Genomic DNA, 71527 nt, shown 5'->3' on the forward strand with positions numbered 1-71527 from the left:
TGTGAACGGTGTATTTCTGTTACCGCCACCACCACCACCTCTTCCTCTTCCTCCTCCTCTTCCAGACTCTGCCTTTGCAAAACACACATGCACCTTTCCCCTTTAAGAGCTCACTGGCACCAGAGTGTCTGCCGTGCGCTGCGCCCGAGCTCGGGTGTTGCGCTCTGCACCGCCGGCTTAGCGCCTAAAGATAGTAGTGGAACGCCTCTTTTAGCGCTCCACCAACCTCTTAGGGCGAAGCCACTGAATTTCCGGCAACGGTGGGCGTGATATACCTATCAATTCGTCCAATGAAAAGCGACGAGTTAGGAAAGTAACTATAGGTTTTTATTGACTAAATAACAGAGCCCACCCTCATGGGTAATCGGATCCAACAAGGAGGAATACCAGCCAGTCGACTACCTTTATACCTGGGCAGGTAGGTGGAGCCATGGGCGGAGTCAGTGATGGTCAGCCCAGGTATAACAGCGTGACAAGAGGCGACCTCGTATAGTGATACAACAGTGAGAATAGTGATAACAATATAACAGTGATAACTATAGTGTAACGATAGTGAACGATAGAAGTGGTTTACCACATTCACCCCTTCTTTAGATTTGAGTCCGGCGGGGTGAAGTGTACTACCAGTTCTGGTATGTCAGTCTGTCCGGAGGCCTCGTAAGCCTCTCCGACCGTCGCAGCGGCGGTGTTGCATTATCCGGTGTTAATGCTGGTGTCTGCGTGGTCGGCGAAGGCTCGTGGGGTTCCGGCGAAGGCTCGTGAGGTTCCGGCATGCCGTCTACCTGGGCTGGGATTGGGGGGGTGGTGGGGGGGGGTAAAGGTGGTGTCTCCGGAGTGCCCGAGGGTGCGAGGTCTCGTAAGGAGACAGTATCCTCCCGCCCGTCTGGGTAGGCCACGTAGGCGTACTGGGGGTTGGCGTGCAGGAGGTCCACCCTCTCGACCAGGGGGTCCGTTTTATGGGCCCTCACGTGCTTTCGCAGCAAGACGGGCCCCGGAGAGGTCAGCCAGGTTGGTAGAGTGGTTCCCGTAGTCGACTTCCTGGGGAAAACAAACATTCGTTCATGGGGGGTGGCGTTAACGGCAGTGCAAAGTAGTGACCGGATGGAATGCAGCGCTGTCGGGAGGACTTCCTGCCAGCGGGAGGTTGGGAGGCCCTTAGACTTTAGGGCTAAGAGGATGGCCTTCCATACCGTCGCGTTCTCTCTTTCCACCTGGCCGTTCCCCCGGGGGTTGTAGCTGGTGGTCCTGCTAGTGGCGATGCCTCTCGCTAGTAGGAACTGACGGAGTTCCTCGCTCATGAAGGAGGAGCCCCGGTCACTATGTATATAGTTTGGGAACCCGAACAAGGCAAAGAGGTCGTTCAGGCATTTAACGACCGTGGTGCTGGTCATGTCTGGGCAGGGGAAGGCAAAGGGGAAATGGGTGTACTCATCAACGATGTTGAGGAAGTACACATTACGGTCAGAGGACGGGAGGGGCCCCTTAAAGTCGATGCTCAGGCGCTCGAAGGGGCGGGTGGCCTTGATCAGGCTTGCTCTGTCCGGCCTAAAGAAGTGCGGTTTGCACTCGGCACAGGTCTGGCAGTTCCTGGTCATGGTCCTGACCTCCTCGATGGAGTAGGGCAGGTTGCGGGCCTTAATGAAGTGGTAAAGTCTGGTGACCCCGGGGTGGCAGAGGTCGTTGTGGAGGGTCTGAAGTCTATCACTTTGCGCGCTGGCGCATGTAATTCGTGACAGAGCATCAGGGGGATCGTTCAGCTTACCTGGCCGGTACAAGATATCATAATCATAGGTGGATAGTTCGATTCTCCACCTCAATATCTTGTCATTCTTGATTTTGCCCCTCAGCTTGTTATTAAACATAAAAGCGACCGAACGCTGGTCGGTGAGGAGGGTAAATCGTTTGCCTGCCAGGTAATGCCTCCAGCGTCGTACCGCCTCCACAATCGCTTGGGCCTCCTTCTCGACCGACGAGTGTCGGATATCAGGGCCCTGTAGGGTCCTTGAGAAGAAGGCCACTGGTCTCCCCTCCTGGTTAAGGGTAGCGGCTAGGGCGAAGTCGGATGTATCGCTCTCCACTTGGAAGGGGATGGACTCGTCCACTGCGTGCATTGTGGCCTTGGCGATGTCTCCCTTAATGAGGGAGAAGGCTGCGCACGCTTCCTCCGTAAGGGGGAAGGATGTGGACTTCATGAGGGGTCTGGCTTTGTCTGCATAATTGGGCATAGTAGGCGAAGAGCCCCAGGGTTCTCTTCAGAGCCTTTGGGCAGTGGGGGAGGGGTAGCTCCATGAGGGGACGCATTCTTTCGGGGTCGGGGCCGATGACTCCGTTCTCTACTACACAGCTGAGGATGGCAAGGCGTGAGGTGTTAAACACACATTTCTCCTTATTGTAGGTGAGGTTCAGCCGTTGGGCCGTACGGAGGAATCTCTCCAGATTAACGTCATGGTCCTGCCGGTCGCGGCCGCAGATGGTGACGTTATCTAGGTAGGGGAACGTGGCATGCAGCCCGTTCTGGTCAACCATCCGGTCCATCTCCCTTTGGAAGACCGAAACCCCGTTGGTGACGCCGAAGGGAACCCTAAGGAAGTGGTAGAGGCGGCCGTTCGCCTCGAAGGCTGTATACTGGCGGTCCTCAGGGCGGATAGGGAGTTGGTGGTAGGCCGACTTAAGGTCGATGGTCGAGAATACTCGGTATTGTGCAATCTGATTGACCATGTCAGATATGCGGGGAAGGGGGTATGCGTCCAGCTGGGTGTATCTGTTTATGGTCTGGCTGTAGTCGATGACCAGGTGATTTTTATCGCCGGTCTTAACGACCACGACCTGGGCACGCCAGGGGCTGCTGCTCCCCTTGATAATGCCCTCTTTCAGGAGGCGCTGCACCTCATAGCTAATGAAGGCTCTGTCCCCGGCGCTGTACTGCCTGCTCTTGGTAGCGACGGGTTTGCAGTCGGGGGTTAGGTTAGCGAACAGGGAAGGTGGCGGGACCTTGAGGGTGGATAGGCTGCAGGTGTTACGCGGTGGGCGGTTTAAAATCTGTTGGTTGTCGACTGTGAGTGGCGGGAGGGGTCCACCGTATGCTAGGGTGACACTTTGGAGGTGGGATTGGAAGTCCAGCCCTAGTAGGACGGCAGCGCAGAGCTGGGGGAGGACGAGGAGTTTAAAGTTTTTATACTCCGTACCCTTAACCGACAGGGTCACAGCACAGTAGCCGCTGATGTCCGTGGCGTGGGACCTCGATGCCATCGAGATTCGGTTGCGCGTTGGCAGGACAGGGAGGGAGTAGTGGCTCACCGTGTCTGGGTGGATGAAGCTCTCCGTGCTTCCGCTGTCGAACAGGCAGGTCGTGGCGTGGCCGTTTACTTTGATGTCCATCATCGACTTGGACAGGTGATGCGGGCGGGCTTGATCCAGAGTGACGGAGGCTAGTGTGTAGTTGAGCGAGTCGTTGTCGTCTGCGGGTGAGGCGGTCGTCGGGTCCGGAGGCACGGTGGCAGTCGAGCGTGGTGGGTAAAATGGCGTCTCCCACGAGGTTGGACGAAATGGCTGCCCCCATAACTCACATGAGGCACTATTGGTGTCGGTTGCCTTGATCAAAGATGGCCGCCCCCATGACTCACGTGTGGGGATGCTGGCCTCTGTTGCCTTGAAGGAAGATGGCCGCCCCCACAGTTCGCATGAGGCACTGCTGGCCTCTGAAGATCCACTCCTGCAGGCCTTAGCAAAATGGCCTTTCTTCCTGCAGGTTGAGCAGGTGGAGTTCCTAGCTGGACAGCGCGGCCTCGGGTGTTTCTCCTGGCCGCAGAAAAAGCAGCTGCGGGGGTCCGATGTCGGAGCCGGTACCGGGGGTGGCGGTCCCGATCGGGTCCGGGACGCCGACGCTGAGGTAGGTCCCGGGGGCGGCGCGGTGAAGGGTATTGTGGTAGGGGTCGGGCCCGAGTCCCAGGGTCGCGAACAGTACCTGGAAAACGCCTCCTGGTCCCGATGGGCCACCTCCAGGGAGAGAGCGAGGGCTGCAGCTTTGTCCAGGTCGAGGTCCCTTGCTTCCAGTAATCGCTGCCGTGAGTAGTCGGACCGTAGGCCTTTCACGAAGGCATCGCGGACGTTGTCTTCCGTATTTTCTGCCGCCGTTACTGCTTTAAAGTTACAGTCTCTGCCGAGTGCTTGTAGCACCCGTAAAAATTCCTCCACCGGCTCCCCTGGCAGTTGCGGGCGGGACCTTAGGAGGTGCCTGGTATACATGGGGTTTACCGGGGTTTGGTACTGTCTTTTCAGCCGGTTGATGGCGTCCTCGTATGTTTTAAGGTCCCGGATGAGCGCGAATACTTTAGGGCTCAGTTGGGCGTTCAGGACTCTTAGCTTGGATCTCTTGAGGCACGCTGGACTCTTCCAGGTAGGCTTCAAAGCAGCCCAGCCAGTGATCGAAGTCGAGGGCTGAGTTCGCTGCCCGTGGATTTAGATCCAGGTACGGTGGTCTGAGGGCTCGCAGCCAAGCCGGCTGCTGTGACTGTTGTGGCTCGGCGTCTGAAGGCTGTTGTGGCTGGGCGTCTGGCTGGTCAAACATCTTAAAATTTAGTCAATAAAATTGATATACCTATCAATTCGTCCAATGAAAAGCGACAAGTTAGGAAAGTAACTATAGGTTTTTATTGACTAAATAACAGAGCCCACCCTCATGGGTGATCGGATCCAACAAGGAGGAATACCAGCCAGTCGTCTACCTTTATACCTGGGCAGGTAGATGGAGCCATGGGCGGAGTCAGTGATGGTCAGCCCAGGTATAACAGCGTGACAAGAGGCGACCTCGTATAGTGATACAACAGTGAGAACAGTGATAACAATATAACAGTGATAACTATAGTGTAACGATAGTGAACGATAAAAGTGGTTTACCACACTCTGTATCTAACCCGTGCTATAACTGCCCTGGGAGTGTTATATAGGACAGTGTAGAGGGAGCTTTACTCTGTATCTAACCTGTGCTGTACCTGCCCTGGGAGTGTTCACTGGGACATTGTAGAGGGAGCTTTACTCTGTATATAACCCGTGCTGTACCTGCCCTGGGAGTGTTTGATGGGACAGTGTAGAGGGAGATTTACTGTATATCTAACCCGTGCTGTACCTGCTCTGGGAGTGCTTGATGGGACAGTGTAGAGGGAGATTTACTCTGTATCTAACCCGTGCTGTACCTGCCCTGGGAGTGTTTAATGGGACAATGTAGAGGGAGCTTTACTCTGTATCTAACCCGTGCTGTACCTGCCCTGGGAGTGTTTGATGGGACAGTGTAGAGGGAGCTTTACTCTGTATCTAACCCATGCTGTACCTGCCCTGGGAGTGATTGGTGGGACAGTGTAGAGGGAGATTTACTCTGTATCTAACCCGTGCTGTAACTGCCCGGGGAGTGTTTGATGGGACAGTGTAGAGGGAGCTTTACTCTGCATCTAACCCGTGCTGTACCTGCCCTGGGAGTGTTTGATGGGACAGTGTAGAGGGAGCTTTACTCTGCATCTAACCCGTGCTGTACCTGCCCTGGGAGTGGTTGATGGGACAGTGTAGAGGGAGCTTTACTCTGCATCTAACCCGTGCTGTACCTGCCCTGGGAGTGTTTGATGGGACAGTGTAGAGGGAGCTTTACTCTGTATATAACCCGTGCTGTACCTGCCCTGGGAGTGTTTGATGGGACATTGTAGAGGGAGCATTACTGTGTATATAAGCCGTGCTGTACCTGCCCTGGGAGTGTTTGATGGGACAGTGTAGAGGGAGCTTTACTCTGTATATAACCTGTGCTGTACCTGCCCTGTGAGTGTTGGATGGGACAGTGTAGAGGGAGCTTTACTCTGTATCGAACCCGTGCTGTACCTGCCCTGGGAGTGTTTGATGGGACAGTGCAGAGGGAGCTTTACTCTGTATCGAACCCGTGCTGCACCTGCCCAGGGAATGTTTGATGGGACAGTGTACAGGGAGCTTTACTCTGTATCTAACCCGTGCTGTACCTGCCCTGGGAGTGTTTGATGGGACAGTGTAGAGGGAGCTTTACTCTGTATCTAACCCGTGCTGTACCTGCCCTGGGTGTGTTTGATGGGACACTGTAGAGGGAGCTTTACTCTGTATCTAACCCGTGCTGTATCTGCCCTGGGAGTGTTTGATGGGACAGTGTAGAGGGAGCTTTACTCTGTATCGAACCCGTGCTGTACCTGCCCTGGGAGTGTTTGATGGGACAGTGTAGAGGGAGCTTTACTCCGTATATAACCCGTGCTGTACCTGCCCTGTGAGTGCTTGATGGGACAGTGTAGAGGGAGTTTTACTCTGTATCTAACCCATGCTGTACCTGCCCTGGGAGTGTTTGATAGGATAGTGTAGAGGGAGCTTTACTCTGTATCTAACCCGTACTGTACCTGCCCGGGGAGTTTTTGATGGGACAGTGCAGAGGGAGCTTTACTCTGTATCTAACCCGTGCTGTACTTGCCCTGGGAGTGATTGATGGGACAGTGTATAGGGAGCTTTACTCTGTATATAACCCGTGCTGTACCTGCCCTTGCAGTGTTTGATGGGGCAGTGTAGAGGGAGCTTTACTCTGTATCTAATGTGTGCTGTACCTGTCCTGGTAGTGTTTGATGGGACAGTGTCGAGGGAGCTTTACTCTGTATCTAACCCATGCTGTACCTGCCCTGGGTGTGTTTGATGGGACACTGTAGAGGGAGCTTTACTCTGTATCTAACCCGTGCTGTATCTGCCCTGGGAGTGTTTGATGGGACAGTGTAGAGGGAGCTTTACTCTGTATCGAACCCGTGCTGTACCTGCCCTAGGAGTGTTTGATGGGACAGTTTAGCCAGAGCTTTATTCTGTATCTAACCCGTGCTGTACCTGCCCTGGGAGTGTTTGATGGGACAGTGCAGAGGGAGTTTTGCTCTGTATCTAACCCGTGCTGTACCTGCCCTGGGAGTGTTTGATGGGATAGTGTAGAGGGAGCTTTACTCTGTATCTAACCTGTACTGTACCTGCCCGGGGAGTTTTTGATGGGACAGTGTAGAGGGAGCTTTACTCTGTATCTAACCCATGCTGTACCTGCCCTGGGAGTGATTGATGGGACAGTGTAGAGGGAGCTTTACTCTGTATATAACCCGTGCTGTACCTGCCCTTGCAGTGTTTGATGGGGCAGTGTAGAGGGAGCTTTACTCTGTATCTAATGCGTGCTGTACCTGTCCTGGTAGTGTTTGATGGGACAGTGTAGAGGGAGCTTTACTCTGTATCGAACCCGTGCTGCACCTGCCCAGGGAATGTTTGATGGGACAGTGTACAGGGAGCTTTACTCTGTATCTAACCCGTGCTGTACCTGCCCTGGGAGTGTTTGATGGGACAGTGTAGAGGGAGCTTTACTCTGTATCTAACCCGTGCTGTACCTGCCCTGGGTGTGTTTGATGGGACACTGTAGAGGGAGCTTTACTCTGTATCTAACCCGTGCTGTATCTGCCCTGGGAGTGTTTGATGGGACAGTGTAGAGGGAGCTTTACTCTGTATCGAACCCGTGCTGTACCTGCCCTGGGAGTGTTTGATGGGACAGTGTAGAGGGAGCTTTACTCCGTATATAACCCGTGCTGTACCTGCCCTGTGAGTGCTTGATGGGACAGTGTAGAGGGAGTTTTACTCTGTATCTAACCCATGCTGTACCTGCCCTGGGAGTGTTTGATAGGATAGTGTAGAGGGAGCTTTACTCTGTATCTAACCCGTACTGTACCTGCCCGGGGAGTTTTTGATGGGACAGTGCAGAGGGAGCTTTACTCTGTATCTAACCCGTGCTGTACTTGCCCTGGGAGTGATTGATGGGACAGTGTATAGGGAGCTTTACTCTGTATATAACCCGTGCTGTACCTGCCCTTGCAGTGTTTGATGGGGCAGTGTAGAGGGAGCTTTACTCTGTATCTAATGTGTGCTGTACCTGTCCTGGTAGTGTTTGATGGGACAGTGTCGAGGGAGCTTTACTCTGTATCTAACCCATGCTGTACCTGCCCTGGGTGTGTTTGATGGGACACTGTAGAGGGAGCTTTACTCTGTATCTAACCCGTGCTGTATCTGCCCTGGGAGTGTTTGATGGGACAGTGTAGAGGGAGCTTTACTCTGTATCGAACCCGTGCTGTACCTGCCCTAGGAGTGTTTGATGGGACAGTTTAGCCAGAGCTTTATTCTGTATCTAACCCGTGCTGTACCTGCCCTGGGAGTGTTTGATGGGACAGTGCAGAGGGAGTTTTGCTCTGTATCTAACCCGTGCTGTACCTGCCCTGGGAGTGTTTGATGGGATAGTGTAGAGGGAGCTTTACTCTGTATCTAACCTGTACTGTACCTGCCCGGGGAGTTTTTGATGGGACAGTGTAGAGGGAGCTTTACTCTGTATCTAACCCATGCTGTACCTGCCCTGGGAGTGATTGATGGGACAGTGTAGAGGGAGCTTTACTCTGTATATAACCCGTGCTGTACCTGCCCTTGCAGTGTTTGATGGGGCAGTGTAGAGGGAGCTTTACTCTGTATCTAATGCGTGCTGTACCTGTCCTGGTAGTGTTTGATGGGACAGTGTAGAGGGAGCTTTACTCTGTATCTAACCCGTGCTGTACCTGCCCTGGGAGTGTTTGATGGGACAGTGTAGAGGAAGCTTTACTCTGTATCTAACCCGTGCTGGACCTGCCCTGGGAGTGTTTGATGGGACAGTGTAGAGGGAGCTTTACTCTGTATATAACCTGTGCTGTACCTGCCCTGTGAGTGTTGGATGGGACAGGGTAGAGTGAGCTTTACTCTGTATATAACCTGTGCTGTACCTGCCCTGTGAGTGTTGGATGGGACAGTGTCGAGGGAGCTTTACTCTGTATCTAACATGTGCTGTACCTGCCCTGGGAGTGTTTGATGGGACAGTGTAGAGGGAGCTTTACTCTGTATCTGATGCGTGCTGTACCTGCCGTGGTAGTGTTTGATGGGACAGTGTAGAGGCTGCTTTACTCTGTATCTAACCCATGCTGTACCTGCCCTGGGGGTGTTTGATGGGACAGTGTAGAGGGAGCCTTACTCTGTATCTAACCCGTGCTTTACCTGCCCTGGGAGTGTTTGATGGGACAGTGTAGAGGGAGCTTTACTCTGTATCTAACCTGTGCTGTACCTGCCCTGGGAGTGTTTGATGGGACAGTGTAGAGGGAGCATTACTCTGTATCTAACCTGTGCTGTACCTGCCCTGGGAGTGTTTGATGGGACAGTGTAGAGGGAGCTTTACTCTGTATCTAACCCATGCTGTACCTGCCCAGGGAGTGTTTGATGGGACAGTGTACAGGGAGCTTTACTATATCTAACCCGTGCTGTACCTGCCCTGGGAGTGTTTGATGGGACAGTGTAGAGGGAGCTTTACTCTGTATCTAACCTATGCTGTACCTGCCCTGGGAGTGTTTGATGGGAAAGTGTAGAGAGAGCTTTACTCTGTATCTAACCCGTGCTGTACCTACACTGGAAGTACTTGATGGGACGCTTTAGAGGGAACTTTACTCTGTATCTAACCCGTGCTGTACCTGCCCTGGGAGTGTGTGCTGGTGACAGTGTAGAGGCTGCTTTACTCTGTATCTGACCCATGCTGTACCTGCCCTGGGATTGTTTGATGGGACAGTGTAGAGGGAGCTTTACTCTGTATCTAACCCGTGCTGTGCCTACACTGGAAGTACTTGATGGGACGGTACAGAGGGAACTTTACTCTGTATCTAACCTGTGCTGTACCTGTCCTGGGAGTGTTCACTGGGACATTGTAGAGGGAGCTTTACTCTGTATATAACCCGTGCTGTACCTGCCCTGGGAGTGTTTGATGAGACAGTGTAGAGGGAGATTTACTGTATATCTATGCCGTGCTGTACCTGCTCTGGGAGTGCTTGATGGGACAGTGCAGAGGGAGCTTTACTCTGTATCTAACCCGTGCTGTACCTGCCCTGGGAGTGTTTGATGGGTCAGTGTCGAGGGAGCTTTACTCTGTATCTAACCTATGCTGTACCTGCCCTGGGAGTGTTTGATGGGACAGTGTCGAGGGAGCTTTACTCTGTATCTAACCCGTGCTGTACCTGCCCTGGGTGTGTTTGATGGGACACTGTAGAGGGAGCTTTACTCTGTATCTAACCCGTGCTGTATCTGCCCTGGGAGTGTTTGATGGGACAGTGTAGAGGGAGCTTTACTCTGTATCGAACCCGTGCTGTACCTGCCCTAGGAGTGTTTGATGGGACAGTTTAGCCAGAGCTTTATTCTGTACCTGCCCTGGGAGTGTTTGATGGGACAGTGCAGAGGGAGTTTTGCTCTGTATCTAACCCGTGCTGTACCTGCCCTGGGAGTGTTTGATGGGATAGTGTAGAGGGAGCTTTACTCTGTATCTAACCTGTACTGTACCTGCCCGGGGAGTTTTTGATGGGACAGTGTAGAGGGAGCTTTACTCTGTATCTAACCCATGCTGTACCTGCCCTGGGAGTGATTGATGGGACAGTGTAGAGGGAGCTTTACTCTGTATATAACCCGTGCTGTACCTGCCCTTGCAGTGTTTGATGGGGCAGTGTAGAGGGAGCTTTACTCTGTATCTAATGCGTGCTGTACCTGTCCTGGTAGTGTTTGATGGGACAGTGTAGAGGGAGCTTTACTCTGTATCTAACCCGTGCTGTACCTGCCCTGGGAGTGGTTGATGGGACAGTGTAGAGGAAGCTTTACTCTGTATCTAACCCGTGCTGGACCTGCCCTGGGAGTGTTTGATGGGACAGTGTAGAGGGAGCTTTACTCTGTATATAACCTGTGCTGTACCTGCCCTGTGAGTGTTGGATGGGACAGGGTAGAGTGAGCTTTACTCTGTATATAACCTGTGCTGTACCTGCCCTGTGAGTGTTGGATGGGACAGTGTCGAGGGAGCTTTACTCTGTATCTAACATGTGCTGTACCTGCCCTGGGAGTGTTTGATGGGACAGTGTAGAGGGAGCTTTACTCTGTATCTGATGCGTGCTGTACCTGCCGTGGTAGTGTTTGATGGGACAGTGTAGAGGCTGCTTTACTCTGTATCTAACCCATGCTGTACCTGCCCTGGGGGTGTTTGATGGGACAGTGTAGAGGGAGCCTTACTCTGTATCTAACCCGTGCTTTACCTGCCCTGGGAGTGTTTGATGGGACAGTGTAGAGGGAGCTTTACTCTGTATCTAACCTGTGCTGTACCTGCCCTGGGAGTGTTTGATGGGACAGTGTAGAGGGAGCATTACTCTGTATCTAACCTGTGCTGTACCTGCCCTGGGAGTGTTTGATGGGACAGTGTAGAGGGAGCTTTACTCTGTATCTAACCCATGCTGTACCTGCCCAGGGAGTGTTTGATGGGACAGTGTACAGGGAGCTTTACTATATCTAACCCGTGCTGTACCTGCCCTGGGAGTGTTTGATGGGACAGTGTAGAGGGAGCTTTACTCTGTATCTAACCTATGCTGTACCTGCCCTGGGAGTGTTTGATGGGAAAGTGTAGAGAGAGCTTTACTCTGTATCTAACCCGTGCTGTACCTACACTGGAAGTACTTGATGGGACGCTTTAGAGGGAACTTTACTCTGTATCTAACCCGTGCTGTACCTGCCCTGGGAGTGTGTGCTGGTGACAGTGTAGAGGCTGCTTTACTCTGTATCTGACCCATGCTGTACCTGCCCTGGGATTGTTTGATGGGACAGTGTAGAGGGAGCTTTACTCTGTATCTAACCCGTGCTGTGCCTACACTGGAAGTACTTGATGGGACGGTATAGAGGGAACTTTACTCTGTATCTAACCTGTGCTGTACCTGTCCTGGGAGTGTTCACTGGGACATTGTAGAGGGAGCTTTACTCTGTATATAACCCGTGCTGTACCTGCCCTGGGAGTGTTTGATGGGTCAGTGTCGAGGGAGCTTTACTCTGTATCTAACCTATGCTGTACCTGCCCTGGGAGTGTTTGATGGGACAGTGTTGAGGGAGATTTACTCTGTATCTAACCCGTGCTGTAACTGCCCGGGGAGTGTTTGATGGGACAGTGTAGAGGGAGCTTTACTCTGCATCTAACCCGTGCTGTACCTGCCCTGGGTGTGTTTGATGGGACACTGTAGAGGGAGCTTTACTCTGTATCTAACCCGTGCTGTACCTGCCCTGGGAGTGTTTGATGGGACAGTGTAGAGGGAGCTTTACTCTGTATCTAACCCGTGCTGTAACTGCCCTGGGAGTGTTTCATGGGACAGTGTAGAGGGAGCTTTACTCTGCATCTAACCCGTGCTGTACCTGCACTGGGAGTGTTTGATGGAACAGTGTAGAGGGAGCTTTACTCTGTATCTAACCCGTGCTGTATCTGCCCTGGGAGTGTTTGATGGGACAGTGTAGAGGGAGCTTTACTCTATCGAACCCGTGCTGTACCTGCCCTGGGAGTGTTTGATGGGACAGTGTAGAGGGAGCTTTACTCTGCATCTAACCCGTGCTGTACCTGCCCTGGGAGTGTTTGATGGGACAGTGTAGAGGGAGCTTTACTCTGCATCTAACCCGTGCTGTACCTGCCCTGGGAGTGTTGATGGGACAGTGTAGAGGGAGCTTTACTCTGTATCTAACCCGTGCTGTACCTGCCCTGGGAGTGTTGATGGGACAGTGTAGAGGGAGCTTTACTCTGTATCTAACCCGTGCTGTACCTGCCCTGGGAGTGTTTCATGGGACAGTGTAGAGGGAGCTTTACTCTGTATCGAACCCGTGCTGTCCCTGCCCAGGGAGGGTTTGATGGGACAGTGTAGAGGGAGCTTTACTCTGTATCTAACCCGTGCTGTACCTGCCCTGGGAGTGTTTGATGGGACAGTGTAGACGGAGCTTTACTCTGTATCTAACCCGTGCTGTACCTGCCCCGGGAGTGTTTGATGGGACAGTGTTGAGGGAGCTTTACTCTGTATCGAACCCGTGCTGTGCCTGCCCAGGGAGGGTTTGATGGGACAGTGTAGAGGGAGCTTTACTCTGTATCTAACCCGTGCTGTACCTGCCCTGGGAGTGTTTGATGGGACAGTGTAGACGGAGCTTTACTCTGTATCTAACCCGTGCTGTACCTGCCCCGGGAGTGTTTGATGGGACAGTGTTGAGGGAGCTTTACTCTGTATCGAACCCGTGCTGTGCCTGCCCAGGGAGGGTTTGATGGGACAGTGTACAGGAAGCTTTACACTGTATCTAACCCGTGCTGTACCTGCCCTGGGAGTGTTTGGTGGGACAGTGTTGAGGGAGCTTTCCTCACCCTGCTTGTTATATCCTGATGAACTCTTCGTAAAATTGCAATTTAGCTCCATTTGTCCATGTTTGGATCAAGGTTTATAATGAGGTCGGCGGTGGGACTCGAACCCAGGACCCGCTGCCCGCCCCTCCCCCGTTTGTTGCTCATTCATTGGCCAAGAGGCTGCTGAGCGACATGCGGGTTATCCAATGGCGAGAGGCGGCGCTGAGGGTGGGCGGGACTCGAACCCGGGACCCTCTGACTCTGAGGAAAGGGCGCTGCCCGCTGAGCCATTGGCAGACAATTGGAGCCGGGCTCCCGCCCCGCCCCTCCACCGTTTGTTGCTAATTTATTGGCCAAGAGGCTGCTGAGTGACATGTGGGTTATCCAATGACGAGCGGCGGCGCTGAGGGTGGGCGGGGCCTAGGAGGACGGGGAGGAAAGCGCCGCCGCCATTTTCTGCCTCGCCGCTCCGGGAGGCGCCCCTCGGTGCGGCCGTTTGACGGGGCGGGGGGTCGGCCGGCCGCTGGGGTAATGTTCTCCGCTGCTTCGCGGCGACCCCGATCAGGGCGCTGGATGCTTTCCGTCCGGTGGTTGGAGATAATTAAAGGGCCGTTCCCCGTCTACCGCCGCCATTTTCCTCGCAGCCAAGCAGCCCTGCCCGGCCCTCCCGGGCGCTGATTGGACAGCTTCACCTGGCTGCCTCCTGATTGGCCCCTGGGGACACGTGTGTGGCGCTGGGGAGACTACAAGTCCCAGAGGCCTCGGCGCGGAGGTCGGGCTCCCATTGGCTGAGCCCTGACCCCGCCCATTGAGGGCGGCAGGAAAGCACTTGACCGAATAAAGGGGTCAGAGTCCCCGCTGTTGCCACCATGCACCCTGCACTGTTGACTGGCAAAGTGGCCCTGGTGACTGCCTCCACCCGGGGCATTGGGCTGGCCATCGCCCGGCGCCTGGCCCGGGATGGGGCCCGGGTGGTCATCAGCAGCCGCAAGCAGGCCAACGTGGACAGTGCCCTGGGCCAGCTGCGGGCTGAGGGGCTGGAGGTCTCGGGCACCGTCTGCCACGCGGGCAAGCGGGCGGACCTGGAGGAGCTTGTCGGTGGGACGCTGAGGCGCCACGGAGCCATCGACATCCTGGTCTGCAACGCCGCTGTCAACCCCTTCGCCGGGAGGACCCTGGACTGCCCGGAGGAGGCCTGGGACAAGATCTTCGAGGTCAACGTCAAGGCCCCCTTCCTCTTGACCAAGCTGGTGGTGCCACACATGGAGCGGCAAGGTGGGGGCTCCATCGTGCTGGTGAGCTCCGCCGCCGGCTACCAGCCCTTCCCCGCCATCGGGCCCTACAGCGTCAGCAAGACAGCGCTGCTGGGCCTGACCAAGGTGCTGGCCGACGAGCTGGGGCCCGCCAACATCCGGGTCAACTGCCTGGCCCCCGGCATCATCAAGACCGACTTCAGCTCCGCCCTGTGGTCAGATGAGGGCTCACGCCGGCGGTTCGAGAAGAGCATCGCCATGCGCCGGATTGGTGAGCCGGAGGAGTGCGCCGGTACAGTCTCCTTCCTCTGCTCGCAGGACGCCACCTACATCACTGGGGAGACCATCGTGGTGGGCGGAGGCTTTCACTGCCGGCTCTGAGCTGACGGGTCGACATTCGAGCTGGGACGCTCTCGATGCTTCTCAATCCAGCTGCCTTCCGGGATCATTCATCGTTCTCCTCAACTCTGTAATCCTCTGCAGCCCTACAACTGTCTGAGTTCTCTGCGTTCTTCCTACATTGGCCCTCTTGCGCATCCCCCACTTCCTTCACCCCTCCCCATCTCTGTAACCTTCTCCGGCGGCCCCACAACCCTGCGCTCCTCTAATTCTGGCCTCTTGTGCATCCCACACTTCCTTCGCCCCTCCATCGACGGCCGTGCCTTCAGCTCTCCCGGCCCTAAGATCTGGAATCCCCTCCCTAAACCTCTCTACTTCTCTCTCCTCCGTTAAGATGCTCATTTAAACCTACCTCCATGACCAACCTGTCCAAATATTTCCTTGTGTGGCTCGGTGTCAAATTTGTGTCTGGTTGACGCTCCTGTGAAGCGCCTTGGGACATTGTGCTACGTTAAAGGCACTATATAAATTCGTCATGTTGTATATGTGACTCCAGTCTCGCAACAACATTGTTGACTCTTAATTACCATCTGAAGTGGCCTAGTCAGCAACTCAGTTGTATCAAACCTTTACAACGATGAAGGTCCACCACCACCTTCTTGGGCCAACTGGGGAATGGGGAAATAAATGCCGGCCTTGCCAGTGACACTCATTTCTCACGAATGAACTAATAGAAAAAACTTGTGGCATTGCTTGGCCGAACTTGGCAATTCTTTCTTCGTGTGTCAACTGCAACTGGAGAGTGGTATCAAGATGCCCCAGCAAATAATCACAATCAAAGTGTGGATTCTGCAGGAGGTGTCCTGTCAATAAAATCTAGAAACCATTGAACACGATTCCTGTCGTTTTCATTCTCGCAATTCTATCTGGAGATGCAGAAAGAAAAGAACGACTTGCATTTCTATAGCACCTTTTGTTAAGCAACCTCCTTTCCCCTCTGGCTCACAACAACACGTTTCCAGCAAGCACGAGACTTCGTAGTGGAGTATATGGAACAGACGTTACTGTGCATCAATAAAGGTGATCGGTCATCACAGAGAGTGACTTTACCCGTTTCTGGATCTTTCGAGTACACTCTGGCAAACTGTTGAAAACCATGCTCCTTTTATACACCATAATATATTTTAACTACATCAAAGGAAAATGACAAAATAACCTGGCCCAGAAATTCGGGTCTCCACGGGTGAGTACGCGCTGGGTACTCACCCGTAGGCCCAACGGAAGTGCCGGTTTCGTGCATGCGTCGGCGGGAAACCTGAGCGGCAGAGCGGGGCTATAAAAGGCCCCAGAGACCAGGTAAGGCCTCACAGCGTCGGCGGGAAACTCGAGCGGCAGAGCGGGGCTATAAAAGTCCCAGAGACCAGGTAAGGCCTCACAGCATCGGCGGGAATCTCGAGCGGCAGAGCGGGGCTATAAAAGTCCCAGAGACCAGGTAAGGCCTCACAGCGTCGGCGGGAATCCTGAGCGGCAGAGCGGGGCTATAAAAGTCCCAGAGACCAGGTAAGGCTTCACAGCGTCGGCGGGAATCTCGAGCGGCAGAGCGGGGCTATAAAAGTCCCAGAGACCAGGTAAGGTTTACCAGTCTCCAGTCTCCAGTCTGGAAGGAGAGAGGTAAAAAGTAATCCAAGTGTGACGTCACCAGAAAGCGGGTAAGTGATTGGTTGGTAAGTATTTCTCCCTTTTAAGCTTAAATCTCTTTGGTTTATAGTTTCTAAGGTGTGATATTCACCATCTAGAATCGGGGCAGAGGATATTTAAAAATAATATTAATAAATTTAATTAATTACATAGAATGGGAGATCAGGTGATGTGTTGCTGCTGCAATATGTGGGAGCTGGTGAACACCATTGATGCTCACGGTGATCACATTTACAGTAAGTGTTGGCTGCTCGAGGAACTCCGGCTCCGTGTTGAAGAGCTGGAGTCCGAGCTTCAAACACTGAGACACATCAGGGAGGGGGAGAGTTACCTGGACTCTGTGTATCACGAGGTAGTCACACCAATTAGATTAATTAATTCAGATGTAGTCCGTGGCCAGGGTCAGGATGGTGTGACTAGAAGTGAGGCAGGTATGGGGATCCAGGAGGTAGTGTTGGAGGAGCCGCAGCCCTTGCACTTGTCCAACAGGTTCGAGGCTCTTACTCCCTGTGGGGACGGGAGCAGGGACTGCAGGGAGGATGAGCAACCTGGCCACAGCACCGTGGAGCAGGGGGCCATTCAAGTGGGGGGAGTTAAAAGAAATGTTGTACTGGTAGGGGATAGTATCGTTAGGGGGATTGATAGAGTTCTTTGCAGCCGAGAGCGAGAGTCCCGAAGGCTGTGTTGCCTGCCCGGTGCCAGGGTTAAGGACATCTCCTCTGGACTGGAGAGAAACTTGGAGTGGGAGGGGGAGGATCCAGTTGTCGTGGTCCATGTTGGTACCAACGACATAGATAGGACAAGGAAGGAGGTTCTGCTGAGGGAGTTTGAGCAGCTAGGGGCCAAATTAAAAAGCAGAACCACAAGGGTAATAATCTCTGGATTATTACCTGAGCCACGAGCGAATTTGGCTAGGACAAATAAAATTAGAGAGTTAAATGCGTGGCTCAAAGACTGGTGTGGGAGAAATGGGTTTTGCTTCCTGGGACACTGGCACCAGTACTGGGGCAGGAGGGAGCTGTTCCGTTGGGACGGGCTTCACTTGGCCAGTGCTGGGACTAGAGTCCTGGCGGATCATATAACTAGGGCTGTAGCGAGGGCTTTAAACTAACTAGTTGGGGGGAGGTTCCTAGAGAGCAAATAATAAAAATGACAACAGAGAAGGTCATAGACTTAGGTAGCAGTGGGGAAATTAAAAACCAGAGCGTGTCAGGAAGGGGCAGAAGGTATGGAGTAAAAGGTAAAGTAATGAAAAGGGCAAAAGCAGGAACTAAGTGTCACAAAACATCTTTGAAAGTTCTCTATCTGAATGCACGTAGCATTCGTAACAAAATAGACGAGTTAATGGCACAAATAACTACATATGGGTATGATCTTGTGGCCATTACAGAAACATGGCTGCAGGGTGACAATGCCTGGGAATTAAACATACCAGGTTATTTTAACGATCAGGAAGGACAGGCAGGAAGGAAGGGGAGGTGGGGTGGCTATGTTAATAAAGGAAGGAATCACTGTAATACAGAGAAATGATATTGGGTCAAAAGATCAGGATAATGAAACAGTTTGGGTGGAGGTAAGGAATAATAACGGGAAAAAAACACTAGTGGGCGTAGTCTATAGGCCTCCGAACAGTGGCATCTCTGTTGGACGGAGTACTAATCAGGAAATAGTTGAGGCTTGTAATAAGGGAACATCTATAATTATGGGGGATTTTAACTATAATATTAATTGGACAAATCAAATTGGGCAGGGCAGCCTTGAGGATGAGTTCATTGGGTGTATTAGGGATGGGTTTCTTGAGCAGTATGTAACTGAACCGACCAGGGGGCAAGCAACCTTAGATCTGGTCCTGTGTAACGAGACGGGATTAATTAAAAATGTCCTAGTAAAGGATCCCCTTGGAATGAGTGACCATAACATGGTTGAATTCCATATTCAATTAGAGGGTGAGAAGGTTGGATCTCAAACAAGCGTGCTAAGCTTGAATAAAGGAGACTATGAAGGTATGAGAGCGGAATTGAGTAGAGGGGATTGGGAAAATAGATTAAAGGGTAAGACGATACATGATCAGTCGTGTACATTTAAGGAGTTATTTTACAACTTCCAAAAAATATATATTCCACTGAGAAGAAAAGGGTGTAAAAGAAAAGACAGCCATCCGTGGCTAAGTAAAGAAATTAAGGATAGTATTCGACTAAAAACATGGGCATATAAGGTAGCCAAATCTAGTGGGAGGATAGAGGATTGTGAAAACTTTAAAAGACAGCAAAAAATAACAAAAACATTGATTAAGAAAGGGAAGATAGATTATGAAAGTAAATTAGCAAAAAATATAAAAACAGATAGTAAGAGTTTTTATAGTTATATAAAAAGAAAAAGGGTGGCTAAAGTAAATGTTGGTCCCTTAGAGGATGAGACCGGGAAATTAATGGTGGGAAATATGGAGATGGCAAAAACACTGAATGAATATTTTACATCAGTCTTTACAGTAGAAGACACTAAGAATATCCCAACACTGGACAAACAGGGGGCTAAAGGGGGGGAGGAGCTAAACATGATCAAAATCACTAAGGAAGTGGTACTCGGTAAAATAATGGGACTCAAGGCGGATAAATCACCTGGACCTGATGGCTTACATCCTAGGGTCTTGAGGGAAGTGGCGGTAGCGATTGTGGATGCATTGGTAATAATTTTCCAAAACTCCCTGGACTCGGCAAAGGTCCCGGCAGACTGGAAAACTGCTAATGTAACACCCTTATTTAAAAAGGGCAGTAGACAGAAGGCTGGAAACTATAGACCGGTTAGCCTAACATCTGTGGTAGGTAAAATTTTGGAGTCCATTATTAAGGAGACAGTAACAGGACATTTGGATAATCATAATTTAATAGGACAAAGTCAGCATGTTGTTATGAAGGGTAAGTCATGTTTGACAAATTTGCTGGAGTTCTTTGAGGAAGTAACGTATAGGGTGGATAAAGGGGAACCAGTGGATGTAGTGTATTTAGACTTCCAAAAGGCATTTGACAAGGTGCCACACAAAAGATTATTGCTTAAGATAAAAAATTACGGGATTGGGGGTAATATTCTGGCATGGATAGAGGATTGGCTATCTAACAGAAGGCAGAGAGTTGGGTTAAATGGTTCATTATCAGACTGGCAATCAGTAACTAGTGGTGTTCCGCAGGGGTCAGTGCTGGGTCCCCAACTCTTTACAATCTATATTAACGATTTGGAGGAGGGGACCGAGTGTAACATATCAAAGTTTGCAGATGATACTAAGATGGGAGGGAAAGTAGTGAGTGAGGAGGACATAAAAAATCTGAAAGGGGACATCGACAGGCTAAGTAAGTGGGCAGAGATTTGGCAGATGGAATACAATACTGGAAAGTGTAAGGTTATGCACTTTGGCAGGAAAAATCGTAGAGCAAGTTATTATCTTAATGGCAAGAAACTGGAAAGTACTGAAGTACAAAGGGATCTGGGGGTCCTGGTGCACGAAACTCAAAAAGTTAGTATGCAGGTGCAGCAAGTGATTAAGAAGGCCAATGGAATGTTGGCTTTTGTAGTGTCCGTGTGTAGATAAAGACACTGAAGACAGGAGTTGGTTCATAGGTATTTACTAAGCAAGTCTGGGGGGTGGAGGTTCTAAAGGATATACACAATACACAGGCTTATATAGCCCAAGTGGCAATTACCGGCATTACGCACACCTGGGGTTCTTAAAGGCACATACACCACAATTCCTCCCCTTCTAGCTAACTAGTACATCATATTTTAAGTAATTATTAATTACATGTTATATGCAAAATAATATACATTGCTGTATTAATTAATTATAAGTTAGTCTCTCAGGAGGCTTCCTGACTCGGTCCGGATAACGCCTCGGGGGTGTAGTAGTTTCTGGTGGTGTAGTAGGTTCTTCTGGCAAGGCTGATTCGGCTTGAAGGCCAGTGTCGGGTTCATCGGGTTCCAGTATCACCGGATCGGAGGTAGATATGGGTATCTCTACTTCATCGTTAGATGTATAGCGTGGTGGTGTAGGTTGTCCCTTTTCGGATGACTTGATGATTTGGTCAGCATGGCGCCTTATTATGCTTTCTCCGATGTCCACGGTATACATCAGTGGTCCTAGTCGTGTGCAGATAGTTCCAGGCTGCCATTTCTCGGTACGGTAGTCCCGGGCCAAAACCAGTTGGCCTATCTGGAAGGCCCTAGTTGGCCTTTCATTCATGCCCTGAAACTGCCGGTTCTCCACGTCCCTTCGGATGTTGGGCTTGACCAAATCCAGCCGGCATCTTAGGTTTCTATTGTAGAACATCATGGCGGGAGTTTGGTTTGTAACCATATGTGTTGCATTCCTATATGCAAATAAGAAGTTATCCACCTTGTGCTGAAGTTTTGTGTCTTCATTACCCATGGCCTTTATGGCCGACTTAAAGGTCTGGACAAACCTTTCAGCCAATCCATTGGTGGCGGGATGGTATGGGGCGGACGTGTAGTGCTTTACCCCACTTTAAGAACTTTCTGAATTCTTCGGACACAAATTGCGGTCCATTATCAGAACATATCTGTTCCGGCAGCCCATTCCTGGCAAATATGGTCCTTAATACTGTGATGGTTTTTTCCGTGGTGGTGGAGGACATCTTTATTACCTCCGGCCACTTGGAGTGTGCATCAACTGCGACTAAGAACATTGAGTCCATAAATGGACCAGCAAAGTCGATGTGCACCCTTTGCCAGGGAGATGAGGGCCACTCCCATGGATGTAGAGGGGCCTGTGGCGGAGCATTTTGGACCTTCTGGCATCCTAGGCAACTCTTGGTCATGTCTTCGATGTCTCCATCGATACCTGGCCACCATACAAACGCCCTAGCTAGGTTCTTCATTTTCACTCCACCCAGATGCCCCTCATGAAGCTCCTTTAGCACTTTATCCTGGAGTTTGGGTGGAATCACCACTCTGGATCCACACATCAAGGTTCCTCGGCACACTGACAGCTGTTCTCTTCTTTGCGAGAATGCTGGCAACAGTGGTTCGCCATGTGCTGGCCATCCCTTCATTGTTAAATCGTAGACCCGTGAGAGAGTCGGGTCATTTCTGGTCTCCCTTTCAATGGCAGAATTTGTCACCGGTAGACATTCCACTATGGTAGAGTGGAATATCTCTACTGGGTCTACTGTAGGTGCCTCTTCTATCGTTGGCAACGGCAGGCGCGATAAACCGTCAGCATTCCCATGCTGTTTTGACCCTTTGTATTCAATGTTGTATTGGTGTGCCCCTAGAAAAAGGGACCACCTCTGTAGTCTTTGTGCCGTCATAATGGGGACACCTTTCTTAGGGTTGAATATGGAGATGAGGGGTTGATGGTCAGTCAGCAAGGTAAATTTTTGTCCGTGTAGGTAATGGTTGAATTTCTTCACTCCCCATACCAGGCTGAGTGCTTCCCTGTCTATCTGGGAATAGTTACGCTCAGCTGAGTTCAATGAGCGTGACGCAAAAGCTATCGGCCGTTCCGAGCCATCAGGGAATCTATGGGACAATACCGCTCCTATGCCGTAAGGGGATGCATCGCATGCCAGTCTGATTGGTAGTGATGGGTTGTAATGAGCCAAAACTTTCTCGGATGTGATTAAGTCTTTACATTTATGGAAGGCACGTTTACAGTCTTCGTTCCATTTCCAAATCACTCCTGTGTGTAGAAGATCATTAAGAGGGTGTAGAATAGTTGATAAGTTCGGTAAAAATTTATGATAGTAATTTATTAATCCCAGGAATGACCTCAATTGTGAAACATTTTCAGGTGCTGGGGCTTTTATAACTGCTTCAATTTTTTCAGGTGACTTATGCAACCCTTCCTTATTAATTATGTGGCCACAATATGATATCTGATTTTGGAAAAATTCACACTTGGGGCGATTTGCTCGTAGGCCCCGTTCTTTCAGCCTAGTGAGCACCTGCTCCAAATTGGCAAGGTGCTCATTGTCGTTTTCTCCTGTTATAAGGATGTCGCCTAGGTAACACTGAGTCCCCGGAATCCCTTGCAGGACTTGCTCCATAGCTCTTTGCCAGATAGCTGGAGCTGATGCTACTCCAAAAACCAGTCGATTGTACTGGTACAGGCCTTTGTGTGTGTTTATTGTGAGATACTTTTTAGAGGTCTCCTCAACCTCCATCTGTAGATATGCCTGTGCCAAGTCAATTTTTGTGAAACGTTTTCCTCCGGATAGTGAGGTGAAAATATCTTCTATCCTCGGAAGAGGATACTGTACCGTGTGAAGGACCGGGTTTACAGTCACCTTAAAGTCCCCACAGATGCGAATTTTTCTCTGTTCCTCAGAGTTATTTTTCAATGCTTTTTTCATGACTGGAACGATGGGTGTTGCCCATTCACTCCAATCTATTTTGGATAATACGCCTGCCTTTTCCAAATTCTCCAGCTCTGCCTCGACTGCCGGACGTATTGCGTATGGCACCGGTCTTGCCTTAAAAAATTTTGGAATTGCTGCATCTTCCACTTTTATTGAGGCGGTGATGCCTTTCAAGGTTCCTAGTTTCTCTTGAAACACTTCTTTGGCGTTGGCCAAGATGTCTTTTAATCGTTCAGGTATGATGTCATCCTTGTTTTTTTCCTTACTGGTCACCGTCAGTGCCTGAATGGAGTGCCAGTCTAAACGTATCTTCCTTATCCATTCACGTCCCAACAACGGTGGACCACCATCTTGTAGAATGTATAAATACAACTTTTGTATTTCTTTGCCGTTGTATACCACAGGCACCTTTATTTTTCCTTTGGGGTATACTTTCTGCCTCGTATATGTTTTTAAGATAATGGATGTGTCTTTTAGAGGTATATGCGAAAATAGCCTCTCGTAATCTCGTCGATTTATTACGGTTAGAGCTGATCCTGTATCTAGCTCCATTTTAACTGGGGACCCTGCTATTATGAGGGTAACCCAAATGGTCTGGTAATCTTCATTGACAATTACATTATGTAATTTGAGAGAGCTTAGTCTCTTGTTCCCGGAGCCGCTATCGCTCTTCTGGTCTTTGGAGCTACTGTCCGTCATCATTTGTACCTTTCTGTGCTTTTCCTTATTGATTCTTTTCCCGTTAGTGGATTTTTTATTTTCAGATCAGCATACACGTGGAATGTGTCCCATCTTTCCGCATCGCCTGCATGCTTTTTCTTTGAACCAGCAATCCCTCTGGTCATGGTTGGATCTGCCGCAGCGATAACATCTCTTGAAACCCCGTGTTATTTCATGGGTGCCGAAGTCCTGTGGCCTTTGCTGTATCTTTGCCGCTCCTATTGCACTGAAAGCCTTGTCCAGTGTTAAATCTTTTCCAGAAGATACCTTTTTTTGTGTTTCTACACTTAGGGGATCGCAGATGAATTTGTCTTGCAGAGAATCTGCCAGTCCTGCCTCAAATTGGCAGTGTAGGGTATCAACAATCTCCTCAAAATTCTTGTCCATCGGTTCGGCTGGAGTGATTAAGTTGCATAACAGCTTGTATGTTTCTGCGCCCATTAGATCCAGAAGCACTGAAGCTTTTTTTTCATCTTCTATTCCATTTGCGGTGCAAAACACCTCCACTCTTTCTACATATGTGGTCCAATTCTCTATCTTGTTATCAAAAACATCAATATTGCCAAAGTTAGGCTCTGTTTCGTTATCAAAAGCATCAATATTGCCAGACTTAGGCATTTCAAAAAAAAGATATGGCGCTTCCCGCGCTTTTTTTTCTTCTGTAGCAACGATATGGCGCTTCCTGCGCTTTCCCACCGCTGCTACCGATAACAACGCTGTTTTACTGTGGCTTCCGTTTATTTACTGTTGGAGACTCGTTCCCGACGGAGGTCTAAACGCTGACCTGCTTGCTGCGCCGGCCGTCTCCCGAGTGCACCCTCCCAGTCCGTTATTGCTTGCCTCCGATTTCGCTGCCTGTCTCAGCTGTAGAGCCCGACGCTGGAGCCCCAGCCTGACGCCCAGGAAGGATTAGCGCAGTACCTGCCACCAGCTTGGACAGCTGGTGAAACCACAGTTTCTATAACTTCCTTGAGTCTTCTGGATGCTGGAGGAATCGATGTCCTTGAGGTGCTGCCGAATTGCAGGTAAGTCCGTTTCCACTTCGTCGCCACTGTAGTGTCCGTGTGTAGATAAAGACACTGAAGACAGGAGTTGGTTCATAGGTATTTACTAAGCAAGTCTGGGGGGGGGGGGGGGGTTCTAAAGGATATACACAATACACAGGCTTGTATAGCCCAAGTGGCAATTACCGGCATTACGCACACCTGGGGCTCTTAAAGGCACATACACCACAATTGCTCTTAAAGGCACATACACCACAGCTTTCATTGCTAGGGGGATAGAATATAAAAATAGGGAGGTATTGCTTCAGTTGTACAAGGTATTGGTGAGACCGCACCTGGAATACTGCGTACAGTTTTGGTGTCCATACTTAAGAAAGGACATACTTGCTCTCGAGTCAGTACAAAGAAGGTTCACTCGGTTAATCCCGGGGATGAGGGGACGGACATATGAGGAGAGGTTGAGTAGATTGGGACTCTACTCATTGGAGTTCAGAAGAATGAGAGGCGATCTTATTGAAACATATAAGGTTGTGAAGGGGTTGGATCGGGTGGATGCGGGGAAGATGTTCCTGATGATGGGTAAAACTAGAACTAGGGGGCATAGTCTTAGAATAAGGGGCTGCTCTTTCAAAACTGAGATGAGGAGGAACTACTTCACTCAGAGGGTGGTAGGCCCATGGAATATGCTGCCCCAAAAAGCTGTAGAAGCTACATCATTACATAAATTTAAAACAGAAATAGACAGTTTCCTAGAAGTAAAGGGAATTAAGGGTTACGGGGAGCGGGCAGGAATTTGGACATGAGTCTAGGTTCGGATCGGTCATGGCCCTGTGGGTAGCGGAGCGGGCCCAGGGGCCGTGTAGCCTGATCCTGCTCCTATTTCGTGTGTCTAATTCTGTTAGATTCAGGAGATGGTTCTGTGATAGTGGATTGGCGGTTAGGATCAGATCAGCCATGATCTTATTGAATGGCGGAGCAGGCTCGAGGGGCCGATTGGCCTACTCCTGCTCCTATTTCTTATGTTCTTATGCACTGCGCGTATGCAGGAAACCGGAACTTCCGTTCCCTTAAAGGAAGGGGTTCAGAGGTCGAACGCGTGCGCCGGAGAGGCAGCGCGTGCGCCTGGAACTTCCGTTTTTTCTCCAGGTTTCTCCGGGAGGGTAAGTCTCCAGGAGTTACACATGTGAAAAGCAGGCGCAAGGCCTGCTTTTAACAAGGTAAGTGGTGAATTAATTAAAATTAGAACATTTTTTCCACAGGTTTATTATTTTTAAATACTTTAAAGAAAGGTAAGTTTATTTTTAGCACCGTTAGAAAATGTAATTAATTTTTTCAAAAATTTAAATTATTGTTTAAAATAGTTATTTTATGTAATTTATAGTTATTTTAAAAATGTGATGTTTTTCTAAAAATGTATTTGAAGTTTTAGTGATGTTTTGGGGCTTATAGTATTTATAGTTTTGACAGCTCTTCCTGTCAAATTTATGAATGGGCTACCATTGGCTCTCCATGGCCCACGTGATCCCAGGGGATGCTTCAAACTAACTGCATCCCGGGATACGCAAGCACTGCACGCCGGCAGTTGGAGGAGGCCCAGGATCGGAATCCCACGCGGGCCCACAGCACAACGGCCGGCGTGCTAGGTAAGTGCAGGTCAGAGGCTTGCACCCACGGGAAGCCTCCGACCCGAATTTCTGGGCCAAACATATCTATTTCCCAAATCCTTTGAAAACAGACTACATGTCCAGCTCCACCCAAAGTGACTCCCACTGATGCTGTGTAACTAGGGGCGTAAACCGTCTCCAGGTGACATCAGAAAGGAGCCAGGGACCATGTCACAAAGCAGCCCAAACCCCTCCCACTCTAGGTATTGCAGTGTCACATGACCAGGCTTTGCTCCTGGTGTGCAGTCTCACTGGGCATGAACGCAGGTTGTACAATCAGTCCCATCTCCAACCCTGCTCCCGCGTACTGAGACTCCAGGCAGGGAGCACTGACTCCCAAAATTACCACTGATAAATTCTCCCTCCCATCCTCTGAATGTGAGGTCCCACTATTCAAAGGCCCCATTTCAACCTCTTGCTTTATACTCCAGAAAGTCTCCCCTCACTTTATATCTGAGTGTTTCTCCCTCCTGCTTTGGCAGAGAGAGACGGTTTGTGGGAATGGTGTTTGGGATACGGCAAGGATATTACCTCTCCCTCCTTTGTGCTCTGAAACAGGTCTATTCCCTGTAACAGGAAGGGCATCAGAGCCAATAAGTGAAGGGATCTTCAGGGGGATCAAGTGCTGGGACCATCGGAGCATTAATTGGAGGGTGCATCATGGGCAATAGGCTCCCTCTGTATTATCCCATCAAACACTCCCAGGGCAGGTACAGCACGGGTTAGATACAGTGTAAAGCTCCCATTACACTGCCCCATCAAACACTCCCAGGGCAGGTACAGCACGGGTTAGATACAGCGTAAAGCTCCCTCTACACTGTCCCATCAAACACTCCCAGGGGAGGTACAGCATGGGTTAGATACAGTGTAAAGCTCCCTCTACACTGTCCCATCAAACACTCCCAGGGCAGGTACAGCATGGGTTAGATACAGAATAAAGCTCCCTCTACACTGTCCCATCAAACACTCCCAGGGCAGGTACAGCATGGGTTAGATACAGTGTAAAGCTCCCTCTACACTGTCCCATCAAACACTCCCAGGGCAGGTACAGCATGGGTTAGATACAGAATAAAGCTCCCTCTACACTGTCCCATCAAACACTCCCAGGCCAGGTACAGCACGGGTTAGATACAGAATAAAGCTCCCTCTACACTGTCCCATCAAACACTCCCAGGGCAGGTACAGCACGGGTTAGATACAGAGTAAAGCTCCCTCAGCACTGTCCCATCAAACACTCCCAGGCCAGGTACAGCATGGGTTAGATACATAATAAAGCTCCCTCTACACTGTCCCATCAAACACTCCCAGGGCAGGTACAGCACGGGTTAGATACAGAGTAAAGCTCCCTCTACACTGTCCCATCAAAAACTCCCAGGGCAGGTACAGCACGGGTTAGATACAGAGTAAAGCTCCCTCTACACTGTCCCATCAAACACTCCCAGGCCAGGTACAGCACGGGTTAGATACAGAGTAAAGCTCCCTCTACACTGTCCCATCAAACACTCCCAGGGCAGGTACAGCACGGGTTAGATACAGAGTAAAGCTCCCTCTACACTGTCCCCATCAAACACTCCCAGGCCAGGTACAGCACGGGTTAGATACATAATAAAGCTCCCTCTACACTTTCCCATCAAACACTCCCAGGGCAGGTACAGCACGGGTTAGATACAGAGTAAAGCTCCCTCTACACTGTCCCCATCAAACACTCCCAGGGCTGGTGCAGCATGGGTTAGATACAGAGTAAAGTTCCCTCTGTATTATCCCATCAAACACTCCCAGGCCAGGTACAGCACGGGTTAGATACAGAGTAAAGCTCCCTCTACACTGTCCCATCAAACACTCCCAGGGCAGGTACAGCACAGGTTAGATACAGAGCAAAGCTCCCTCTACACTGTCCCATCAAACACTCCCAGGGCAGGAACAGCACGAGTTAGATGCAGAGTAAAGCTCCCTCTAGAGTATTAGAGTCCATTATAAAAGATGTATTAGCAGAGCACTTGTAAAACAGTGACAGGATCGGACAAAGTCAACATGGATTTACAAAAGGTAAATCATGCTTCTCTGATCCACTGGAATTTTTTGAGGATGTAACTGGTAGAATAGATCAGGGAGAACCAGTAGATGTGGTGTATTTGGACTTTCAGAAGGCTTTCGATAAGGTCCCACAAAAGAGATTAGCGTGCAAAGTTAAAACACATGGGATTGGGGGCAAGGCACTGACTTGGATAGAGAACTGGTTGGCAGACAGGAAGCAAAGAGTTGGAATAAACGGGTCTTTTTCTGAGTGGCAGGCAGTGACTAGTGGGGTACCACAGGGATCGGTCCTAGGACCTCAGCTATTCACAATATATATTAATGAACTAGACGAGGGAACTAGATGTAATATCTCCAAGTTTGCAGATGACATAAAGCTGGGTGGGCGTGTGTGCTGTGAGGAGGATGCCGAGAAACTCCAGTATGATTTGGACAGGTTGGGTGATTGGGCAGATGCATGGCAGTATAATGTGGATAAATGCGAGATTATCCACTTTGGTGTCAAAAACAGGAAGGCAGATTATTATCTGAATGGCAATAGATTGAGAAAAGAGGAAGTGCAACGAGACCTGGGTGTCCTTGTGCACCAATCGCTGAAGGTAAGCATGCAGGTGCAGCAGGCGGTTAAGAAGGCAAATGGTATGTTGGCCTTCGTAGCGAGAGGGTTTGAGTACAGGAACAAGGATGTCTTGCTGCAGTTGTACAGGGCCTTGGTGAGACCACACCTTGAGTATTGTGTGCAGTTTTGGTCGCCTTATCTGAGGAAGGATGTTCTTGCCATGGAGGGAGTGCAGCAAAGCTTCACTAGACTGATACCTGGGATGGCAGGAATGACGTATGAGGAGAGATTGGGTCGATTGGGCTTATACTCACTGGAGTTTAGAAGAATGAGTGGGGATCTCATTGAAACTTATAAAATTCTATCAGGACTAGACAGACTAGATGCTGGAGGGATGTTCCCGATGGTCGGGGAGTCTAGAACCAGGGGTCACAGTCTAAGGATAAGGAGTAAGCCATTTAGGACTGAGATGAGGAGGAATTTCTTCACCCAGAGAGTGGTGAACCTGTGGAATTCTCTGCCACAGAGGGCAGTTGAGGCCAATTCATTAAATATATTCAAGAAGGAGTTGGATATATTTCTTAAGGCTAAAGGGATCAAGGGATATGGGGAGAAAGCAGCGACCGGGTACCGAATTTGGATGAACAGCCATGATCTCATTGAATGGCGGAGCAGGCTCGAGGGGTCGAATGGCCGACTCCTGCTCCTATCTTCTATGTTTCTATGTTGAGTCCAGAAGTCTGTAAAGTGCCTGATCGAAAGGTGAGGTGCTGTTCCTCGAGCTTACGTTGAGCTTCGTTGGAATCGTGTAAGAGGCCGAGGACAGAGAGGGAGTGGAGGGGAGAATTAAAGTGACAGGTGAGGTGCCCAGAACTGCTCACAGTGCTCCAGGTGTGGTCTCACCAGGGTTCTGTGTAGCTGCAGCATAACTTCTCCTCCCTTCTATTCTAGTCCTCCAGATAGAAAGGCCAGCATTCCATTAGCCTTTCTGATTATTCTCTGTACCTGTTCATGACATTTGAATGATCTCTGTACCTCGACCCCCAAGTCTCTTTGGACCTCCACTGTTTTCAGCTTTTCACCATTTAGAAAGGACCCTGTTCGATCCTTTTTAGGTCCAAAGTGGATGATCTCACATTTGCCTACATTGAAATCCATTTGCCATTCACTTAATCTGTCAATATCCCTTTGTAATTTTATGCTTTCATCCAAACTGCCTACAATGCCACCTATCTTTGTGTCATTGGCAAATTTGGATATATGACTTTCTATGCCATCATCTAAGTCATTAATAAACACAGTGAATAGTTGAGCCCCAGCACAGATCCCTGCGGGACACCACTCGTCACATCCTGCCAATTGGAGTCCGGCCCATTATCCCTACTCTCCGTCTCTTGCCACTCAGTCAATTTCCTAACCAGGTCAATAATTTGCCCTCATTTCCGTGGGCTTCTACCTTAGATAACAGTCTCTTGTGTGGGACTTTATCAAATGTCTTCTGGAAGTACTTATAAATAAATTTACACCAAAACAGACACCTTCCCTGGATCCCAAGGCTAGGAGAGGCACTCTGGAAGGTATGTGGAGCTGGGACTTGTCCATGAGAGTAACTGAAGGTAGAAAAACTGAAATAATCTGGAAAGAGAAAGGACATCAATTCGTCTCCTCCTATCTTACAGAAATAAAGAACACAACACAGGATGTGTTTACACCAAAACTGGTTTGACAGATATCCAGAAACTTAAACTCCAGCCCAGTTATAGGGGTTATTAACATCAGCACAAACAAACAAAGGATGTGATTAACATCAGAATCTAACCCCTCCAGTCACTTGTGAACTTGCTGGTGTCTCAGCAGGTGAGATGGTCGACTGAATCCCTTCTCACACACGGAGGAGATGAACGGCCTCTCCCCAGTGTGAACTCACTGGTGTCTCGGCAGGTTGGAGGACTGAGTGAATCCCTTCCCACACACAGAGCAGGTGAATATCCTCTCCCCAGTGTGAACTCGCTGGTGTCTCAGCAGGTTGGATGCAGAAGTGAATCCATTCCCACACACAGAGCAGGTGAACGGCCTCTCCCCAGTGTGAATTCGCTGGTGTTGAATGAGGTGAGATGACTGCCTGAAGCTCTTCTCGCACTGAGTGCAACTCAACGGTCTTTCATCAGTGTGAACAAGCTGCTGTTTAATTAGATCCGCAGAGATTTTAAAGCAGTTCCCACAGTCACAGCATTTAAACGGTCTCTCCCCAGTGTGAACTCACTGGTGTAAGTGGAGTCTGGAAAACAGAGTAAATCCCTTCCCACACTCGGAGCAGGTGAACGGCCTCTCCCCGGTGTGACTGCGTCGATGAGATTTCAGCTGGGATGGGCGATCAAATCCCTTCCCACAGTCCCCACATTTCCACCGTTTCTCCGTGGTGCGGGTGTCCTTGTGTCTCTCCAGGTTGGACGATCAGTTGAAGCCTCGTCCACACACAGAACACGTGTACGGTTTCTCCCCGCTGTGAATGGTGCGATGTTTTTTCAGGCTGTGTAACTGGTTAAACCTCTTTCCACAGTCAGTGCACTGGAACACTCTCACTCGGGTGGGTGTGTGTCGGTGCTTTTCCACTCACACTGATGTTTGAAATCTTTTCCCACAGACAGAACAAACATTTCTCCTTCCGCACTCAAAGGCCGATGAATGTCAGGTCCTGATGAATCGAGTGACTCTCTCAGATCTTGATATGAAGTTTGGTTTGAGTTTCCCGTCTGTAAATCGTAAAAATAAGAACATAAGGAACAGGAGCAGGAGTCGGCCATTCGGCCCCTCGAGCCCGCTCCACCATTCAATAAGATCATGGCTGATCTGATCTCGGTCTCACCTCCACTTTTCTGCCTGTTCCCCATGACCCTTGACCCCCCTGTAGTTCAAACATCTGTCTGTCTCAGCCTTGAATATATTCAGTGACTCCGCCTCCACAGCTCTCTGGGGTAGAGAATTCCAAAGATTCACGGCCCTCAGAGAAGAAATTCCTCCTCATCTCCGTCTTAAATGGGCGTCCCCTTATTCTGAGACTATGCCCCCTAGTTCTAGATTCCCCCACGAGGGGAAACATCCTCTCAGCATCCACCCTGTCGAGCCCCCTCAGAATCTTATGTTTCAATAAGATCCCCTCTCATTCTTCTAAACTCCAGTGAGTATCGGCCCAACCTGCTCAACCTTTCCTCATCAGTCAACCCCTTCACCCCAGGAATCAACCTCGTGAACTTTCTCTGAACTTCCTCCAATGCAAGTATATAGGAACATAGAAACATAGAAGATAGGAGCAGGAGTAGGCCATTCGGCCCCTCGAGCCTGCTCCGCCATTCAATGCGATCATGGCTGATCATCCAAATTCAGTACCTGGTCCCTGCTTTCTCCCCATATCCCTTGACCACTTTAGCCTTAAGAAATATATCGAACTCCTTCTTGAATATATTTAATGTATTGGCCTCCACTGCCTTCTGTGGTAGAGAATTCCACAGGTTCACCACTCTCTGGGTGAAGAAATTCCTCCTCATTTCTGTCATAAATTGCCTACCCCTTATCCTTAGACTATGACCCCTGGTTCTGGACTCCCCGACCATCGGGAACATCCTTCCTGCATCTAGTCTGTCCAGTCCTGTCAGAATTTTATAAGTTTCGATGAGATCCCCTCTCATTCTTCTAAACTCCAGTGAGTATAAGCCCAGTCGACCCAATCTCTCCTCATACATCATTCCTGACATCCCAGGTATCAGCCTGGTGAATCTTCGCTGATCTCCTTCCATGGCAAGAACATCCTTCCTCAGATAAGGCGACCAAAACTGCACACAATACTCAAGGTGTGGTCTCACCAAGGCCCTGTACAACTGCAGCAAGACATCCTTGTTCCTGTACTCAAACCCTCTCACTACGAAGGCCAACATACCATTTGCCTTCTTAACCTCCTGTTGCACCTGCATGCTTACCTTCAGCGACTGGTGCACAAGGACACCCAGGTCTCGTTGCACTTCTCCTTCTCCCAATCTATTGCCATTCAGATAATAATCTGCCTTCCTGTTTTTGCCACCAAAGTGGATAACCTCACATTTATCTACATTATATTGCATCTGCTATGCTTTTGCCCAATCACCCAACCTGTCCAAATCATCCTGGAGTTTCTCGGCATCCTCCTCACAGCACACACGCCCACCCAGCTTTGTGTCGTCTGCAGATTTGGAGATATTACATCTAGTTCCCTTGTCTAGATCATTAATATATATTGTGAATAGCTGGGGTCCAAGGACCGATCCCTGCAGTACCCCACTAGTCACTGCCTGCCACTCGGAAAAAGACCCGTTTATTCCAACTCTTTGCTTTCTGTCTGCCAACCAGTTCTCTATCCAAGTCAATACCTTGCCCCCAATCCCATGTGCCTTAACTTTACACGCTAATCTCTTATGCGGGACCTTATCGAAAGCCTTCTGAAAGTCCAAATACACCACATCCACTGGTTCTCCCTAATCTATTTTACCAGTTACATCCTCAAAAAATTCCAGTAGATTAGTCAAGCATGATTTACCTTTTGTAAATCCAAGTTGACTTTGTCTGATCCTGTCACTGTTTTCCAAGTGCTCTGCTATTACATCTTTTATAATGGACTCTAGCATTTTCCCCACTACCGATGACAGGCTTACCGTTTTCTCTCTGCCACCTTTTTTGAATAGTGGGGTAACATTAGCTACCCTCCAATCCATGGGTACTGTTCCAGATTCCATTGAATGTTAGAAGATGATCAGCAATGCATCTACTATTTCTAGGGCCACTTCCTTAAGTACCCTCGGATGTAGATTATCAGGCCCTGGGGATTGATCGGCCTTCAATCCCATCAATTTCCCTAACACCATTTCCCTACAAATGCTGATTTCTTTCAGTTCCTCCCTTTCATCAGACCCTATATTCCCCAACATCTCTGGGAGGTTATTTGTGTCCTCCTTTGTGAAGACAGAACCAAAATATGTATTTAATTGGTCTGCCATTTCTTTGTTCCCCATTATAAATTCCCCTGATTCTGACTGCAAGGGACCTACGCTTGACTTCACCAATCTTTTTCTCTTCACATATCTATAAAAGCTTTTACAGTCAGTTTTTATGTTCCCTGTAAGCTTACTCTCATATTCTATTTTCCCGTTCTTGATTAATCCCTTTGTCCTCCTTTGTTGAATCCTAAACTGCTTTCAATCCTCAGGTTTACTGCTTTTTCTGGCCAATTTATATGTCCTCTCCTTGGATCTTATGCTATCCCTAATTTCCCTTGTTAGCCACGGTTGAGTCACCATTTTTGTTTTATTTTTATGCCAAACTGGGATGAACAAATTCTGTAGTTCATCCATGCGGTCTTTGAATGTTTGCCATTGCCTATCCACCGTCAACCCTTTGAGTGACATTCCCCAATCAATCCTACCCAACTCACGCCTCAGAAGTTATGCTGAACCTTTATAAAGCGCTAGTTAGGCCACAACTGGAGTATTGCGTCCAGTTTTTGTCACCGCACTTTAGGAAGGATGTGAAGGCCATTGAGAGGGTGTAGAGGAGATTTACCAGAATGGTTCTGGGGATGGGGGATCTTCGCTACAAGGACAGGTTGGAAAAGCTGGATTTGTCATCATTAGAGCAAAAGAGGTTGAGGGGTGATTTGATAGAGGTGTACAAGATTATGACGGGTTTGGATAGGCTAGACGGGGAAAGGCTGTGCCCACTAGTTGATGGTACAAGGACTAGGGGACACAGATTTAAGGTTTTGGGCAAGAGATACAGGGGCCTGTGAGGAAAAACTTTTTTACGCAGTGAGTGGTGATGACCTGGAACTCACTGCTGACAGAAGTGGTGGAAGCAGAGACACTCAATGTTTTCAAGGGGAGACTGGATAGGCACTTGAGGGAAATAAACTTGCAGGGCTACGGGGATAGAGCGGGGGAGTGGGACTGACTGGATTGCTCTACAGAGAGCTGGCATGGACTCGATGGGCCGAATGGCCTCCTTTTGTGCCGTTATGACTCTGTGACCTCTACCAACTAGAAGGACAAGGGCAGCAGGTGCATGGGAACACCACTACCTCCAAGTTCCCCTCCATGTTACACACCATCCTGACTTGGAAGTATATCGCCGATCCTTCATCTTCGCTGGGTCAAAATCCTGGAACTCGCCCCTGAACAGCACTGTGGGAATACCTTCACCACATGGACTGCAGCGGTTCAAGAAGGCGGCTCCCCACCACTTTCTCAAGGGCAATTAGGGATGGGCAATAAATGCTGGCATTACCAGCGACACCCAGATCCCATGAACAAATTTTTAAAAACTACGTTCCTCATTTTGTCCGTATATTTTCCTTTCCTGCTCTTTCTCTACTCATCTCTCTCTAATTGACTGCTACATTACATTCCTACATGACCACATGTCAGAAGTCCTGCAATTGCTGCACAGCGCTTGGAGATGTCCTGAAATTGTGAAAGGTGCTGTACATAGTCAAGATCTTTCTTCTTACTTATCTTCTCCTCTCCTGTCTCATTTTTGAAATGTCAATGTTTCTTATCATCACTCACTTTCTCCTCAAATTCTTTTCTTCTCATCTCCTTCGTTTGTCTCTTTCTTACTTTGATCTTTAGTTTTTCTTTCCTTGTCTCTCATTTATTTCTAATGTCCTGTTTCGCTTCCCTTATTACTCTCACTATTACCTCAATGCTAGTCAGTCGGGGGGAAACTCTCCACTGGCTGGAGTCAGACCGAGCACAAAGGAAGATGGTTGTGGTGGTTGGAGGTCAATCATCACAGCCCCAGGATATCGCTGCAGGTGTTCCTCAGGGCAGTGTCCTCGGCCCAACCATCTTCAACTGCTTCATCAATGACCTTCCCTCCAACATAAGGTCAGAAGTGGGGATGTTCGCTGATAACTGCACAGTATTCAGTTCCATTTGCAACTCCTCAGATAATGAAGCCGTCCATGCCCGCATGCAACAAGACCTGGACGACATTCAGGCTTGGTGTTGTGTATTTTGAATGTGTATTAGAATTGTCCCACATGGGATACCGTAGTGGTGATTTGCAATGCACTGTGGGAAATGTAGTGCATTGAGTGAAGAAGCACATTGTAAATAAAATGGCCATTAACTAAACTCTCCACCCCGGAGTCCTCCTTAATTGTTATATAGATTAAGGGTATAAAACCCCTTGAGACACAACAAAACTGGCGACGAGGACGATGGACTTGCGCATCACTTTGCACTGGAATCGGCGATGTTTAAAGTAAGAAGTTTCTGTCTTTCCTTAATGGCGCGCCCGCAGTTTAGTGCTGATGAAATCGCCTCGTAAAGGTGGCGGTTCATGTGTTACACAAATAAGAAGGGGGAGAGTAATGATACAGTGAAACGAAGTGGAGGAAAAGGACTAAAATAAAAAAAAATTAAATGGCTGTGCGTTTGGACCATTTGATGAAACGGCGGAGCAATGGAGTGCTTATACAGAGCGTTTTGGACTTTCTCGTGACTGCAAATGGCATTAAAGATGACGTGAAAGTGGTGATGTTCCTCAGTGTGATCGGAGCAAAAACATTTGGCTTGTTACGGAGTTTGATGCACCCGGATAAGCCCGGCGCTAAGACATATGATCAGATTGTGGAAGTTTTGGAAACACATTTCGCACCCAAGCCGCTGCTGATTGCCGAGAGGTTCAGGTTTCACAAACAAAACCAAGGGGAGGGTGAGTCCACAGCCGAATATGTTGCAGTGCTAAAGAAGCTAACTGAGCATCATGAGTTTGGTGAAACTCTAAATGACACTGTCCGTGATAGGTTTGTGTGTGGATCAAGATGTGAAGCAACACAGAAGTGCTTGCTCACGACTGACAAACGGACGCTTAAATCAGCAGTGGAGCTCGCTGTGTCTATGGAGTTAGCAGCTAAAGATGCACAGCTGTTGGGGGCTGAAACAAGAGTGCACAGGGTAGCAGCTACACCGGATAAGCATGCAAGGGGCGCCAGAGAGTGTTACAGATGTGGAAGGTCAGGTCATCAGCCATCTGAATGCTGGTGTAAAGACCTGACCTGTCAGAAATGTGAAAAGAAAGGACACATTACACACACGTTCAAAGGGCAAAGCAAACAATCCTACACAGAGACACACAAAAACAAACAAGGAAACACATCCAACTGGCGTTCTAAAAAGAAAAACCTACACATGGTGAAACAAGTACAGGAAGACAGTGACATAGACTCTGATGGGGAGCTGAATCTCCATGTGTTAACGGTGAATGGAGGCTCATCAGGCTATGGAGTCACTCCACTACTAGAGGGAATACCGGTCAAAATGGATACGGGGGCCGCTGTCTCCTTGATTTCAGAGAATCTATTCAAAGAAAAACTGAACCACCTATCACTGAAGCCGGCCAAGCTCATCTTAAAGACCTACACTGGGGAAACAGTCCCAATGCTGGGTAAGACGGAGGTCAAGGTGGAGCTTAATGGACAAACTGTGATGCTGCCAGTTTACGTGGTCAAGGGTGACTATCCATCCCTGATGGGCAGGCAATGGTTGGAGAAAATTCATCTGGATTGGAAAAAAGTGAATGCGGTGTCAGTCGAAGAGGTGGGGCTAGCGGCAGTGTTGACAAAGCATGCGGCTGTCTTTGACGGAGAATTGGGGAGTATGAAGGGGATTACGGTCAAACTCAAGGTGAAGCCTGACAGCCAGCCACGATTCCTGAAGGCCAGGAACGTTCCCTACGCCCTCAGACCAAAGGTGGAGGCTAACCTGGAGTGTCTGGTCAAGATAGGGGTCCTGGTACCGGTTTTACACAGTGAGTGGCCACGCCCGTGGTACCAGTGATGAAGAGTGACGGCGTGGTTCGCTTAGGTGGAGATTTCAAAGTAACAGTGAATCCTGTGCTCTCAGCTGAACAGTACCCCCTCCCCATCATTGAAGATCTTTTCGCGGGTCTAGCAGGCAGTCAGAAGTTTAGCAAGATTGATCTATGCCAAGCCTACTTGCAGATGCATGTAGAAGAGGACTCACAGAAGTACCTCACCATCGCCACCCACAAGGGCCTCTACAGGTACTGTCACCTACCCTTTGGTACAACGTCAGCACCAGCATTGTTTCAGCGGACTATGGACCAGATCTTAAGTGGCATTCCAGGGGTACAATGTTATCTCGACGATATCCTTGTCACAGGAAATCGTCAGAAGACAAACACGGGACACAACCAACAGAGTACCCTTCGTCGTCCAGTACTTCCCCGGAGCGGAGAAACTACGCCATGTTCTTCGCAGCCTTCAACATGTCATCGATGATGATGAACACCTCGCTAAGGCCATCCCCACGCCTCCACTACTCGCCTTCAAACAGCCACCTAACCTCAAACAGACCATCGTTCGCAGCAAATTACCCAGCTTTCAGGAGAACAGCGACCACGACACCACACAACCCTGCCACGGCAACCTCTGCAAGACATGCCAGATCATCAACACAGATACCATCATCACACGTGAGGACACCACCCACCAGGTACATGGTACATACTCATGTGACTCGGCCAACATTGTCTACCTCATACGTTGCAGGAAAGGATGCCCCGGAGCATGGTTCATCGGCGATACCATGCAGACACTGCGACAATGGATGAATGGACACCGCACAACAATCGCCAGGCAGGAGTGTTCCCTCCCAGTTGGGGAACACTTCAGCAGTCAAGGACATTCAGCCTCCGATCTTCGGGTAAGCATTCTCCAAGGCGGCCTTCGAGACACACGACAACGCAAAATCGCCGAGCAGAAACTGATAGCCAAGTTCCGCACTCATGAGGACGGCCTCAACCGCGATCTTGGGTTCATGTCATGCTACATGTAACCCCACCTGATGTAGGGTCACCCAGACTCGAGTCGTCGTTGGCTTGTTCTCTCTACACAGATGCGGCCGGACCTGCTGTGATTTCCAGCAAAAAAAATGTTTTTCGATCTGTTTTTTGTTTTTCATGCAGACCCCAGCATCTGCAACATTTGACCCCTTGTGACCCCACCTCATTGTTCTTTGATGTAATGTTTTCCTGACTGACCTGTTTGGACACCATTCACACCTTTGATCGCTGTGATTATCTCTCTGCTGAGGTGCGACAAATGGTAGTTAGAAAGATTACCTGTAATCATCTGGCATTATTCTCTGACTATATAAGCTGTGTCTTTATGCATCTCTCCACTTCACCTGACGAAGGAGCAGCACTCCGAAAGCTTGTGATTTCAAATAAAACTGTTGGACTATAACCTGGTGTTGTGTGACTTCTTACATTTGTCCACCCCAGTCCAACTCCGGCATCTCCACACCATGACTACTATCGACACCACAAACTGCCGGCTCAAAGTGGAGAGGATCTCCAAGAAGATCGCGCATATCGACACAGACATCAAGTTTCTAGAGAGATGCAAGAAAGCAGACAAGATCCCAAAAGGACTACAGATCACAAACCCACTCAAGTCGACCTACAACACAGACTACGCTGAGAGACTCTGCCGTCGTACCTCTCGCACACTCCTCAACCATCTCGTACACCAGCTCTACAGCAGACGCCGCAACCTCAAAACCGAGATAGAGTCCATATTCTCAGCCTGTGCTCAGGACACAGCAGACCAGCTACGAGACACTGCCAAACAGACAAGGCAATGGAACTACACTGCCTACATGCACACCAAGAACAGGAAGCTTGAGAAACTCGGCATCACCACCAGCAGCAACCAAGCCGCCCCTGGTACCACGGTTGAAACCACAGGGAAGTCCATCATCAACTTGTCCGACTACACCCTTCAACCAGACGAAATTGAAGTTCTCAGCCGAGGGCTCAATTTCTGCCCCACCACCAAAATGGACCCCATCGGTCTCGCGGCAGACACAGAGGAATTCATTAGGAGAATGAGGCACCGGGAATTCTTCCACAAATCCCAAGATGTCAGCAGCGAACCCAATGAGACAACCAATGATCCGGAACAGCAGACAGAGGGATCCGCAGTGCAACAACCGAAGAAGAAAGAGTCAAATTGGACCCCTCCGGAGGGTCACTGCCCTAAGCTTGATATGTATGCTCAAGCTGTCAGGAGATGCATCAACGCCAGATTCATCAGCCGCACTCACAAGACAGTCCAGAATGTCACCCGAGCACAACGCAACACCATCCACGCTCTCAAGACCAACCGCAACATCGTCATCAAACCAGCAGACAAAGGAGGAGCCATCGTCATACAGAACAGAACGGACTATTGCAAAGAAGCATACCGACAACTGGACAACCAGGAACACTACAGATAGTTACCCACAGATCCGACCAAAGAACACACCCGCCAACTCAACAGACTGATCAAGACCTTTGATCCAGACCTTCAAAGCATCCTACACGCTCTCATCCCATGTATTCCCCACGTGGGAGACTTCTACTGCCTCCCAAAGATACACAAAGCCAACACACACAGATGTCCTGTCGTATCAGGCAACGGAACCCTGTGTGAGAACCTCTCTGGATACGTCGAGGGCATACTGAAACCCATCGTACAGGGAACCCCCAGCTTCTGTCGTGACACTACAGACTTCTTACAGAAACTCAGCACCCATGGACCAGTTGAACCAGGAACACTCCTCGCCACGATGGACGTCTCGGCACTCTACACCAGTATCCCCCACGATGACGGCATCGCTGCGACAGCCTCAGTACTGAACACCAACAACAGCCAATCTCCAGACGCCATCCTACAACTCACCCGCTTCATCCTTGACCACAATGTCTTCACCTTCGACAACCAGTTCTTTACCCAAACACACGGAACAGCCATGGGGACAAAATTCGCACCCCAATATGCCAACATCTTCATGCACAAGTTCGAGCAAGACTTCTTCGCTGCACAGGACCTCCAACCAACGCTATAGACCAGATACATCGACGACATTTTCTTCCTATGGACCCACGGCGAAGAATCACTGAAAAGACTACACGATAACATCAACAAGTTCCATCCCACCATCAAACTCACCATGGGCTACTCCTCAGAATCCGTTTCATTCTTGGACACACGAATCTCCATCAAAGGCGGACACCTCAGCACTTCACTCTACCGCAAGCCCACGGACAACCTCACGATGCTCCACTTCTCCAGCTTCCACCCTAACCACATTAAAGAAGCCATCCCCTATGGACAAGCCCTGCGAATACACAGGATCTGCTCAGACGAGGAGGAACGCGATGGACACCTACAGACGCTGAAAGATGCCCTTGTAAGAACGGGATATGACGCTCGACTCGTCGATCGACAGTTCCGACGGGCCACAGCAAAAAATCGCATAGACCTCCTCAGAAGACAAACATGGGACACAACCAACAGAGTACCCTTCGTCGTCCAGTACTTCCCCAGAGCGGAGAAACTATGCCATGTTCGTCGCAGCCTTCAACATGTCATCGATGATGATGAACACCTCACTAAGGCCATCCCCACGCCTCCACTACTCGCCTTCAAACAGCCGCCTAACCTCAAACAGACCATCGTTCGCAGCAAATTACCCAGCTTTCAGGAGAACAGCGACCACGACACCACACAACCCTGCCACGGCAACCTCTGCAAGACATGCCAGATCATCAACACAGATACCATCATCACACGTGAGGACACCACCCACCAGGTACATGGTACATACTCATGTGACTTGGCCAACGTTGTCTACCTCATACGTTGCAGGAAAGGATGCCCCGGAGCATGATACATCGGTGAGACCATGCAGACACTGCGACAACGGATGAACGGACACCGCGCAACAATCGCCAGGCAGGTGTGTTCCCTCCCAGTTCAGCTTGACTTGACTTGACTTCAGCAGTCAAGGACATTCAGCCTCCGATCTTCGGGTAAGCATTCTCCAAGGCGGCCTTCGAGACACACACGACAACGCAAAATCGCCAAGCAGAAACTGATAGCCAAGTTCCGCACTCATGAGGACAGCCTCAACCGTGAACTTGGGTTCATGTCACGCTACATGTAACCCCACCTGACGTAGGGTCACCTAGACTCGAGTCGTCGTTGGCTTGTTCTCTCTACACAGATGCGGCCGGACCTGCTGTGATTTCCAGCAAAAAAAATGTTTTTCGGTCTGTTTTTTGTTTTTCGTACAGACCTCAGCATCTGCAACATTTGACCCCTTGTGACCCCACCTCATTGTTCTTTGATGTAATGTTTTCCTGACTAACCTGTTTGGACACCATTCACACCTTTGATCGCTGTGATTATCTCTCTGCCGAGGTGCGACAAATGGCAGTTAGAAAGTGAAATGAAGAGTAGATTGCCTTTCAAAAGCTAGGCTTTATTAACCTTAAAAACCAGCAGCACATCTTAAGCACCCAGTCTCAACCAAAACTGTGGAGAACTGAATTGAACTGAATTTAAGATGGCCACCACAGGTCACATGACATCAACTACCAATGAGTTTACAGCATATATCTCAAGGCAGGAAAACAGGCAACCAATTACAATGCTTCTTATAAAACAAGAATAATCACCACAGAAAGATTACCTGTAATCATCTGGCATTATTCTCTGACTATATAAGCTGTGTCTTTATGCATCTCTCCACTTCACCTGACGAAGGGGCAGCGCTCTGAAAGCTTGTGATTTCAAATAAAACTGTTGGACTATAACCTGGTGTTGTGTGACTTCTTACAGGAAAGGACGACAACGAACATCTGCAGAACCTGACGAAGACACTGGGAAGACTTGAAGAATATGGCTTACGCGTTCGCAAGGACAAATGCGAATTTTTCAAGCCATCAGTGGAGTACCTAGGCCATGTCATCGACGTGGACGGCCTACACACAGCACCATCGAAAGTGAAAGTCATAGCCGACGCTCCTGCACCTACAAATGTCGGCCAGCTGTGGTCATTCTTAGGTCTCCTGAACTATTACAGAAAGTTTATTCCACAGCTGGCATCACTGTTGAAGCCATTACATGAGCTGCTGTGTCAAGGCAAGTCCTGGGCATGGACGAAGGAGTGCGAAGCTGCATTCAAGAAAGCCAAAGCAGCTTTGACTGACCCCAGAGTGTTGACACACTTTGACCCATCGTTGCAGATTCAGCTGGCCTGTGACGCGTCGCCTTATGGCGTCAGCGCACTCGTGCCCCACATCTTTCCCTCAGGCGAAGAGAAGCTGATTGCATTCGCGTCAAGGTCCCTGAGCAAGGCGGAGGTGAAATACCCGCAGATCGAAAAAGAGGCTTTGGGCATCATCTTTGGAATCAAAAAGTTCCATCACTACTTGTTCGGAAGGAAATTCACCTTGCTGATGGATCATCGTCCTCGGACATCGATCTTTGGTCCACACACAGGAATACCCTCCCTGGCAGCGTGCAGGATGCAGCGCTGGGCGCTGATGTTAAGCGCTCACAATTACAACATCAAATACCGGAGGTCAGCAGCACATGGCAATGCGGATGGATTGTCAAGACTTCCACTGCCTGTGCCCTCTGAAGGCTGTGAGCAGAAGATTTTCTACTTTGACATGGTGAGCAATGCCCCTGTCATGGCCCGGCAGGTCAAGAAAGAGACCAGAGTGGACCCTACACTATCCAAGGTGCTGGATCGGGTGATACGAGGAGACAGATCATGGGTGTCAGGCGCACCACCTAAGCTCCTACCTTACCTGTCAAGAGGGAAGGAGTTGTCTGTCATGTCAGGATGCCTCCTTTGGGGCATGCGAGTGATCATACCACCAAAGCTGCGGAAACATGTCCTCAACGAGCTGCACTCAGGACATTGTGGTATTGTCCGGATGAAGGAGCTGGCACGAAGCTACTTCTGGTGGCCCGGTCTGGATCATGAAATTGAAGTTGAAGCGAAATCATGTCCATCATGCGCGACAACCAGGGATACGCCAAGAGCAGCGCCACTGCATCCATGGGAATGGCCAGCGACACCGTGGCAACGGATCCATTTGGACTTCGCGGGACCAGTGGAAGGAGCGATGTTCCTGGTCGTGGTGGACTCCCATTCCAAATGGCCGGAGGTTGCAGTAATGTCCACTACCACTACGGAGAAAACCATCGAGACTCTGAGAGAGATGTTCGGGCGATTTGGTCCGCCGGAGCAGATCGCAATGGTGAGGGTGCCGGTCAGTTCCTTCAATAACCCCTAGATGGCACCTTCACTGGTTCCTCTTTTTGTATAACCAAAACAAGTTCACAAATAAACTAACAAAAAACCAATAACCCTTTTAAATAACCCTCCACCAATCAAATTAAAATTTGGTTGTCTAAATTAATTATGCACTCCAGTCCCCGCGGCGCCCACCGGTCACGAAAAAGCTCGAGCGTGCCGGCGGACACTGCGTGCTCCATCTCTAGGGCCACCCGGGCGCGAACATGGCCACGGAAGAGGGGGAGGCAATCCGGTCAGACGACCCCCTCGACCGCCCGCTGCCTGGACCAATTAATGGCTTTCTTGGCCAGGCCCAGGAGCAGGCCCACGAGGAGGTCCCCCAACCCGCCCGCTCCCCTCCGCACGGGGTGACCGTAGATCAGGAGCGTGGGACTGAAGTGCAACCAAAATTTGAGGAGCAGCCCCCTCAAAAAATGGAAGAGGGGCTGCAACCTCTCACACCCCATATAAACGTGAAATACGGACTCCTCCAGACCGCAAAACAAACAGGCGGTCTGGGAGTCCGTAAACCTATTTAAAAATCTATTGCACGGAACTGCTCTGTGCAACACCCTCCAGGCCAAATCCCCAATAGAACAAGGGAGGACTTCCGCATAGAGAGCCCCCCATTGGGGACCTCCGTCTCCGTCCGGAGGTAAAACGGCACGCCACGGCGTGTCCGGACGGCAGGCGAAGATGGCAAAGTGGAAGGTGTGCAAGAGCAGCCCGTACAGGAAACCCCTCTGCGCAGAATGAAAAAGCACGGAGGGTATTTCCTCGAGACGGCTCAAGTTGTGAGGCACCGATCCCCGAGGGGAGTTTCGGGGCAAGGCGCCGATAAGGAATTCCGTCCGAACGGGAGTAAGCTCGGACGGGATCTCCCCACGTGCCCGAGCCGCCTCGACACACCTCGTGGCGCCGGGGGGCAACATCGCTTTCACCGCCCCGATGGCATTGACCGCGAGCCGGACATTGTCCCACGACATGCGTCGCGCCAGCTCCTCTGGCGCCATCCAGCCCGCTCCTCCGCCATCGAGTAGGTCCCCGACTCTCGTCACCCTGCCAGGCACAGCCCTGCGCTCCGCCAGCCACCCGAACTCGCGGACGTGGAGGTGCGGATTCCTGAACAGCGGCTCCCGGAGGACAGCCGCCGCTCTTGACGGGAGAGAGCTCCGCCTGGAGGCGACGTAATTCCAAACCCATAGTAGTTCCTGGTAGAAGACAGGCAGCTCCCGTAGGCTCTCACGCCTGCCGCTCACCTCCAAAAACAGGAGCTGCGTGTCGTAATTGAGGCCGTGCAGCTGGCGGAAAAAATACGTCGCCAGCGCACACCATCTTGGAGGATTCTCGACGTACAGGTATCTCTGCAGCGTCTGAAGACGGAAAGTCGCAGCCTGGGTGCGGAGGCACACCAACGCCTGACCGCCCTCCCTAAGCGGGAGACTCAGAACCGCGGCAGCGACCCAGTGTATCCTGTTGTTCCAGAAGAAGTCGACGAGCTTCTTCTGTATCTTGGCGACAAACGCGGGGGGGGGATCAGAGTAACCAACCGGTACCACAACATGGCGGCCACCAGTTGGTTTATGACCAACGCCCGACCCCTGTAGGACAACACTCGGAGCAATCCTGTCCAGCGTCCTAAGCGAGCGGTGACTTTGGCCTCCAGCTCGTGCCAGTTCGCCGGCCAGGCGTCCTCGGCCGGGCTGAGGTAGACTCCCAAGTAGAGGAGGTGCGTTGTACTCCAGGCGAAGGGCCTGAACTCCTCCGGCAGAGAGTCCACCTGCCACTGACCCACCAGGAGTCCAGAACATTTCTCCCAGTTGATCCTGGCGGAGGATGCGTCCGAGTAAATCTGCTGGCATTCCCGCATCCTCCGCAAGTCAACGGGATCTGTGACCATGAGGAGCACGTCATCGGCGTAAGCCGAGAGGACCACCTCCATGCCCGGCCCTTGCAGAGCCAATCCCGCCAACCTCTTCCGCAAGAGGCGCAGGAAAGGCTCCACGCAAATGGCATATAACTGGCCGGACATGGGGCATCCCTGACGCACCCCCCTCCCGAAGCGAAGGGGCGCCGCCAAGGACCCGTTAACTTTAATCAGACACTCCGCGGCAGCGTACAGAAGTCGGATCCGGGCGACAAAATGCGTCCCGAACCCGAAAGCGCGCAGAGTCCCGAAAAGATACTCGTGATCCACCCTATCGAACGCCTTCTCCTGATCCAGGGAAAGGAAGGCGACCGACAGACCAGCCCTCTGGGAATGGTGGACCAGGTCCCGGACCAGATGGATGTTATCATGAATGGTCCGGCCCGGGACCGTGTAGGACTGGTCGGGATGGATCATGTGGGCCAGCACGGTGCCAAGGCGAACAGACATGGCCCTGGCAAAGATTTTGTAATCCGTGCTGAGGAGGGAGACCGGGCGCCAGTTCTTAAGGAGGCGGAGATCACCCCTCTTAGGCAGCAGGACAATCACCGCCCTGCGCCACGAGAGGGGCATCTCCCCGGTCGCCAAACATTCCCCCAGGACCCGCACGTAGTCGCCCCCCAGGACGCCCCAGAATGCCCTGTGGAACTCCACGGTCAGCCCGTCCAGCCCCGGGGACTTCCCCCTAGAGAGCTGGCGGAGGGCGCCGGACAGCTCCTCCAAACTCAGAGGAGCGTCCAATTTTTCGGCGCCCTCCAGGCCGACCTTCGGCAGGTCCTCCCACAAAACTCTGCGCGCGTCCTCGCTGGACGGATCCGGAGAGAACAGAGCCCCGTAATAGGCGCGGGTCTCCGCGCGGATTCCCTCCGGATCCGAGACCAGAGATCCGTCGTCGGCCAGCAGCTCCAAAAGCTGCTTACGGACCCCCCGTCTTTTTTCCAGCGAGTAGAAGAAGGGGGAGCCGCGGTCCAGGTCCCGCAGGAACTGGATCCGCGACCTCACGTACGCGCCTCGGGACCCGACGAGCTGCAGGTCCTTCAGCGCGCCCTTCTTCTCTTCGTACACCAGCCGCAGGGCTGGGTCCTCGGCGACTTGACCGAGACGGGACTCCAGGTCGAGCACCTCCTTCTCCAACTGCCCGACCCGGGCCTCCCGCCTCTTGGTCGACCCCTTCGCGTACTCCTGACAGAAGAGACGGATGTGAGCCTTGCCCACATCCCACCATAGCCTCAAGGAGGGGAAGCCCCCCTGCTTCCTTCTCCAGCCGGCCCAGAACCGACCGAACGAATCCCGGAACCGCGCGTCCTCCAGCAGCAGGTTGTTAAAGTGCCAGTACGCGGACCCCCCCCGGCGCGCAGCGGCACGAGCTCCGCCCACACCAGGTGGTGGTCCATGCACGGCACCGGCCGCATGGAAGCCGTCGGAATGCAGGAGACGTATGCCCGGGAAATGTAGAGGCGGTCGATCCTGGACGCTCCTCCCCCAGACCTCACAAAAGTGAAGGCGCTGGAGTCGGGATGGAGATTACACCAGACGTCCACCAAGTCGAGGGACCCGACCAGGTCCCTCAACTTCCCCACCGACGCCGGGCTCGGCTGGGTACCCGTGCAGTCCCTCGCCTCGAGGGTACAATTAAAATCCCCCCCCGAGGATGACGCACTCGCCCGCGTCGATGGAGCCCAAAAGAGTGGACACTTCTTCAAAGAAGCGCGCTTGCTGCGCACCGGCCCGAGGGGCGTACACATTCACTAAATGGAGCGGCACGCCCCCCAGGCGAACGGTGACCTGGAGCAAGCGGCCCGGCACCAGCTCCTTGACCCCCAAGATCTCCGGCTGAAAATGCGGGGCCAACAAGATAGCCACCCCACTGGAAACACTGGAGAGGTGACCCATGTTGACCCCTCCTTGCCACTCCAGGAGCCACGTGGCCTCGTCTCCCGGAACGGTGTGGGTTTCTTGCAGGAAGCACACCGCATACTTCCCGTCCCGAAGGACCGAAAAGTTATTAAATCTGCGGCTAGCTTCCCTGCTGCCGTTGACGTTGAGGCTGGCTATGGTTATCTTCATTTCAGAAGCACAACCAACCCCTACTTAAACCTAACGGGGGAAGGGAGGGCGGCCACTGGTCAACCGCCACTCCCTTAGCAGCCCGGTGAAGAATGTCCGGAACCGACGCAGCTCGGACGGGCTCACGCCCGCGTCCGCACCCATGGTCTTATAGGCGACGCGGGCCGACCCGATGAGCAGCGCCAACCCCGACCATCTGTCGAGGGCCCGCTGGGTCCTGCGGCGACCCTGGCTCGTGGCCACAAATTCCCGGAGCTCCCTGATGGGAATAAGAACGAGGGCGGTCCCGGCGAGGGGCGCGAGGTCATCCATCGCCTCATCGGCGATGGATTCTAAGTCTTCCTCCGCCCCCACCACCGAGTCCCCGTCCTCCTCCGGGGGGTCACCACTGGCGGCCGAACCGTCCGCCACGCAGTGCGCATCGGGCGGCTCGGCCGCGACAGCCGGCCCCGCCTCCGCCCGGATCCCACCCCCAGGATCGGTAGCGGAGGATTCCCCCCCGGGCTCCTCTAGGGGGGCCGGGCCAGAAGGCAGCGGCGGTCCGGAGACCCCCTCCGCCCCAGGCGCCGGAACGACCGGAGAGACCGGAGAACACGTGTAACCGATCTTCTCCAAGTCGCCCGGCGCCGGAGACACAGACAGAGGGCCCTCCCCCGCCACGCCACCGGCCTCCGACCCAGCAGATGGGGTGATTTTCCCACAGACCTCGACGAAGTCGAGCAGCACCTGGGAAAGGTCCGGGCCGCTCTGGGCGAGCTCATCATCGGATGACTCGCCCGGCCCGGTCCCCTGGCCGCCCGACCCGTCGAGGGGTAATGCCACAAATAGAGGGTCAATCCCCGCCGCGGGTTGTCCCGCGACCCCCCCCACGGGCAGGGTCTCGTCCCCGTCCCCGGGAGGCACGAGCTGGGCAGACGCTTCTGCCTCAGCCTCCCCGGGGGCAGGCGACCCCTGCCATTCGCTCGCGATGGTGATAGCGGTGGGGTGGGGCGCAGCGCCCGCGGCGGGCGACGACTCCCCCTGACCGGAGGGACCTTCCACCTCCCGGTCCCCCCCCTCGTCCCGGGAGTCGCGCCTTCGCTTGAGCGCGGAGGGGTAGAGGGAGGCCTCCATGTCTTCAGGGGCCTCCCCTGCTCCCTCCAGAGGAGCGAGTTCTTTGGGTCCCCTGGACCCAAGCCCGGCCGCAGGTTCTGGTGGTCCCGCCTCGGCGGTCGCGGCCACGGGCTCAGGCACGGGGTCCCCCCCAGCTCCGCACTCCACGAACAATGCCGCGATGCTCTCGGGCGTCAGGAGGTCCATATCAAAGGGTTCGCCCTCCACGGGGGGACCCACCCTACGGTGTTTATTTTTTCCCAGCGCCTTCTTTGCGACCGGACCTCCCTCCTCCCCCCTGCCGGAGGCCTGGATGACGTTGGCCTCCGACAACGACCGCGCCCCGTTAGCTTTTGTTCGGGAGGGGGCGCGGCTAGACCCGGAGGGAGGAGCGGCGGCGGCGCCAGCCTTGGTCGCGCCAGTCACCCTGGCAGCTTTGGAGGTGGGGCAGTTTTTCCGAACGTGCCCCACCTCCCTACAGGCGTGGCACCGCACGCCGTCCGTGGTCCAAAAGACGCGGTACGGGGTCCCCCCATGGAGGACCGTGAAAGCCCCGTCCGTCTCCCCCTCCCGCGCCAGCTGGACAAAGGCCTGGCGCCAGAAGGAGAAGACATGGCGAAGGCTGCTTTCCTGGAGCCCGAGCGGGATCGGGGAAATCCCCGACCTCACCTCCCCAAGTTGACGAAGGTGGGGGAGGAGGAGCTCACCGGCGATATAGGGCGGGACATTCGACAGGACGACCCTCTGCGCGGTGGCCTCCAGCGGGTCCACCGGCAGGAAAGTCCCGCCCACGGTGAGCCCCTGGGCGATGGCCAGGGCCACCGCCCGCTCGGACTCCAGGAAGAAGACAGCCTTCCCGTACATTTTTGAGGTGGCGACTATGGCCGGAGGGCCGACAACCCCGGCCATAGTCTTCACGCACGCCTCAATAGTCATGTCGGGGTGGGTGTAGCTCTTCACCCCGAGCTTCATGGTCATCAGCCGGAACGGCGACGGGGCAGCAGCAGCAGCGGGAGCAGCCGAGGCTTTGGCCGTCGCCGCCGCATAGGTCGTCGCCGGCCCCGTCACCGCCGAAGAAGTACTGGCCATCATGGGGTGGTTCTTAAAAAAGAGCTACACACACCCCAACTTTGTCGCAGGCCTGGAGGTTTTTAATGGTCTCGGAAAAAAGAGTCCTGAGCAGAGGGAGTGTAAATGTACTGGGCCACCTCTCCCCTTGATGGAATAAATTGGGAGGGGGCCCTTCCTTCCCTCTGCTCAATTGGTAAAAATAAATAAGAAGAAGGGAGGTGCCTTTTGGAGAGGCAGAGAGAGGACAAAGAGAGAGAGAGAGGGTGGGGGTGGTGGGAAGGAGGGGGGGCCACAAAGGCAGGGTCCCCACTCAAGGATGGTAGACGGTGGGTGGGCGTCGGCAGGGGGTGCACTCCCCGATGGAAAAATAAGTAAAGTCTCTGCGGATGGTCTTCAGGCAGGGGGAGAAGATGTCTTCGCCTGGGAAGCTGGAGAAAAGCCCAGGCTCAGCCCCACACCAGGTCTTCGCGATGAAGGCTTCACCTGGGCAGCTCCAGCTAACCCAGGCCAGGCAATGGAAGGGGCTTTTGACACCCCTTGGTCTTCCGGCCCGGTCTTCTTTCCTCCCCCTACCCACAATACAAAGTCTTTGGGGAATGCACCGAATGACACCCCCCCTGCAGAAGTTTCAAATGGAAAAGAAGTTGCTCCTACCCTCCTTGCAAGTAGTGGGTGTTGAAGGCCGCTCCTCTCCCCTCTCTCCCTCTCCTGGAATGGAGGCCAATTTGGGGAGGCAGTGATGGAAAAGCCTCTCTTGTTGTAAATGCTGGCCTCCTTTTTCCCTCTCCTCCTCTCTCTCCAGGCACCTCGGTAGATGATGTTAGTAGATGGTTGATGGTGGTGGTGGCCTGGGGTCACTCCTTCCTTCCACTCCACTCTACTCCCAGGCCAAGGCAACCACACACTCTCTCCCCACAGCAGCAGGAGCAGCTCAGCAACACAACCTGCTCCTCTGACTGCAAGGTCCAAAATGAGCTTGTGTGAGGGTCACTGGCTGGTTTCCCTTTGGTAATTGTTACTTGTTTCTCCTGTTTATTACTTAACTGCCTTTTATCTGGTTTATTGGTTTCACCTGTTTTTGCTTGTATTTAAGTTCTGTGGTTTCTTCCCTCTGTGCTCAGTCCTGACAAGGGAGTTAGTCTTGACAAGGTGCTCTGTCTCGACAAGCCTGTTGCCCTGTGGTAGCTTGCCTTGACAAGCCGGTTGCCTTAGTGGTTGCTTGTCTTGAGCTCCTATGTCTATAACTGTTTATCTGTGTTATGTTTTTGCTTGTATTTAAGTTCTGTGGTTCTTCCCGTTGTTCTCGGTCTTGACAAGGTGCTGACAAGTTGCTTAGTCTTGATAAGGTGCTCACTTTGCACAAGCTGGTTGCCCTGTGGTAGCTTGTCTTGAGTTCCTATCTTGACAAGCCGGTTGCCCTGGGGTAGCTTGTCTTGAGCTCAGTCTTGACAAGCCGGTTGCCTCACGGTAGCTTGTCTTGAGTTCCTATCTTGACTAGCCATTTGCCTATGTGGTAGCTTGTCTTGAGCTCCTATGTTTTGTAACTGTTTACCTGTGTGATTCTAGTAAAGTACTGTTATTTAAGACAGCATATCTGCTTCTCGCCTCGTCTGTCTGCACTTGGGTCCAGAACCAGCCTCGCCCGGACAGCACGGCCCCGTGTCTACACGGCCTCGTGACCCCAACCCTGACAGTAACCGACAATGGAACACAGTTCACATCCCAGGAGATGGAGGAGTTCCTCAAGAGCAATGGAATCCAGCACACGTTCTCCACGCCTTATCATCCATCAATGAATGGATTGGTGGAGATGTTTGTCAGAATGCTGAAACGCGCGTTGAAAGCTGCAAGAAGTGATGCTCCTCTAAAGCAGCGCCTGAATGCTTTCTTGCTGAAATACCGAAACACGCCTCATGCTACGACTGGAGCATCTCCTGCTTACCTACTCATGGGAAGGCAGCTACGGACACGCCTTGACCTGCTGAGGCCAACGTCCACAGAAGCAGTGGTGCACGCCAATCAGCAGGATCAAGTCAGCAGACGAGCTCAGAGGTCCAAAGAACACCACTTTGTGATGGGGGGCAAAGTCCTCGCGCATAACTACACCACCCCGGAGTGGTGGGTCCCGGCTACGGTCATTCAAAAGACGGGCTCCGTTTCATACCGAGTCCGCACCGGAGACGACCGAACATGGAGACGGCATGTAGACCAGTTACTGCCAAGATAGTCACCACAGGTAACCCAAGAAGCAGGGGATCAAGGACCTGCTGGGGGCTCCAGCAGGGACTGGTCATCCAACCCTGAGACAGTGGCACCATCCACTCTTGTGCCATCGAGGGAGGAAGCCACGCCTGCAGGGTCACGGGAGAGCCAGCCAGAGCCTGCTCCCGAGACTAGGCGTTACCCCCAAAGAGAAAGGCAGCCTCCAGAGCGCCTTAGTTACAGTTAGTGCTAACCTGTGTGCACGGGGCAGAATAATCCCCAGGGTTAGCGGAATGTAGAGGCAGTCTACCCTCTCTTCCAAAGTTATAGTCATTTTCAGTCATTCTGCTTTGTGGACATTCTATTTTAAGGGGGAGGAAATATGTTGTGTATTTTGAATGTGAATTAGAATTGTCCCACATGGGATACCGTAGTGGTGATTTGCAATGCACTATGGGAAATGTAGTGCATAGAGTGAAGAAGCACATTTTAAATAAAATGGCCGTTAACTAAACTCTCCACCCCGGAGTCCTTCTTAATTGTTATATAGATAAGGGTATAAAACCCCCTGAGACACAACACTTGGGCTGATAAGTGGCAGGTAACATTCGCTCCACACAAGTGCCAGGCAATGACTATCACCGACAAGCATCTAACCACCGCCCCTTGACATTCAACGGCATTACCATCGCTGAATCCCCCACCATCAACTTCCTGGGGGTCACCATTGACCAGAAACTTAACTGGACCAGCCACATAAATACTGTGGCAACAAGAGCAGGTCAGAGGCTGGGTATTCATGGCGAGTGTCTCACCTCCTGACTCCCCAAAGCCTTTCCACCATCTACAAGGCACAAGTCAGGAGTGTGATGGAATACTCTCCACTTGTCTGGATGAGTGCAGCTCCAACAACACTCAAGAAGCTCGACACCACCCAAGACAAAGCAGCCCGTTTGATTGGCATCCCATCCACCACCTTAAACATTCACTCCCTCCACCACTGGCGTACTGTGGCTGCAGTGTGTACCATCTACAAGATGTACAGCAACAACTCACCAAGGCTTCTTCGGCAGCACCTCCCAAACCCGCGACCTCTTCCACCTAGAAGGACAAGGGCAGCAGGTGCAGGGGAACACCTGATAGAATACATAGATCCCTGAAGGCAGCAGGACAGGTAGGTAAGGTGGTTAAAAAGGCATATGGGATACTTGCCTTCATTAGCTGAAGCATAGAATATAAGAGCAGGGAGGTTATGATGGAGCTGTACAAAACGCTAGTTAGGCCACAGCTTGAATACTGTGTGCAGTTCTGGTCGCCACACTATAGGAAGGATGTGATTGCATTGGAGAGGGTGCAGAGGAGATTCACCAGGATGTTACCTGGGCTGGAGTGCTTCAGCTATGAAGAGAGACTGGACAGGCTGGGGTTGTTTTCCTGAGAGCAGAGAAGGCTGAGGGGGTACCTGATTGAGGTGTACAAAATTATGAGGGGCATAGATAGGGTAGATAGAAAGGAACTTTTCCCCTTAGTAGAGGGGTCAATAACCAAGGTAGGGGCAGGAGGTTTAGAGGGGATTTGAGGAAAAACTTTTTCACCCAGAGGGTGGTTGGAATCTGGAACTCACTGCCTGAAAGGGTGGTAGAGGCAGGAACCCTCACAACATTCAAGAAGCATTTAGATGAGCACTTGAACCGCCACAGCATACAAGGCTACAGACAAAGTGCTGGAAAATGGGATTAGAATAGACAGGGCTTGATGGCCGGTGTAGACACGATGGGCTGAAGGGCCTCTTTCTGTGCTGTATAACACTATGACTCTATGACCACCAACTCCAAGTCAAACACCATTCTGACTTGGAAGTATATCGCCATTCCTTCATCGGCGCTGGGTCAAAGTCCTGGAACTCCCTCCGTGACAGCACTCTGGGAGTACCTTCACCACACGGACAGCAGCGGTTCAAGAAGGCGGCACACCACCACCTTCTCAAGGGCAATTAGGGATGGGCAATAAATGCTGGCCTTGCCAGCGACGCCCACATCCCATGAACAAATAAAAAAAAACTTCATCCCATAACACGCGTACAAGGTCTCAGTAATGTTTAATTTATCAGAAAAAGACAAAGTACAACAACATACTGGTCAGCTTAACAGAATCTCATCATATTTATGAGGCCACAAACTTAAAATAGTCACTAATAAATCGAGTAATGAATTCAGGAGAAATGTCTTTACCCAGAGAATGGTGAGAATGGGGAACTCACTACCACAGGGAGTAGTTGAGGTGAACAGCACAGATGGATTAATGAGGAAGCCACATGAGGGAGAAAGGAATGGGAGGAGATGTTGATCGGGTTAATTGAAGTAGAGTGGGTGTGGGGTATAAACACCGGCATGGACCAGTTGGGCCGAAAGGCCTGTTTCTGTGCTGTACATTCTATGTAACACCATCAACAGTCAATCGAAGGGAATCATCACCATAACAGATTGAAAGATTAAACAGCAGTACAAAAATTTATAAAACATTCATCCATTCCACGTTCATGTCACCCCAGCTGTCTACAGGGCCCTGTGCTACAGAACAGTGTGACCTCGCTGGTGTCTCTTCAGCTCCCCGGAGCTGTTAAAGCTCTTAGCACAGTCAGAGCATTTAAATGGTCTCTCATCAGTGTGAACTCGCTGGTGTGTCAGCATGTTGGATGGCTGAGTGAATCCCTTCCCACACACGGAGCAGGTGAACAGCTTCTCCCCAGTGTGAGTACGCTGGTGTTCCTTCAGATCTCCGGACCTTTTAAACCTTTTCCCACAGTCAGAACATTTAAACGGTCTCTCATCAGTGTGAACTCGCTGGTGTGCCAGCAGGGGGGATGACTGAGTGAATCCCTTCCCACACACTGAGCAGGTGAATGGCCTCTCCCCGGTGTGAACACACTGGTGTCCATTCAGATGCCCGGTGCTTTTAAACCTCTTACCACAGTCAAAGCATTTAAATGGTCTCTCATCAGTGTGAACTCGCTGGTGTATCTTCAGCTCCCCGGTGCTTTTAAAGCTCTTACCACAGTCAGAGCATTTAAATGGTCTCTCATCAGTGTGAACTCGCTGGTGTTCCAGCAGGTGGGATGACCGAGTGAATCCCTTCCCACACACGGAGCAGGTGAATGGCCTCTCCCCAGTGTGAACACGCTGGTGTCCATTCAGATGCCCGGAGCTTTTAAAGCTCTTACCACAGTCAGAGCATTTAAATGGTCTCTCATCAGTGTGAACTCGCTGGTGTGTAGTCAAATTGCTGGAGCTTTTAAACCACTTCCCACAGTCAAAACATTTAAATGGTCTCTCATCGGTGTGAACTCGCTGGTGTTGCAGCAGGTGGGATGACTGAGTGAATCCCTTCCCACACACGGAGCAGGTGAATGGCCTCTCCCCGGTGTGAACACGCTGGTGTCCATTCAGATGCGTGGAGCTTTTAAAGCTCATCCCACAGTCAGCATGGACCAACTGGTGTTTCTTCAGATCCCCAGAGGTTTTAAAGCTCTTCCCACAGTCAGAACATTTAAATGGTCTCTCATCAGTGTGATATTGCTGGTGTCTCAACAGGTTTGATGGCTGAGTGAATCCCTTCCCAGACATGGAACAGGTGAACGGTCTCTTTCCTGTTGTCTCCAGCTGGTGTCTCTTCAGCTCCTGGGACATTTGAAAGCTTTTCCCAGTCAGAATGTTTCACTGGCCTCTCCCCAGTGTGAACTCACTGGTGTGCCAGCAGATTTGAGGACCGAGTGAATCTCTTCCCACACACGGAGCAGGTGAACAGAATCTCTCCTGCTCTCTCCAGCTGGTGTCTCTTCAGATCCTGGGACCTATTAAAGCTCTTCCCACAGTCAGAACATTTAATGTGAACAAGCTGGTGTCTCAGGAGGGTGGCAGAATGAGAGAATCGCTTCAAAAACACGGAGCAGGTCAACGGTCTCTCATTGGTGTGGACAAGCTGGTGTCTCAGCAGCACGGAGGGTGCAATTAATCGCTTCCCACACACGGAGCGGGTTAAAGGTCTCTCCCTAGTGTGATCTTGCTGGTGTATCATCGGAGCGGATGACTGAGTGAAACCCTTCTTGAACACGGGGCCGGTGAACGGGCTCTCCCCAGTGTGTAGCCACTGGAGTTGCTTCAGGTACTTGTAGATTTTGAAGCTCTTCCCACACTCAGAACATTTAAAAGGTCTCTCATTAGTGTGAACTCGGTGTGCCAGCAGATTGGAGGACCAACTGAATCAGGTCCTGATGAATCGAGCGGCTCTGTCTGTTCTTGACGTGATGTTTGGTCTGAGCTTCCTGTCTGTAAATGCTCCACTTCTAAAACCCTGTAAAAGGAGTGTAGAAAGGGGTAAGAGGGAGAATGTTGCCTCATGTCCCCCTTTCCGAGCCCAGGGGCAGTGAAGCTGATTTTCAGGCCCCAGCTGCTGCACAGGTTACATACGAACATACAAATTAGGAGCAGGTCACTTGGCCCCTCGAGCCTGCTCCGCCATTCAATAAGATCATGGCTGATCTGATTACTCCACATTCCCACCTACCCCCGATAACCTTTCACCTCCTTGCTTATCAAGGATCTATCTACCTCTGCCTTAAAAATATTCAAAGACTCTGCTTCCACCGCCCTCTGAGGAAGAGTTCGAAGTACTCACGACCGTCTGTAAGAAAAAATTTCTCCTCATCTCTGTCTTAAATGGGCGACCCCTTATTTTTAAACAGTGACCCCTAGTTCTAGATTCTCCCACAAGAGGAAACATCCTCTCCACATCCACCCTGTCCAGACCCCTCAGGATCTTATATGTTTCAATCAAGTCACCTCTTACTCTTCTAAACTCCAGCAGATACAAGCCTAGCCTGTCCAACCTTTCCTCATAAGACAACCCGCCCATTCCAGGTATTAGTCTAGTAAACCTTCTCTGAACTGCTTCCAATGCATTTACATCCTTCCTTAAATAAGGAGACCAATACTGTACACAGTGCTCCAGATGTGGTCTCACCAATGCCCTGTATAACTGAAGCATAACCTCCCTACTTTTGTATTCAGTTTCCCTCGCAATAAACAATAACATTCTATTAGCTTTCCTGATTACTTGTTGTACCTGAATACTAACCTTTTGTGATTCATGCATTAGGACACCCAGATCCCTCTGCATCTCAGAGCTCTGCAATCTCTCACCATTTAGATAATATGCTTCTTTTTTATTCTTCCTGCCAAAATGGACAACTTCACATTTTCCCACATTATACTCCATTTGCCAGATCTTTGCCCACTCACTTAACTTATCTATATCCCTTTGTAGCCTCCTTATGTCCTCTTCACAATTTACTTTCTTACCTATCTTTGTGTCATCAGTAAATTTAGCAACCATGCCTTCGGTCCCTTCATCCAAGTCATTTATATAAATTGTAAAAAGTTGAGGTCCCAGCACTGATCCCTGTGGCACACCACTCGTTACATCTTGCCAACCAGAAAATGACCCATTTATGCCTACTCTCTGTTTCCTATTAGCTAGCCAATCTTCTAGCCATGCCAATATGTTACTCCCTACACCATGAGCTTTTATTTTCCGCAATAGTCTTTGATGTGGCACCTTATCAAATGCCTTCTGGAAATCTAAGTACAGTACATCCACCGGTTCCCCTTTATCCACAGCACATGTTACTTCCTCAAAGAACTCCAATAAATTGGTTAAACATGATTTCCCTTTCACAAAACCATGTTGACTCTGCCTGATTACCGTGAACTTTTCCAAGTGCCCTGCTATAACGTCTTTAATAATAGCTTCTAACATCTTCCCGATGACAGATGTTAAGCTAACTGGCCTGTAGTTTCCTGCTTTCTGTCTCCCTCCCTTTTTGAATAAAGGAGTTACATTCACTATTTTCCAATCTAATGGAACCTTCCCCGAATCTAGGGAATTTTGGAAAATTAAAACCAACGCATCAACTATCTCACTAGCCACTTCTTTTAAGACCCTAGGATGAAGTCCATCAGGCCCCGGGGACTTGTCAGCCCACAGCTCCAACAATTTGCTCAGTACCACTTCCCTGGTGATTGTAATTTTCTCGAGTTCCTCCCTCCCTTCCATTTCCTGATTTACAGTTATTTCTGGGATGTTACTTGAATCCTCTATAGTGATGACCGATGCAAAATACCTGTTCAATTCAACTGCCATCTCCTTATTTTCCATTATTAATTCCCCAGACTCACTTTCTATAGGACCAACGCTCACTTTGTTAACTCTTTTTTTTAAATATCTATAGAAACTCTTACTATCTGTGTTTATATTTCTAGCTAGCTTTCTCTGGTACTCTCATTTTTCTCTCCTTATTAATCTTTTAGTCATTCTTTGCTGTTTTTTATATTCTGTCCAATCTTCTGACCTGCCAGCCATCTTTGCACAATTATATGCTTTTTCTTTAAGTCTGATACTATCTTTAACTTTTTTAGTTAACCACGGATGGTGGGTCCTCCCCTTGGAATTTTTCTTTCTCGTTGGAATGTATCTATTCTGTGTATTCTGAAATATCCCCTTAAATGTCTGCCACTGCAACTCTACTGACCTCTCCCTTAACCTAATTTGCCTGTTCACTTTAGCTCGCTCTGCTTTCATGCCCTCGTAATTGCCCTTATTTAAGTTTAAAATACTAGTCTTGGACCCACTCGTCTCTCCCTCAAACTGAATGTAAAATTCAATCATATTCTGATCGCTGCTACCTAGGGGCGCCTTCACTATGAAGTCATTAATTAATCCTATCTCGTTGCACAATACCAGGTCTAGTATAGCCTGCTCTCTGGTTGGCTCCAGAACGTGCTGTTATAAGAAACTATCCCAAAAACATTCTATGAACTCCTCATCTAGGCTCCCTTTGCCCATCTGATTTTTCCAGTCTATATGTAGATTAAAATCCCCCATGATTATAGCCATACCTTTCTGACAAGCTCCCATTATTTCTTCCTTTATACTCCATCCTACCGTGTGGTTACTGTCAGGGGGCCTGTACACCACTCCCACAAGTGACTTCTTGCCTTTATCATTTCTCATCTTAACACGTTGGTGCAGCAAGCAATTAGGAAAGCAAATGGTATGTTAGTCTTTATTACAAAAGGATTGGAGTATAAGAGTAAAGTCTTACCGCAATTATATAGGGCCTTGGTGAGACCACACCTGGAGTATTGTGTACAGTTTTGGTCTCCTTACCTAAGGAAGGATATACTTGCCTTAGAGGGAGTGCAACAAAGGTTCACCAGACTGATTCCTGGGATGGGGGGATTGACCTATGAGGAGAGATTGAGGAGACTGGGCCTATATTCCCAGGAATTTTGAAGAATGAGAGGTGATCTCATTGAAACATCTACAATTCTTACAGGGCTTGACAGGGTAGATGCTGGGAGACTGTTTCCCCTGGCTGGGGAGTCTAGAACCAGGGGTCACAGTCTCAGAATAAGGGGTCGGCCATTTAGGACTGAGATGAGGAGAAATTTCTTCACTCAGAGGGTGGTGAATCTTTGGAATTCTCTGCCCCAGAGGGCTGTGGAGGCTCAGTCATTGAGTATAATCAAGGCTGAGATCGATAGATTTTTGGACTCATGGGGAATCAAGGGATATGGGGATTGGGCGGGAAGGTGGAGATGAGGTAGAAGATCAGCCATGATCTTATTGAATGGCGGAGCAGGCTCGAAGGGCCGAATGGCCTGCTCCTGCTCCTATTTCTTATGTTCTTAAGAAAGCTGTTTGCTATAGCCTGCTGCACCACGACAAATACACAGAGGATTTCAGTTATGTGGAGAGACTGGAGAAGCTGGGATTGTTCTCCTTGGAGCAGAGAAGGTGCAGCGGAGATTTAATAGAGGTGTTCAAAACAGGAAGGGTTTTGATAGAGTAAATAGGAGCATGGGAACAGGAGGAGGCCATTCAGCCCCTCCAGCCTGTTCCGCCATTCAATGAGATCATGGCCGATCTGTGTCTTAACTCCACCCACCTGCCTTGGCTCCATCTCCCTTTGCTCCCTTGTCTAGCAAAAATCTATGGCTCTGGGATTTAAAATGATTAATTGAGCTGGCATCGACTGCTTCCTGTGGGAGAGGGTTCCACACTTCTACCACCCTTTGTGTGAAGAAGTGTTTCCCAACTTCTCTCCTGAATGGCCTGGCTCTGATTTTAAGGTGATGTCCCCTTGTCCTCGACTGCCCCACCGGCGGAAAAAGTTTCTCTCTATCTACTCTCCCAATTCCTTTCAAAATCCTAAAATCCTCAATCACTCCTTAACCTTCTAGATTCCAGGGAACACAAGCCTAGTTTATGTAATCTCTCCCTCATAATCTAACCCTTGGAGCCCGGGTAACATTCTGGTCAATCTGTGCTGCACTCCTTCCAAGGTCAGTATATCCTTTCTGAGGTGCGGTGCCCAGAACTGTACACAGTGCTCCAGGGAGTTCCTGGGAGTTACTGTGCGTAGGTCCCTGAAGGTGGCGGGACATATTGAGAGTGGTTAACAAAGCATATGGGATCTTGGGCTTCATAAATAGAGGAAATAACAACAGAAAATGCTGGAAATACTCAGCAGGCCAGGCAGCATCCGTGGAGAGAGAAACAAAGTTAACGTTTCAGGTCTGGGACCCTTCATCAGAACTGGAAAAAGCTGGAGATGTAACAGATATTAAGCAGGTGCAGAGACGGGGGGGTGGGTTTAGGAGGGGAGGAAGAAATAGAAACAACATCCTGTACTTTTGTAAGAGGCAGGAAAGATAAAATGTTGCAAATGGGAGTGGCAAAAATCATACTGCATGAAAAATGAGGTCAGGGATAATTATCTGAAATTGTTGAACTCAATGTTGAGTCCGGCAGGCTGCAAAGTGCCCAATCGAAAGATGAGGTGCTGTTCATCCAGCTTACATTGAGCTTCATTGGAACAATGCAATAGCCCGAGGACAGAGAGATCAGAGTGGGAGTGAAGCGGTGAATTAAAGTGACAGGCGACCGGAAGCTCAGGGTCACCCGTACGGACTGAACGGAGGTGTTCTGCAAAGCGGTCACCCAATCTGAATTTGGTCTCGCCAATGTAGAGGAGACCGCATCGTGAGCAGCGAATACAGTATATTAAATTGCAAGAAGTACACGTAAATCGCTGTTACACCTGGAAGGGGTGTTTGGGGCCCTGGACAGTGGGAAGGGAGGAGGTAAAAGGGCAGGTGTTGCATCTCCTGCGCTTGCACGGGAAGGTGCCAGGTGAAGGAGGTGGTATTGAGTACAAAAGTAGAGAAGTTATGCTGAAACTTTATAAAGTGCTGGTTAGGCCACAACTGGAGTATTGCATCCAGTTCTGGTCACCACACTTTAGGAAGGATGTGAAGGCCCTCGAGAGGGTGCAGAGGAGATTTACCAGAATGGTTCTGGGGATGGAGGATCTTAGCTACAAGGAGAGGTTGGAGAAGCTGGATTTGTTTTCATTAGAGCAAAGGAGGCCGAGGTGTGATTTGATAAGAGGTGTACAAGATTATGACGGGTTTGGATAGGCTAGACGGGGAAAGGCTGTTCCCACTAGTTGATGGTACAAGGACTAGGGGACACAGATTTAAGGTTTTGGGCAAGAGATACAGGGGGGAAGTGAGGAAAAACTTTTTTACGCAGCGAGTGGTGAGGACCTGGAACTCGCTGCCGACGGAAGTGGTGGAAGCGGAGACACTCAATGTTTTCAAGGGGAGACTGGATAGGCACTTGAGGGAAATAAACTTGCAGGGCTACGGGGATAGAGCGGGGGAGTGGGACTGACTGGATTGCTCTGCAGAGAGCCGGCACAGACTCGATGGGCCGAATGGCCTCCTTCTGTGCCGTTATGACTCTGTGACTCTCTGGGGTCTAACCAGGGCTTTGTATAGCTGTAGCTTATAAGGAGAAACTGTTTCCAGTGGCAGGAGGGTCGGTAACCAGAGGACACAGATTTAAGGTCATTGACAAAAGAACCAGAGGCGAGGTGAGGAGAATTTTATTGACGCAGCGAGTTGTTGTGATCTGGAATGCGCTGCCTGAAAGGGCGGTGGAAGCAGAGTCAATAATAACGTTCACTGGGGAATTGGATAAATACTTCAAGGGGAAAAATTTTCAGGGCTATGGGGAAAGAGCAGGGGAGTGGGACTAAATGGAGAGCTCTTTCAAAGAGCCGGCACAGGCACGATGGGCTGAATGGCCTCCTTCTGTGCTGTCTGATTCTAGGAGCCACTCCTAGAGTGGAGTGGTGCCTGCAGGGATCGCTTGGCAGGAAATTGGGAGGAGGTGGTTCACACGCAGACAGCACCTGATTTCGAGACGCTGTCCTTTTAAAATTGGTCCTCCACAGGCAAGGAGGGACTCGGACCCTTTAATGAAAATCACATTGAAAAGGAGAGTCCCTGTCCCTTTAAGAGCCCTCCGCCCACCACTCCCGCCTTTTTCTTAAAGTCTTTGAAATTAATAATAAAAGTTCATGCAGAAAAAATGTGAGTGTGTGTCTGACTGTATTTTAGTGAGTATCTGTGTCTGTCTGACTGTATGTGTGTGTGTCTGTGTAGAATAGCATCATAGAATGATACAGCACAGAAGGAGGCCATTCGGCCCATCGTGCCTGTGCCGGCTCTTTGAAAGAGCGATCCAATTATTCCCACTCCCCCTGCTCTTTCCCCAAAGCCCTGTAAATGTTTTCCCTTCAAGTATTCATCTCAATCTCTTTTGAATTATAATATTGAATCTGCTTCCACCGCCCTTTCAGGCAGTGCATTCCAGATCACAACAACTTGGTGTAAAAATCTGTTTCCTCATGTCACCTCTGGTTCTTTTGCCAATCGCCTTAAATCTGGTTTCTGTCCCTTCAGCCATTGTAAACGGTTTCTCCTTATTTACTCTCTCAAAATCCATCCTGATTTTGAACAACTCTATCAAATCTCCTCTTAATGTTCTTTGCTTAAGGAGAACAACCCCAGCTTCTCCCGTCTCTCCACGTAACTCAAGTCCCTCATCCCTGGTCCCATTCTCGTAAATTTCTTCTGCACCCTCTCTAAGGCCTTGACATCCTTCCTAAAGTGTGGTGCCCAGCGGAAGCCTAGCCAGTGTTTTATAAAGGCTTAGCATAACCTGCTTGCTTTTGTACTCTATTCCTCTATTAATAAAGTCAAGGATCCTGTATGCTTTTTTAACAGCCTTCTCAACTTGTCCTGCCACCTTCTAAGATTTGTGTACATACACCCCGAGGCCTCTCTGTTCCTGCACCCTCTTTAAAACTGGACCATTTAGTTTATATTGCCTCTCCTCATTCTTCCTACCAAAATGAATCACTTCACACTTCTCTACATTAAATTTAATCTGCCACGTTTCTGCCCATTTCACCAGTCTGGCTACATCCTCCTGAAGTCTGTTACTCTCCTCATTGTTTGCTACATTTCTGAGTTTCGTGTCATCTGTAAATTTTGAAATTTTGCCCTGGATCCCCAAGTCCAGGTCATTAATATATATCAAAAAAAGCAGTGGTCCGAATCAATGTTCACGTTAAGTTGCGCGGCCACGCAGCGGTCTGGAGGTCCCGCGCAGCCGGCTCACCGCCCTATAAATGGAATAAACGCGCATGCGCGGAAATTTGAATGGGCCGTGCAGCCCGTTAAAGGGGCCACGCACCTAAAAAAAAAGTGGGAACTTTGATCCTAATACCGACGCCTGGGGAACATCACTGTTTACCTCCCTCCAGTCTGAAAAGAAACCGTTCACCACTACTCTCTGCTTTCTGTCCCTTGGCAGAAAATTGGGAGGGGGCGAGTGCAAACAGCACCTGATTTCTCGCCAAGCACTCAGGGGAGCAGGGGATTAGCCCTACTTTAAATGTCAGTCTCTTACATATACATTATATATAAAAAGGGAGACGCTGTCCCTTTAAAATCGGTCATCCACAGGGACGCGGTCCCTTTAATGAAAATCATATAGAAGAGAGTGCCTGTCCCTTTAAGAGAACCCTCACCACTCCCATATTTCTCTTAAAGTGCTTGAAATTAATAATTAAAAATGCTGAAAATTAATATTAAGAAAATGAATTCAGGGAGAAGAAATATTTTTACTCACAAGTATTTGTTCCACAGGGTTTGTTATTTCATCAATTTAAAACCGAACTTCTTTTATTTAATAAAAAGTATCTTCTGCAAAACAAAATTAGTTTGAGCTGTAAAATGTGAAAGGAACATTAAAAATAAACTTTTCCGGGCTCACAGATCCTGAGCCACTATACAAAATGGCGGCGGGCCGATCCGTCCAATCAGCCGGTTCCAGGTCCCGCCTCCTCCTCCTTCGCCGCGATTGGTTGGAGGACCAAAGCCCCTCGGTCAGTCCTCCAGGCTCAGCCTCCCCTCGCTCATTGGTGGAGAGCTCACGTCTATCATTGTACGACGGCGACGTCATGACGTGACTGGTTGGGCGAAGAGGCGCGGGGCGCCGACTCGCTCCCTATTGGTCAGAAGTTCACGTCAATCAGGCCCTGGGCACGGATCACGTGTCCCTGGAACGCGCACCGCCAAACTGAAAAAGCTCCGCTCGGGGCCCGGATCCGCGGACTCTCAGGTTTCGATTCAACCTTTATTCTCACCCCTCCTCTGATCTCAATCGGATCTGGGGGAAAACTCACTTTCCCTCACTGATTGCGGCTCTTCACCAACACCGACTTCACAAAGAAAGCCCCGCGCGGCAGCCTGGAGCTCGGGCTCAGTGCGCAGGCGCTGGGGAGGATGATTGACAGGGGCCCAGGGTGTGTGCTGAGCATGCGCGGTGCGGGCCGGGCGCCTGTGGAGCAGGAGAGGGCGCGGCCATGGGGCGCATGCGCGGTCTCAGCCACAACTCAGTGCGGCGACCAGACCGCTTTCTGGAGCGCGGGGGCTTGTGGGGATTATAGCCGCCATTACAGCGGATCCTTTCAACCAACCTGTGCAGCAGCTGGGGCCTGAAAATCAGCTTCACTGCCCCTGGGCTGGGAAAGGTGGAGATGTAAAACTGTGACCCCTGGTTCTAGAAACATAGAAGATAGGAGCAGGAGTAGGCCATTCGGCCCCTCGAGCCTGCTCCGCCATTCAATGAGATCATGGCTGATCATCCAAATTCAGTACCCTGTCCCTGTCTTCTCCCCATATCCCTTTAGCCTTAAGAAATATATCTAACCCCTTGAATATATTTAATGAACTGACCTCAACTGCCTTGTGTGGTAGAGAATTCCACAGGTTCACCGCTCTCTGGGTGAAGAAATTCCTCCTCATCTCTGTCCTAAATGGCTTACCCCTTATCCTTAGACTGTGTCCCCTGGTTCTGGACTCCCCAACCATCGGGAACATCCTTCCTGCATCTAGTCCTGTTAGAATTTTATAAGTTTCAATAAGATTCCCTCATTCTTCTAAACTCCAGCGAGTATAAGCCCAGTCGACCCAATCTCTCCTCATACATCATTCCTGCCGAGACGCTCCTTAAAACCCACCTCTGTGACCAAGCTTTTGGCCATCTGCCCTAATTTCTCCTTGTGGCTCGGGGTCACATTTTTCAATGTCTTACAATACTCCTGTGCAGCGCCTTGGGATGTTTTCCTACATTAAAGGCGCTATAGAAATACAAGTTGTTGTTGTTCTCATTGTTGGATGTGAGCTCTGAACAGGCCCCGCCCCCTCCCCTACTCCGCATGCGCCGCTCCAAGGTGAGCGCGGGCTCTGAACAGGCCCCGCCCCCTCCCCCTACTCCGCATGCGCCGCTCCAAGGTGAGCACGGGCTCTGAACAGGCCCAGCCCCCTCCCCCTACTCCGCATGCGCCGCTCCAAGGTGAGCACGGGCTCTGAACAGGCCCCGCCCCCTCCCCCTACTCCGCATGCGCCGCTCCAAGGTGAGCGCGGGCTCTGAACAGGCCCCGCCCCCTCCCCCTACTCCGCATGCGCCGCTCCAAGGTGAGCGCGGGCTCTGAACAGGCCCCGCCCCCTCCCCCTACTCTGCATGCGCCGCTCCAAGGTGAGCACGGGCTCTGAACAGGCCCCGCCCCCTCCCCCGACTCCGCATGCGCCGCTCCAAGGTGAGCACGGGCTCTGAACAGGCCCCGCCCCCTCCCCCTACTCCGCATGCGCCGCTCCAAGGTGAGCGCGGGCTCTGAACAGGCCCCGCCCCCTCCCCCTACTCCGCATGCGCCGCTCCAAGGTGAGCGCGGGCTCTGAACAGGCCCCGCCCCCTCCCCCTACTCCGCATGCGCCGCTCCAAGGTGAGCGCGGGCTCTGAACAGGCCCCGCCCCCTCCCCCGACTCCGCATGCGCCGCTCCAAGGTGAGCGCGGGCTCTGAACAGGCCCCTCCCCCTACTCCGCATGCGCCGCTGGGCCCCGCTCCCGAGGATGAGCCGCTACCGCGCCTGCGCAGGGCCTCGCATTCTGGGGAAGGCCCGGGGCAACCACGAGAGTCCGGGTCACCGGCGGAAAGTGAGTTTTATGAGGGTTTTTTTTATATAGCGGAGAGAAGCGCGGGCGGGGAGATAAATAAAAAGAAAATACAAACCGCACCGTCCAAGCGCCCTCCCGGCACCGAGCGGAGCGGATTGAGCGGCCGCAGCCCCATGTCTTCTGCAGGGAGCCAGACTGGGGCACGTCATCAACTCCATGGCGGTGAACCGACAGGAGCTCCGACCAATAGGGAGAGAGCGGGCGGAGCTCGGAGCACTGAGATGGCAGCGGGTCCTCCAACCAATCGGAGTGCCCGAGGGGCGGGACTTCCGCCGCCCGCTTCTCCCGCTGCTGAGACAAGTGGAATGCAGCAGAGGGCGCTCTTCTGAGTTTGGGGCTCAGGCCTGTTAGTGGAGCAGTGCAGAGGGAACTTTACTCTGCACTGGGCTTTACTCCCTCAGCACTGCACTGGAGGAGCAGCACAGAGTTTTAGACTCGAGTCTCTGGAGTGGGACTTCAACCCACAACCTTCTGACTCAAGAGGAGAGAGTGCTGCCGCCTGAGCCACGTCTGACACTCTGCATCTAACCCGTGCTGTACCTGCCCTGGGAGTGTCTGATGGGACAGTGTAGAGGGAGCTTTACTCTGTATCTAACCCGTGCTGTACCTGCCCTGGGAGTGTTTGATGGGACAGTGTAGAGGGAGCTTTACTCTGTATCTAACCTGTGCTGTACCTGCCCTGGGAGTGTTTGATGGGTAGTGTAGAGGGAGCTTTACTCTGTATCTAACCCGTGCTGTAACTGCCCTGGGAGTGTTTGATGGGACAGTGTAGAGGGAGCTTTACTCTGTATCTAACCCGTGCTGTACCTGCCCTGGGAGTGTTTGATGGGACAGTGTAGAGGGAGCTTTACTCTGTATCTAACCCATGCTGTACCTGCCCTGGGAGTGTTTGATGGGACAGTGTAGTGGGAGCTTTACCCTGTATCTAACCCGTGCTGTACCTGCCCTGGGAGTGTTTGTTGGGACAGTGTAGAGGGAGCTTTACTCTGTATCTAACCCGTGCTGTACCTGCCCTGGGAGTGTTTGATGGGACAGTGTAGAGGGAGCTTTACTCTGTATCTAACCCGTGCTCTTCCTGTCCTGGGAGTGTTTGATGGGACAGTGTAGAGGGAGCTTTACTCTGTATCTAACCTGTGCTGTACCTGCCCTGGGAGTGTTTGATGGGTAGTGTAGAGGGAGCTTTACTCTGTATCTAACCCGTGCTGTACCTGCCCTGGGAGTGTTTGATGGGACAGTGTAGAGGGAGCTTTACTCTGTATCTAACCCATGCTGTACCTGCCCTGGGAGTGTTTGATGGGACAGTGTAGTGGGAGCTTTACCCTGTATCTAACCCGTGCTGTACCTGCCCTGGGAGTGTTTGATGGGACAGTGTAGAGGGAGCTTTACTCTGTATCTAACCCGTGCTGTACCTGCCCTGGGAGTGTTTGATGGGACAGTGTAGAGGGAGCTTTACTCTGTATCTAACCCGTGCTCTTCCTGTCCTGGGAGTGTTTGATGGGACAGTGTAGAGGGAGCTTTACTCTGTATCTAACCCGTGCTGTACCTGCCCTGGGAGTGTTTGATGGGACAGTGTAGCGGGAGCTTTACTCTGTATCTAACCCGTGCTGTACCTGCCCTGGGAGTGTTTGATGGGACAGTGCAGAGGGTGCTTTACTCTGTATCTAACCCGTGCTGTACCTGCCCTGGGGGTGTTTGACGGGACATTGTAGAGGGAGATTTACACTGTATCTAACCAGTGCTGTACCTGCCCTGGGAGTGTTTGATGGGACAGTGTAGAGGGAGCTATACTCTGTATCTAACCTGTGCTGTACCTGCCGTGGGAGTGTTTGATGGGACAGTGCAGCGGGAGCTTTACTCTGTATCTAACCCGTGCTGTACCTGCCCTGGGAGTGTTTGATGGGACAGTGTAGAGGGAGCTTTACGCTGTTTCTAACCCGTGCTGTACCTGCCCTGGGAGTGTTTGATGGGACAGTGTAGAGGGAGCTTTACTCTGTATCTAACCTGTGCTGTACCTGCCCTGGGAGTGTTTAATGGGACAATGTAGAGGGAGCTTTACTCTGTATCTAACCCGTGCTGTACCTGTCCTGGGAGTGTTTGATGGGACAATGTAGCGGGAGCTTTACTCTGTATCTAACCCGTGCTGTACCTGCCCTGGGAGTGTTTGATGGGACAGTGTAGAGGGAGCTTTACTCTGTATCTAACCCGTGCTGTACCTGCCCTGGGAGTGTTTGATGGGACAGTGTAGAGGGAGCTTTACTCTGTATCTAACCCGTGCTGTTCCTGTCCTGGGAGTGTTTGATGGGACAGTGTAGAGGGAGCTTTACTCTGTATCTAACCCGTGCTGTACCTGCCCTGGGAGTGTTTGATGGGACAGTGTAGCGGGAGCTTTACTCTGTATCTAACCCGTGCTGTACCTGCCCTGGGAGTGTTTGATGGAGCAGTGCAGAGGGAGCTTTACTCTGTATCTAACCCGTGCTGTACCTGCCCTGGGAGTGTTTGACGGGACATTGTAGAGGGAGCTTTACACTGTATCTACCCAGTGCTGCACCTGCCCTGGGAGTGTTTGATGGGACAGTGTAGAGGGAGCTTTACTCTGTATCTAACCGGTGCTGTACCTGCCCTGGGAATGTTTGATGGGACAGTGTAGAGGGAGCTTTACTCTGTATCTAACCCGTGCTGTACCTGCCCTGGGAGTGTTTGATGGGACAGTGCAGAGGGAGCTTTACGCTCTTTCTAACCCGTGCTGTACCTGCCCTGGGAGTGTTTGATGGGACATTGTAGAGGGAGCTTTACTCTGTATCTAACCCGTGCTGTACCTGCCCTGGGAGTGTTTGATAGGACAGTGTAGAGGGAGCTTTACTCTGTATCTAACCCGTGCTGTACCTGCCCTGTGAGTGTTTGATGGGACAGTGTAGCGGGAGCTTTACTCTGTATCTAACCCGTGCTGTATCTACCCTGGGAGTGTTTGATGGGACAGTGTAGAGGGAGCTTTACGCTGTTTCTAACCCGTGCTGTACCTGCCCTGGGAGTGTTTGATGGGACAGTGTAGAGGGAGCTTTACTCTGTATCTAACCCGTGCTGTACCTGCCCTGGGAGTGTTTGATGGGACAGTGTAGATCAGGGGTTCTCTGAGGCCCCTCCCATGTTATAAAAATTCCTCGGACCCCCTGTAACACAACACAAGTATTCATTGTTTGTAAAGCGATTTGGAACATTCTGAGATCACAGAAGCCTCTCTATAAATGTAAGTCATAGAGTCATAGAGTTATACAGCACGGATAGAGGCCCTTCGGCCCATCGTGTCCGCGCCGGCCATCAAGCCCTGTCTAATCTAATCCCATATTCCAGCATTTGTTCCGTAGCCTTGTATGCAATGGCATTTCAAGTGCTCATCCAAATGCTTCTTAAATGTTGTGAGGGCTCCTGCCTCCACAACCCTTTCAGGCAGTGAGTTCCAGACTCCAACCACCCTCTGGGTGAAAAAGTTCTTTCTCAAATCCCCTCTAAACCTCCCGCCCTTTACCTTGAATCTATGCCCCCTAGTTATTGACCCTTCTACTAAGGGTAAAAGCTCCTCTGTATCCATCCTATCTATGCCCCTCATAATTTTGTACACCTCAATCATGTCCCCCCTCAGCCTCCTCTGCTCCAAGGAAAACAAACCCAATCTGCCCAGTCTCTCTTCATAGCTGAAGCGCTCCAGCCCTGGTAACATCCTGGTGAATCTCCTCTGCACCCTCTCCAAAGCGTTCACATCCTTCCTGTAGTATGGTGACCAGAACTGCACACAGTATTCCAGCTGTGGCCTAACCAGTGTTTTATACAGCTCCATCATAACCTCCTTGCTCTTATATTCTATGCCTCGGCTAATGAAGGCAAGTATCCCATATGCCTTTTTTACCACCTTATCCACCTGTTCCGCCGCCTTCAGGGATCTGTGTACTTGCACACCCAGATCCCTCTGACCCTCCATCTTGCCTAGGGTCTTACCATTCATTGTGTATTCCCTTGCCTTGTTAGTCCCCCCAAAGTGCATCACCTCGCACTTTTCCGGGTTAAATTCCATTTGCCACTGTTCTGCCCATCTGACCAACCCATCTATATCGTCCTGCAGACTGAGGCTACCCTCCTTGCTATTTACCACCCTACCAATTTTTGTGTCATCCGCGAACTTACTGATCATACCTTTTACATTCATATCCAAGTCATTAATGTAGACCACAAACAGCAAGGGACCCAGCACCGATCCCTGCGGTACCCCACTGGCCACAGGCTTCCAGTCACAAAAACAAGTCTTTCCATTTGAAATCACTGTGCTTTATTTTTTGAAATGAATAGTTATTTGGCGATTAAGTGCGGTAATAGTATGTTTTAAACTCCCTCCTCCTTGATTCTCCAATACAAGAGGCCCAGTGACTGCACAAGCTGCCTTGTGGCCACCTTCCTTCCAGTCCACGTGATCTGCTCACCTGAGCAAAGCCCAACTCCCAGGCGGAGGCGGGGAGTGCACTGATTGGCCCTTTATTGCCCCGCCCACCCCAGCAGCCACCAATCGGAGAGTGAGCAGGTGCAGTGGGCGGGGCTGATTGTTGATTGACAGTTTGAGCT

The 71527-nt window shown here is 50.9% G+C and overlaps 2 protein-coding genes and 1 pseudogene across 2 annotated transcripts; 1 reads left to right on the forward strand and 2 right to left on the reverse strand.

Annotated features, from left to right (window-relative positions):
- The first annotated feature begins 13700 nt into the window (after positions 1 to 13700).
- Positions 13701 to 15911, forward strand: LOC147083987 (dehydrogenase/reductase SDR family member 4-like). The gene has a single exon (XM_085980004.1). The coding sequence runs from the start codon at positions 14107 to 14109 to the stop codon at positions 14869 to 14871; it is 765 nt and encodes a 254-aa protein (XP_085836130.1). The 5' UTR covers positions 13701 to 14106; the 3' UTR covers positions 14872 to 15911.
- Positions 15912 to 30621: 14710 nt separating this feature from the next.
- On the reverse strand, positions 30622 to 38007 carry LOC147083988 (uncharacterized; annotated as a pseudogene).
- A 16765-nt stretch (positions 38008 to 54772) lies between these two features.
- On the reverse strand, positions 54773 to 56291 carry LOC147083989 (uncharacterized). The gene has a single exon (XM_085979987.1). The coding sequence runs from the start codon at positions 56110 to 56112 to the stop codon at positions 54997 to 54999; it is 1116 nt and encodes a 371-aa protein (XP_085836113.1). The 5' UTR covers positions 56113 to 56291; the 3' UTR covers positions 54773 to 54996.
- Positions 56292 to 71527: the final 15236 nt, after the last annotated feature.

Source organism: Somniosus microcephalus, unplaced genomic scaffold, assembly GCF_052327205.1.
Source record: "Somniosus microcephalus isolate GS21.2 unplaced genomic scaffold, FLI_Smic_1.0 scaffold10, whole genome shotgun sequence".
NCBI classification, from domain to species: domain Eukaryota; kingdom Metazoa; phylum Chordata; class Chondrichthyes; order Squaliformes; family Somniosidae; genus Somniosus; species Somniosus microcephalus.

Excerpts from the sequence above, each read along its gene's own strand:
- LOC147083989 (XM_085979987.1), bottom strand. The coding sequence starts at position 56,112 with ATGTCCCAGGAGCTGAAGAGACACCAGCTGGAGACAACAGGAAAGAGA.
- LOC147083987 (XM_085980004.1), top strand. The coding sequence starts at position 14,107 with ATGCACCCTGCACTGTTGACTGGCAAAGTGGCCCTGGTGACTGCCTCC.